The 60948-nt window shown below is 49.6% G+C and overlaps 4 protein-coding genes across 21 annotated transcripts in view; 1 reads left to right on the top strand and 3 right to left on the bottom strand.

Moving 5' to 3' along the window:
* Positions 1–6652: 6652 nt before the first annotated feature.
* Slc39a13 (solute carrier family 39 member 13) lies at positions 6653–15109 on the top strand. Of its 4 annotated transcripts, none has more exons than XM_028878857.1 (10): positions 6653–6811; positions 8208–8516; positions 10774–10887; positions 11160–11320; positions 11706–11807; positions 11907–11996; positions 13174–13224; positions 13436–13568; positions 13716–13815; positions 13912–15055. In XM_028878857.1, exons 2-10 carry the CDS (start codon positions 8216–8218, stop codon positions 13985–13987), a joined length of 1128 nt encoding a protein of 375 aa, XP_028734690.1. In that variant the 5' UTR covers positions 6653–6811; positions 8208–8215; the 3' UTR covers positions 13988–15055. The 4 variants fall into 4 exon arrangements, with proteins under 4 accessions (XP_028734690.1, XP_028734692.1, XP_037060849.1 ...); XM_028878858.2 differs by having other exon boundaries at positions 6717–6811; positions 11199–11320; XM_028878859.2 differs by lacking the exon at positions 13436–13568 and having other exon boundaries at positions 6713–6811; positions 13912–15109.
* Positions 15110–17934: 2825 nt separating this feature from the next.
* On the bottom strand, positions 17935–24377 carry Psmc3 (proteasome 26S subunit, ATPase 3). The gene is made up of 12 exons (XM_028878856.1): positions 24058–24377; positions 23714–23797; positions 22933–23058; positions 22255–22359; positions 22101–22163; positions 21748–21885; positions 20835–20978; positions 20576–20724; positions 19887–19983; positions 19522–19667; positions 18210–18291; positions 17935–18116 (listed from the first exon to the last, which is right to left on the bottom strand). The coding sequence occupies exons 1-12, from the start codon at positions 24139–24141 to the stop codon at positions 18006–18008; spliced, it is 1329 nt and encodes a 442-aa protein (XP_028734689.1). The 5' UTR covers positions 24142–24377; the 3' UTR covers positions 17935–18005.
* A 12599-nt stretch (positions 24378–36976) lies between these two features.
* Rapsn (receptor associated protein of the synapse) lies at positions 36977–45906 on the bottom strand. 2 transcript variants are annotated; one of them, XM_028878855.2, is made up of 9 exons: positions 45106–45906; positions 44413–44507; positions 44169–44289; positions 40743–40901; positions 39380–39478; positions 39187–39309; positions 38660–38713; positions 37614–37813; positions 36977–37259 (listed from the first exon to the last, which is right to left on the bottom strand). In XM_028878855.2, exons 1-9 carry the CDS (start codon positions 45295–45297, stop codon positions 37187–37189), a joined length of 1116 nt encoding a protein of 371 aa, XP_028734688.1. In that variant the 5' UTR covers positions 45298–45906; the 3' UTR covers positions 36977–37186. The 2 variants fall into 2 exon arrangements, with proteins under 2 accessions (XP_028734688.1, XP_028734687.1); XM_028878854.2 differs by having other exon boundaries at positions 44169–44507.
* Positions 45907–55354: 9448 nt separating this feature from the next.
* The window catches only part of Celf1 (CUGBP Elav-like family member 1), an 83748-nt gene continuing 78154 nt past the window's right edge, over positions 55355–60948 (bottom strand). For 7 of the 14 annotated variants that reach the window (XM_028878851.1, XM_028878849.1, XM_028878846.2 and 4 more), the window contains one exon: positions 55355–58280. The gene's annotated coding sequence lies outside the window, so the exon portion shown is untranslated. The other 7 variants (XM_028878850.2, XM_028878853.2, XM_028878844.2 and 4 more) reach the window with 1 other exon arrangement.

Below are 60948 nucleotides of genomic sequence, written 5' to 3'. Positions count from 1 at the left end.
GGAGGCCACACTTCAGAAGCACTTAACCCCAGCCTGAGCATGCAGCCTTGGGTATCAGGTGGTCAGGGCACCAGGCCAGGGAGGCCCCACTACCACCTCATGAGTAACATGCCCAGGGGTGCTCCCAGCTTCTGAGTTCCAGGGATAGAGGCCTGGCTGGCTGCCCCATGCTTGGGTAGGTAGAGATGTGGAGGCAGAACCAAGGTGCTGAAGTCAAATGCTGGACATGCCGGTCGGGGGAGCTGTCTCCTGGCCACACAGATCCACGTCAATTCCCCCGTGCTGAGGTTTGTCTGTCCAGCACTTGGCCCAGGAAGCTCTTAAGGGCCTTCCGATAATTTGGTACGCACCAGAAAATGTTCATATTTGCTCAACAAGAAAGGACAAACCTACCTTGTTTCTTGATGCCTGTTCTTCTCATTTTAACATTTTCTTTGCAAATACAGGTATTTTCTTTGCATATACAAAAAGCATATAAAACTACATATGTAACAACTATTAACATCTAACCTTGGGAGCTGGAAAGATGGCTCAGTGGTTAGAGGGTTTGTTGCTCTTGCAGAGGACCAGAGTTCAGACCCCAGCACTTGCATCAGGCAGCTCCCAACAGCCTGTAACTCTGGGGATTTAACCCTGCTCTTTGGGCCTCTTCAGGTACCTGCACACATGCCCCCAGCACCACATGCACAAATCATTTTACTCTAACCCTTATGTAAATCTTCCCGTGGCTAGGCGTCTGCGTGAGTGAGTGCTTCCGTTTACTCCTCACGACAATCCAGCACAGAACGAGAGTGGTGGTGCAGACCTGGGATCCCAGGATCCAGATAGCGGAGGCAGGAAAGTTCAAAGTGCAGGGCAAGCCCCAGCTACGGAGTAAACCCAAGGTGAGCCTCATCTACAGGATAGCCTGTCTACAAAACTAAACACTCCAAACCACAGTCTATCTACCACATTTACCTGTTTTACAGATCAGGAAACTGAAGCGTGGAGAGTTAAATAATTTTTCCCAGAAAGTCTGGAACCAGATTTTTTTTTTTTTTTTTTTTTTTTTTTTTGAGAAAGATATCACTGTGTATTCCTCTTTGGCCTCAAACTCACTATGTAGAACAGCAAACTCACTATGTAGAACAGGCTAGCCTCAAACTCAGAGGCCTGCCTGCTTCTGCACATATACCCCATATAAATTTTTTTAAAGAATAAGTCTTTTTTCCCTTTTATAGGATTTCCTGAGAATTTATGATATCCTCCTAATATGTGAGTAGTCATTCATACTCATGTTTTTCTTTGAGACAGGGTCTTGCTATATTTTTAGCTCTGGCTATCCTAGAACTTGCTGGGCCTCATGGTTGCCTGCCTCTGCCTCCCGAGTGCTGGGATTAAGAGAATATGCCACCCCACCGGACCTCATACTTTTTTTTCTTTTTTAAGGCAAGATCTCACTATGTAGCCCTGGATGGCCTGGATCTCACTCTGTAAACCAGGCTGGCCTCGAACTCACAGAGATCCATCTGCCTATTCCTCCCAAGTGCTGGGATTAAAGGGGTGCGCCACCACATCCAGCTCTCTTCCATAATTTTTATTCACTCCTCACTACACATAGAAGCAGAGACCTAACATTTCTAACTGCATATACATATCCAAATTTTCCTTTTGTCATTATTTGAAGATAGCAAACTGTAGCAAATAGATCGTCTGCATCTTACTTCTCTTGCTCTTTCCCTGGAAGCTCCCGGCAGTCAGTGTAGTGTTCATGACTGAAGTGCCGATACTGACCCCCAGGCTTCCTGTCGGCTAAGCAGACAGTCTGCCACTGAGATGTACATCCTGGGCCCACAGTACCTTTAAAAGTTATTTATGTTTTTAATTTTTATTATTTTCTGTGTATGAGTGTTTTACTTGCATGTACATGTACCACATGTGTGCCTGAGGAGGCCAGCAGAGGGCGCTGGATCTCCAGAAACTGGAATTACAGATGGTTGTGAGCCACCATGTGGATGCTGGGAAACAAACCTGGGTCCCGTGCAAGAGCAGCCAGTGCTCTTAACCTCTGTCATACCTCTAGCTCATTTTTTAAAAAAAGATCTGTTCATTTTTATTTTATGAGCATTGGTGTTTTGCTTGCTTGTATGTCTGTGTAGGTGCCAGATCCCCTGGAATTGGAGCTACAGACAGTGGTGAGCTGCCATGTGAGTGCTGGGAATCGAACCCAGGTCCTCTGGAAGAGCGGCAGTGCTCTTAACCACTGAGCCATCTCTGCAGCACCCCCACCCATTTTTTAAATTAACATTTCACAACTGTACATATTTGTGGGATGGCACAATCATTCAGTATGTGCAAACAATTACCAACAGGTCAATTACCATTTCTGTCTTTTTTTTTTTTTTTTTAAAGATTTATTTATTATGTATACAGCATGTATGACTGCAGGCCAGAAGAGGGCACCAGATCTCATTACAGATGGTTGTGAGCCACCATGTGGTTGCTGGGAATTGAACTCAGGACCTCTGGAAGAGCAGTCGGTGCTCTTAACCTCTGAGCCATCTCTCCAGCCCCCATTTCTGTCTTCTTAAACGTCTATCGTTTCTTTGTATTTAGAACCTACCAACTCTTCTACTTCTCTATAAAATAAATAACAAGTAGCTAATGAGATGGCTCAGTGGTTACAGGGGCCTGCCTCCAATCCTGACAACCTGAATTCAGTCTCCAGAACCCACAGGCAGAAGGAAAGAACCGACTACTCCAAGTTGTTCTCTGGCCACCATAACAGTGTTTGGCAGTGCCTTCCATACTCAAAATGACGTTTGTTGTTGTTGTTGTTGGTGGTGGTGGTGGTGGTGGTGGTTTTTCGAGACAGGGTTTCTCTGTGTAACCCTGGCTGTCCTGGAACTCTTTTTGTAGATCAGGCTGGCCTCAAATTCAGAGATCTGCCTGTCTCTGCCTCCTGAGTGCTGGGACTAAAGGGTGTGTACCACCACATCCGGCTCAAGATCAACTTTAAAAATACACACACACACACACACACACACACACACACACACACACACACACACACACGCTCACGTGTGCTTGTGTGCGTGTGTGTGCGTGCGTGCGTGCGTGCGTGCGTGTGTGTGTGTGTGTGTGTGTGTGTGTGTGTTTTATGGAGGAAGAATGTGTGTTTTATGGAGGAAGAATGGATTTGGGGAGATGGAAAGTGGTGGGGAGGAAGAAGGGGGAACTATGTTCCAGATGCAATATATGAGAGAAGAATTAAAAAAAATATTTTTTTTTTAAACTGGGAGTAGTGGTGCACACCTTTAATCTCAGCACTGGAGAGGCAGAGGCAGGTGGATCTCTGTAAGTTTGAGGAAAGCTCGATCTACATAGTGAGTCCCAGGCCAGCAAGAGCTTCATAGTGAGACCTTGTCTTGAAAAATTGGAGACAGAGTTTCACTATGTAGCCTTAGCTTACCAGGAATCCATTATGTAGCCCAGGATGGCCCTGTGCCTGTGTGGATGTATGTGCACCACATGTATGAAGAGCCCATGGAGATCAGAAGAGGGCATCAGATCCCCTGGAGCTGGAGTTACAGGCGGTGGGGAGCCATCATTCGAATGGGCTCAGTTTCATCATTGGAAACTGAACCCAGGTCCTCTGGAAGAGCAAGCAGCCAGTGCTCTTAACTGCTGAGCCATCTCTCCATCCACTCTTTTTTTACTCATAATACAAAATTTTATTTGTATTTCATTAGTGTAGAAAGAGCACAATGCTTCTCATACTACAACACTTAGGACAAGCCAAGTTATTCAAGTAAATACCTATTTACCTTGACTAAACAAAACAGTGCAGTTCAATAAAAGATACACCAAAGATAGAGTTCACAAATTCCTTATCAGAACCCTCCCCCCAAAAAAAAAAAAACCCAAAACAAAAAAACTTGAACAGTCTAGGCTTAATAGGAATAAGCTTTGCCATCAGTGGGAGGAGTCCATCATTACAAAGATATGGGATGCTCAGGGAGATGCGTGTGTGTTCATTGATAGAGTAAAATGTAACTCTTAAAATCCCTTCAGACAGGATTTCTGTAGGACAGCAGTGTGGTTTTAAAATCTTTTCTATAGCTTCAAAAGTTTGTCTTCTTTCCTTTATTCCCTCTCTCGATGCTGGGTACTGAAGCCAGGGCCTCGTGTGTCGGGCGAATGCTCAAACCCTCAGCTACACTCCCTGCCCGTAGTCTTTTCTCTATGGATCTTTGTCGTTCTTAAAAGCGTGTCTCGGCCACTGGGAAACCCTCAGGTTCCGCAGCCACAGGACCCAGTCCCATCCAGCCCGCTGCCTAGGAAAACCTCTCACTACATAACCCATAGAAAACCCCATGGCAGCTGCAGGGAGCTTCGTTTTGGGGCAGACACACCCCAGACCTCAGGGTGCTACAGCCGGGAAAGGCTCGTGAATAAAGAAAAGGCAGTTGTCATATCTCCTTCTTCCAAGATCAACTTTTTAAAGTTCCGTATCAAAGCCAGTGTTTCCAACAATGGATCTTCTCACCTGATGGCCCTGCTCATGTTTCTGTCTCCATGCTTGCTTCTTTAATTCAGTATGTTCTGATGCTGGAAATTCCAGGCCAGGAGGGAGGAAAGTACACACAGCAAGTAGTATTTCTAGCTGAGTCTTGCTGGTCCTGTCCTGGGTGGCTAGGAGCCTCTTGACCTCTAGAGACAGGAATGCTGACAGTGTAATTGTGAGATCATTTGCATAGTGTGAGGTATTTTGCATAAGATGGCATGATTTGCATACAGGGAGGAAGACATCTTTAAAGTCTCAGTGTGGCATCGCTAAACATCTCCTCCTGGCAACGAATCGACTGGGCATTCTGTTTCAGAACTTCCGTAAGGACTCAGAAGCACATCCTGGGAGACATTTGGGGCTGGTGGGGAAAGCCAGACAGGAAGCATTTAAAAGGCGCTGGTAGTCTAGAAAGCACAAATGTAAAGAGTATATTAGCTGGGCATAGTGGTGCACACCTTTAATCCCAGTGCTTTGGAGGCAGAGGCAGGCAGATCTCTGTGAGTTTGAGGCCAGCCTGGTCTACAGAGTGAGATCCAGGACAGCCAGAGCTACACAGAGAAACCCTGTCTCGGTTGGGGGGAGAAGAGTAAAAAGTATTGGGAATGTAGCTGATCGAGGGCTTGTTCCCTGGCATACATAATGCCCTTGGTGCCAGCACGGCATAAATGGGAGGTCCAGAAAGTCTAGATCATCTTCTGCTACAGATCAAGTTCAAGGATGGTCTAGGATGAGACTTTATATCAAAAAATATAAATAGAGCAGGGGTGGTGGCATAAGTCTTTAATCCCAGCACTGAGAAGGAAGAGGTAGGCAGATCTCTGTCATAGGCCAGCTTCATCTACATAGCCAGTTCCAGGACAACCAGGGTTACATAGAACCAGTCTCAAAATGAAACAAGTTAAACCAATAAACAATGTACAAACATATATGTAACACACACACACACAAACACACACACGGTAGGTGAGGCATCAGCTGCGATGTGTTCAGTCTGCTCTCAGAGCACCCAGAAGGAAAAAGTGACCAGCCACAGGCATAGAGAGCTGCCATGGGCAGTGAGGGCTGAGACCAGAGACTCAAGAGACCCTCACTCTGCCACAGTCTGCCCAAGGGAGTCCTCATCTGGCCTCGGCTGAATGTTCTCCTGAGCCGGTTGCTGGATAATTCCCAGATAGGAAGTAAAGGGATTTTAGGCCACACTTGCACCTGTGTTCCGGCTTAGACACGAGACGGCTACCACAGGCCCTAGGCAGAGGTACATCCAAGTTGAATTCTGGCCCTGCTATCTCTGTGGCTGCCTGGCCCTAGGCCAACCATCACTAGCCATCTGGAGGCTAAAAATGAGGATTTGCTGAGATAACTCAAGTTACCGGGTGGCACACAGTGGGTTTCAGTAAAGATACACCAGATCAGAACACTACAGTAATGATTGCCAGTAACTGCTCCGGTAGTCTAAGAAAGAGTCCAGGCCCAGCGTGTGTCGGGTTAAGAGAACACAGAGCCCACTGTGGCCAGGTTTGAAATTCCAGGGCACAGGGGCTAGAAACATGTATCGGACCTCAAAGGGTTACTGTCCTGGAGACAGCGGCCTGAGGTTCCAAGTGAAAAACCAAAGCATAAAAATAATTCGATGAGTAAGAATAAAATTCCCTCTTCTGAGGTAGCGGGGCCAGGCCCCTCCTTGCGGCAGGCACTTCCCCTTTTCCCAGCTCATGGAGGAGCCAGGCCCGCGGGCGGACTCGAGAGAGCCACAGCCAGGCCCTCATCCCGGGACGGAGCGGTCTGGCGGCCGCGCGCGCCCTCGCGTGGCCACCGCTGGGATTGCAGCCCCAGGAGGGAGGCGGCCGCCGCTCTCAAGCCCCGCCGCCCCGGGGATCGCGGTCCCGGCGTGGCTGCCGCCCTCGCCCTCGCCTCGCTGGACTCAACGGCGGTGCCCGTGGGGGCTACCCACTTTCGCCCTGCCCTCTCCGCAGCCCCGTAATCCGGCCCGAGCGGAAGTGCGCTGACCGTGCGGGTCCCCCCTCTCTAAGAAGCGGAAGCGCCCCCCCGCCGCCGCTCCGTCTAGCCCCCCGGTGCCGGGCGCGTCGGGTTCCGGGCTGTCCCGTGTGACGTGGCTGCACGGCCGGGGGTGGCTCCGGGCCGGGGGGCCTGGTGGCGGGGCTGGGCGAGGCAGGGCCGGGGCGGGGCGCGAGACTGCAGCTGGATGGCCGGGCCCGCCCGGAGCGCTGCAGCTGCCGCCGCCGCCACCGCTGCCACCGCACGGTGAGTGATCGCCGGACCCCTCAGGGCCCCGCGTCCGGGGCGGGATGGACCGTGTCGGTTCCCAAACCGGTCGCGCGGCTCGTCCAGAGTCTAGGAGTGGAACTTGCCTGCTTTTGACGCTTCCTTACCCCTGTCGTCCCACACTCTGCCCCTCATCTTTCCCCGCTGCCCCGCTTCTTGTCCCCTCCTTCCACCAGACACTCTGGCTCACTTTTGACTCCTTTCTCTGGCTTTCTCTCCATACCCCATACTTCTCGGCTAAATCTGTGGTACCCTCGCCTCTGCATGACCCGCCAAGGACTTGACCTGGCTAGGGCCTGCCTTGGTCCAGTGAAGCTTTGCTTCTTTTTTTTTTTTTTTTTTTTTTTTTTTTTGGTAGTGGTGGTGGTGGTGGCTGTAGGGGGTCTCACTAATTAAGGCCTGAAGATCCCAGACATAGGCTTCTAGTCCACCAACCAGAGGCAGATGATTTCTCTCTTCCCATCCATTAGCAAATGAGGAAACTGAGGCAGTTCAAGGTCACAGTCAGTATAAGACAGGGCAGACCACATTTAAACTTTCCAGAGTGAACTTCTTGCTTGGTTGACTCACATCCCCATCCGGTGATCTGTCTGCAGAACACATTCCTTCAGGGAGTGCTTCAGGCCTCCTCTGGCACACAGAGGGCTTATGTTCCCTCCTCCATGCCAGCAGCTACCTGCATTATCAAGCTCATCTCATATCCATAGCTCTGTGAAGGCGGCATTACCCAGCTCCATTGCCTGATGAAGACACTGAGGATGCATGAATTGCCTACAGTCAAACAGCTTAAAATCTCGATCCCCAAATTAGTTAGCCACAAGTCACCATATCTTGTGGCTCTGGCATCTGTGAAGCATCTCTCCTCTGCCCCACTTGTCTCTTGGTACCCAAGAGATCATTTAGGAGGGAGAGGTTTGGACCACTGCTCAGTTTCTCCACCTGTGCTCCTCAGTGCTACCCCATCGAGCTAGACAGTGCTGGCCTTAGACCCTGGAGTGTCTTCACAGGCACATCCTGGCAGCCAAGCCTCTCCTGGCAGCTGGAGACACCCAGCAGGGATGGGCCCTCCGGTGACTGAAGAAAGCCCAGCCAGTGCCTCACCCAGTCATTAGGGAAAGCTTAGCCTCCGGCGGACACATTGACACACAGGCTGGAGCCAGCTCAGAAGGAAAGTATGTGTGGTTCTTGGAAGAAGTGTAGAGGAGCAGAGAACCCCTTTGCTCTGTGCTCCCACTGTTGGGATTCTGTGTCCTCTGCGGAGCAAGCAGGAGGGTGATGCCATGGCCGCTTGAGACGGGGGAGGAGATGCTGTGCTTCTTAAGTGGGTATGTGGTCCAAGGAGACAGCTCACATAAGCAGTCTTTTTGTTTTCTAGCACCTGGCATGCCTGGATGTTCCTGCCCTGGCTGTGGTATGGCAGGCCGGAGGGTCCTCTTCCTCACTGTCCTTGCCCTGGAGCTCTTGGGAAGGGTTGGAGGTTCTCAGCCAGCCCTCCGGAGCCTGGGGGCCGCAGCTGCCTGCCGCCTGGATAATAAAGAAAGCGAGTCCTGGGGGGCTTTGCTGAGTGGGGAGCGACTGGACACCTGGATCTGCTCCCTCTTGGGCTCTCTCATGGTTGGGCTCAGTGGGGTTTTCCCCTTGCTGGTTATTCCCTTGGAGATGGGGACCATGTTGCGCTCAGAAGGTGAGTGACCCTTCAGTGGCCCTGAGAATCAGCTCGAAGCCGGGGAAATGTACTGCTTGCTCTTGGGAAATGCTAGGTCTCATGTACCAGATACAGTGTATCTGGGATGGAGAGCAGTGTCACCTTGGTCCTGTGGGAATAAGGTGTCCATATTCACCTGTTCATCCATGCATGCATCTGTCTCTTCTTTCATTCAGCAACCACTCCCCAGACTCAGTATGAACAGTGGCTGGCAATATGGCTGCCACACTACCTGGGCTCAAATCCTGGCTCTGCCACTCACCAACTAAGTAGAACATGAGGCAAGTTACTTAACCTCACTCTGCCTCAGTCTGCCAGACTTGAAAATAGGGATCATAAGTCGGAGCATGTAGTTCAGTAGTAGAATGATTGCCTGCATGTTCAAGGCCTGGGTTCAATCCCCAACACCGACACACACACACACACACACACACACTCCAGTGAAAATAGTACCATTACTAACTTGTGAGTTTTAGATGGAGCACTTGGAGGGTTGCCTGGTACAGGGAAGGGGCAGGTGTTGAACCCTGGGTACAAAGGGGAGCAAGTGCTGCCTCCCCTCCAGTTTTGGTTGGTGCTGTAAAGGCTAGGGATGTAATGCAGTTGGTATTGTACTTGCCTGGTATGCGGGACTTCAATCCCCAGCACCGAATAAAACTGGATATGGTAGCACATACTGGAAAATCCCAGAATTGGAGTGAAGGCAGAAGAATCAGAAGTTCAAGGTCATCTTTAGCTACATAGCCAGGCAGAGGCCTGTGCTACATGAAATCCTTTCTCAAAATATAAAAAGAATGTATGGGCTGGAGAGATGGCTCAGCTCTTAAGAGCACATTCTGCTCTTGCAGAAGATCCAGATTCAGTTCCTAGCACTCATGTCAGGGAGCTCACGACTGTCTGTAACTACAGTTCCAGCAGGATCCCCTGGTCTGGGCAGGCACCTGCACACGTGTACATGCATATAATTTAAAAAGAACAGATCTTTAAAAAAGAAGGGCTGGCTGGGTGGTGGTGGCGCACACCTTTAATCCCAGAACTTGGGAGGCAGAGCCAGGCGGATCTCTGTGAGTTCGAGGCCAGCCTGGTCTCCAAAGTGAGTTCCAGGAAAGGCACAAAGCTACACATAGAAACCCTGTCTCGAAAAACCAAAAAAGAAGAAGAAGAAGAAGAAGAAGAAGAAGAAGAAGAAGAAGAAGAAGAAGAAGAAGAAGAAGAAAGAAGAAGAAAGAAGAAGGAGGGCTGGTGGGGTGGCTCAGTGGGTAAAGGTGCTTACCCCTTACCCTACAAGCCTGGCAAACTGACTGCATTCCTGAAACCAGTGTAAAGGTGGAAGGAGGGAACAGACTCTGCAGAGTTGTCTCTCCACATGTGCGCCCCTGTATCCATGCGCACACATAATAATAAAGTAAATGAATAAGTAGAGTGAATGCCCTTAGCCTTTGCCCATCTGCCATGCTCAGGAACCATTCACTAAACCAGATGGCTCCTGGATGATGGTGTCTGTCTGATGGTTGCTACCAGTTGTGATCCACATCCTCCTGGAGCCTGTCATGCCCATGCAACAATTGTCCTTCTTCAAACAGCCCAGGGGTAGCTGTGTGGTAGAATGCTTACTTGGTATGCGTGAGGCCTGGGCAGGGGCCGTGCAGGATGCGCTTAGAGTACGGGCTACATTTTAGATGGGAAGCATTTGCTTTCTGGATAGCTTGGACAGCAGTGTCGCCTGAGGGTCACCCCACCACCAGCTGCATCTGTCCTCTAGGCCTCAGTTGCTTTATCAACTGACAAGCACTTCCAAATCTGGATATGCAAGCTGTAAAAGTCCCCAAAATTCTGTCAGCTTTCTGCAGGTGGCACTAGTTGAGGAGATTCCCATTTAATGAGCATTTGCTTTATTCTTTGTTATTTAATTCTGACAAGATCCAATTTATACATGGGGAAACTGAGTCTCAGAAGTTATCTTCGGGATGCCAGCAGATGGGCTGGAAAGCTGGAATTTGCCAGGGTCCAAGCCCATCTCTTAACCAATCTGCAGTAGCCAGTGAGTCCACAGTGGTTCTTCAGACTCTCACATGTTCCTCCTGAACGCTCTGCCCTTGTTGGCTGGGCCTGTGGGTTTAAGAAGAGCTACCCAGAAAACCAGCAGCCCAGATCCAGCCTTTGGAAGCTTGCAGTCTAGAAATGGGTGGGCTTGGGAGCAGAAGCTCGGCCAGGACCTCATGTCTCTGCTTTGCAGCTGGAGCCTGGCGTCTGAAGCAGCTGCTCAGCTTTGCCTTAGGTGGACTCCTGGGCAACGTGTTTCTGCACCTGCTGCCAGAGGCGTGGGCCTACACCTGTAGCAACAGCCCCGGTGAGTGAGACCGCAGGGCAGGATAGGAATGCAGAGCTGGTGTCCATGCCCAGGGTTAGCCTAAGCCCTGCTGGTTCTGCAGGGTCTGGGAGGGATATGGGAAGAGAGACCCAGAAAACCTTGTCTGAGAGGGAAGGTCTAATCCTGCCGCCGTGGCCTCTTTGGGAGCCCTAGGGCCCAGCTTCTGCTCAGCAGGCTCCCCCAGCCCCGCAGTCCCCCACCTCCCTGGACTAGCTCTGACCTAGGTCCCATTCCAAATGGCTCCCTTCTAGCCACTGGCTTGGCATGGCCTGTTAGTGCTCCCCCTGCAGGTGAAGGACAGAGTCTGCAGCAGCAGCAACAGCTGGGGTTATGGGTCATCGCCGGCTTCCTGACCTTTCTGGCACTGGAGAAGATGTTCCTGAATGGCAAGGAGAAGGAGGGCGCCAGCCAGGTGAGCCACAAGCCCCAGAGCCTGGATATATCAGTTTTTGGTTTTCTAAAGTAAGTACCCAGGGCCTGGAGAAGCCCAGGGTCTGAGTTGAATCCCTGCCAAAAGTATCTCCTGGCTCTTTCCTGAGAGCTGTGGGAGTGTGGACGACTTCTTTAGCAAACTCCTGAGAGTGACAGTGTCAACCTCTGAAGTAGTTTGATCTTGGATGGATAATGACAGTAGTGTGGGGTTGAGGTCTGACGAGTCTGGGGAACCTAGCTGATGGGTCAGCAAAGTCTAGCCAGATCAAAGAGGTATTCAGTGTCTCTTGCCCTTCTCTCTTTCTGTCTGCCTGTCTGAGTGGGGGGCATCTAATGTCACCTCTTTCTCCTTCTTCTGGCCGTAGACCCCCAGCAAAGACCCCACTGCTGCCGCGCTCAATGGAGGCCACTGTCTGGCCCAGCCGGCTGCAGAGCCCGGCCTGAGAGCCGTGGTCCGGAACCTCAAAGTGAGTGGCCCATGAGGGCCCCCCTCCTGCAGCTGCAGAGCTGAATGGCCAGCTCAGCTCTGCCTGCCTGGCTCAGCCCGACTTTCTCTCCCTTCCCAGGTCAGTGGCTATCTCAACCTGCTGGCCAACACCATAGACAACTTCACCCATGGGCTGGCTGTGGCTGCCAGCTTCCTTGTGAGCAAAAAAGTAAGGGATGGGCAGGTAGAGTTCTGGCACTTCTGGTGGGAATGATACCAATGTCTACCAATTTGATCAACCTTCAAAACAGTCTCTCTGCTTCTTGCTTTTATTTTTTTTTTTTTTTTTTTAGATAATCTTTTTTTTTAAGATTTATTTACTTATTATGTATACAACATTCTGCCTCCATGTATCCTTGCATGCCAGAAGAGGGCACCAGATCTCATTATAGATGACTGTGAGCCACCATGTGGGTGCTGGGAATTGAACTCAGGACCTCTGGAAGAGCAGTCAGTGCTCTTAACCTCTGAGCCATCTCTCCAGCCCCTGCTTCTTGCTTTTATTACCAGTACCTTCGGGAAGCCCCCGTCCCTGACCCTCTGCTCGGTGCTACAGTATCTTCATCCTCTCCCTTCACCTTATTTGCATGTGTGTGCTGGTGTCACATGCTTGTGTGCTCTTGGAGGCAAAAGATCCTCCGGCTGGATTTGGGTCCCTGGAGCTGGAGTTATGCACAGTTGTGAGCTACCTAGTGTGGGTGCTGGGAACTGAACTTGGGTCCTCTGGAAGAGCAGTAAGCACTCCTAACCTCTAGTCCCCCACCCCCATTGCACCTTCTGTCCCATTCTGCTGTTCTTGTTGCAGCAGGCCTCCTCTGGATGCCTCTGTCAGGCTCCTAGACTTGGCCCTGCCCACTAGCAGATGCTTCTCCTTTCGTCTCCTACTGTCTTCCCTGCTCCGGCCCCAGTGGTCCCTCTCTCTACCCCTAACACTGGCTAGTCACTGTGCCTCTTCCTGGAGTGTTCCTCCTCCCACTCTAGGAACAGCTGACTCCTCATCCCTGGGGCCTCCATTTAAAGGTACTTCCAAGAGGCCCTTGTCCTCCCTGCCCTGTTCTCCAGGGCACCTGTCAATATTCCTCACAGCACTGCTCCATGTGGGCCACCCAGCCTGCAGCTTAGGGGCTGCACATGTCCCGATGTGCTATGGATGCAGCCAGCACATCTCTAGATGATACCCTGTTGCAGTATTAAGGCTTTGTCTCCTTTAGTCTCTATTGTCTTTCCTATAGCTACACTGTCCCGCCCAGAGCAGACTCAAACAATACATGTTTGTAGAGGGACTGGGTGTGGGGGAAGCCTACTTGCCCAGCAAGGGCATCAGACTCAGACTCCCATCTCTGCAGATTGGGCTCCTAACCACCATGGCCATCCTCCTGCATGAGATCCCCCATGAGGTAAGTGCCAGAGGGTGGCCCCAAGGCCAAAGATCCCAAGGTTCCCATGATCAGCATGGGTGTGGAACCTGGCCAGGGCTTTGGGGTGGGCCTTGCCCACAGAAGTGGGCTGGGGGAAGACACAGCCAGGTACTGGCCCAGAGGCAGGACAGACAGGAGGCTGGGTGTTCATGTGGTCTGGTTCTGGGTGACCATCTGGGCCTTTCCTCAGGTGGGTGACTTTGCTATCCTGCTCCGGGCTGGCTTTGACCGATGGACTGCAGCCAAGCTACAGTTCTCTACAGCTTTGGGGGGCCTTCTGGGGGCCTGCTTCGCCATCTGTACCCAGTCCCCCAAAGGAGTAGGTATGAGAGCGGTGGTGGTCAGTAGAGGTACAGCAGCCAGAGGCACCGCTGCCCTGCTGCAGTTGGGCTAGTCTGCCTGGTCTCCCTGCAGGAGGGTGGGGTGCACACAGTCCCCTGAGCTCACTACCAGCTGATCCTTCCCTACAGAGGAGACAGTGCTCTGGATCCTGCCCTTTACCTCTGGAGGCTTCCTCTATATTGCTCTGGTGAATGTGCTACCTGACCTCTTGGAAGAAGATGACCTGTGGTGAGTGACCTACTGGACCGGCCATTGCTGGGGTCCGGGAGGAACTACTGCCTTGGCCCGCCCTGTCCACGAGCCTCCATCTCCCTCTCTCAACAGGCACTCCGTGCAGCAGGTGCTGCTGCTCTGCTCGGGCATTGTGGTGATGGTGCTGCTCTCCCTGTTCGTGGAGTAACCATTCCTGACGTCCCACTCCGCATAGCAAGCAATAAGAGAACCAACTTGTCCTGTGACTTTGTGTGTGAGAGGCAGAGGGTGAATGCTAGAACCAGCCTCCCTGGACAAGGAGGGTGTGGTGTGCACGTGCAGCCAGATGTGTGCGAGACCGACACTGTGATCCCTGTGTGCGGAGCCCAGAGCAGCCCCTGCCTGCCACCCCACTGTCATCGGACAGCAGGAGTGACAGCACTGGTGCCAGCTCAGGCCTCACCTCTCAAAGAAAGCGGCCCGTGGGGCCCGGGCTACAGGGAAGCCCAGAGTTGTCCCTCCTGGGCCTCCAGCCCAACAGCCCAAGAGTAATTAAAGCTGCTGTGCTCGTACATCCGGGCCCCAAGCACCTTAGAGGTGGAGGCTGCACAGCTCTTCCCTGCTACCCATTTCCCCAGGCCTTCCTGCACCACCTCTACAGCCAAAGAAAGGAGGGGGTGCTCTGCTGCCCCAGCCCCCCTCAGCACTGATGCCCTACCCTTCCCCAGCACTGAGCAGGCAGCCTCTCCAGGACCTCCTCCCGGGGCTGCCAGTCTGGCTAGCTCATGCTTCCCTAGCAAACGCTCCTGGGCCTCACAGGCAGCTCTCACCACCTCTCACTGCCAAACAGCAGTCTGCAAGGCAGCAAGTCGTCCTCAGGCAAGCAGTCTCCTAGTGTGACTCCAGGACGCTCCTGCCAGCACAGGGTCCAGCAGACATGCCCAGGGCAGAGAATGAGCCTTGCTGCCCTTCCCTGCTCAGGCCCCTTGTCCGGTGGGTTGAGAGTAAGGTGGGGGTGGTGAGGGCTCCACATTGTCAGTGCTCAGGAATGTGAACTGGGAGAACGCTGAAGCCATAATCCCCAGCCGTTTCCCTTGGCTGACATCCAGGTACTCAGCTGGCCCAATGGACAGCCAGACTCCAGCCCTGCTGCTCAGCCGTGGGTCAGAGAAGTGGCCACTGACGAGTCTGAATGATTCCAGAGCAGTTGTGCTGTGGTCGTCTGTATCTGTAAATACCTGTTCTATAGATATAAATAAATATTGCCTAGACTGCTGCTGTCTGTTCCACGTACTAGGGCAGTCAAGCAGAGCTCTTGCTACGCGCTCCAGCCAAGTCCGTTACACTTGCTGTGCATCTCTGCAGGTTTCTCATCTCCTGCCCCGTCTCATTGTTAGCGCTGTATCTATCACAGGAATGCCTGAGCACCCATCTGAACCTTCATCACCATCGCTGCAGATCTTAGGAACCTGTGGAGCTAAGGGTCTTTATTTCCCTGTTCTCCCTTAGCGATTCTTTTGTTTGTTTTTTGTTTTTGTTTTTTCGAGACAGGATTTCTCTGTATAGTTTTTGGTGCCTGTCCTGGAACTCACTCTATAGACCAGGCTGGCCTCGAACTCACAGAGATCCGCCTGGTTCTGCCTCCCCAGTGCTGGGATTAAAGCGCCCGGCTAGCAGTTCTTATCAAGGGGATTAGGACACCAAGTCATCTCCAGTTTTGACTTCAGTAGGACAGAAGTTCATTTGAGAGAGCCAGGAGTGGTAGCCCACTCTAACCTCAGCACCCAGGAGTGGTGGCCCACAAGGATCTGGGTTACAAGGCCAGCTTAGGCTACATGAAACTACCATTTTGAAAAACAAGGGGGAAAAAAGAGGTCATGGGGAAGCATTGGATATAATAATACATCAGAAGGATGAATTCAGGGCCAGCCTGGGCTACGTGAGACCCTGCCTCACTTGCGCCTCCCCACACCACTCACCTCCCGAATAGTCAGGAGGAAAAAGGGTCTTTACCAGGCTCCCTTCCCGACTGCACCCTTACCAGCACCGCACACCAGGGGGCAGTGCCTCTCCACCAGCAGCCCACTGGCTGGACAAGGCAGCCGTGCAGTGTCAGAGTCTGGTGCAGGCAGGTGGGGAACAATCACCCACCCCTTAGCCGGGAATGCCCAGCTGTCAGCGGTCTATCAGCACATCCGTCAGAGATCTGTGCCACCTGGCTGGCATCGGCAAGCTCACCATCCAGGACCTCAGGGGAAAGCCCAGCTGTCCTTCCTGCCAGCAGGTGCTCGGGGCTGCGGCTGTGGTGTGAAGGCCTGCGGAGGGCCGACAAGCCATGCCAAGGACCACTGCCCCCACTGCCCTCGGCCCGCCCGAGGGGTGGAGAAGGGGCTCTGTTATGGTGTGGGAGCCAGCAGAGGAGGGGCGGTGCCTGCACACTCACCTCTGTCCTGACCAAGAGCAAATTCTATCTGGCTAGAAAGGAGGAGGGCCAATCACAAACACTGAGCTGCTCAGCTCCTGGAGAAGACATAATCGAACCACAACCACCAGGCCGCACGCACTGCTCGGTGAGCCAGCACGTGGGGAGGGTCCCACCAGAGGAGAGCTGGCACGGTGGCCTGTGCAGATGTGACAGAAGCTTGCTGCAGGGACGTCCGTCCACTGGGAAGAGGAAAGAAGGGAGTGGCAACCAGTTTTTGTCCTTTTGGGCAATAAAGTGGAGTTTTGAGGATTAAGTTTTGAAAGGCCATTGAGGGCTGCCAAAGCCACTGGTAAAGAGCTCAGTGGAATAACGATGGGCCAGACAAGTGGCACATGCCTTTAATCCCAGCACTCTTGAGACTAATCTCAGAGGCCACAAGCCACTGAGTTCAAGGCCAACCTGATCTACATAGAAAGTTCCAGGTTGACCAAGACTTCATAGTGAGACCCTGTCTAAAAAAAAAAAGAGAAAGAAAAAGTGATGGATGGGTCTGGATCCCTGCTATGCCACCTCATTTCATTATGCTACAATTCCAGCCCAGTTGCTCACTTGCATCTGTAAAATGGGTACACCCAGGTCAGGGAGATGGATCAGTGGGTAAAGGTACTTACTGCGCAAGCTTGCTGATCTGAGTTCGATCCCTAAAACCCAGGTAAAGGTGGAAAGAGAACTGACTCCAGAGTTGTCTTCTGATGGCCATGTGTCTTGACCACAAGCACGGGCACAAAGTAAAAATGATACATGAACTCTACAGTGGCTATCCTGATAAAAAATACGCATTAAGACCTATACAGAGGCAGGGATGTATCTCAGGTAGTAGAGTGCTTGCCTAACATGGACTAAATCCTGGGTTCTATCCCAATGCGACATAAAACTGGGAATAGCGGGGGCTGGAGAGATGACAGGTTAAGAGCACTGGCTGCTCTTCCAGAGGTCCTGAGTTCAATTCCCAGCAACCACATGGTGGCTCACAACCATCTGACATGAGATCTGGTGCCCTCTTCTGGCTTGCAGGGACACATGCAGGCAGAGCACTGGACACATAATAAAGGTTAGAAGAGTTGGGAGTGGTGGGGCATGCCTATCACCTCAGCACTTGGGGCTGGACTGAAGGCTGTGGGGCGCCATACAGAGCAGGGCAGACAGCAGGGTAAGGCTGGGTGAGAAGAGCATGATGGGAGGTTAGGCCTGAATGGCTTTCAGAGTGGATCTTGCTCGTTTATTTTGTGAGCCAGAAAAATTGGACTGAAGGGTTAAAAAGACCTGGTGAGAAACAGGATGCCCCCAAGCCAGGACAGTGGGGTTCATTTCCAGTCAAAGCCCTAATCTTGATTTTATAAGGCGACAGGAAGTAGATGCTAGCACTGAGATGCAAGAGGGGATTGTAGCTCCTCTTTAGGGTCTTCCTTCTGAACTCCAAGACCACAGGCCTCTAAAAGGGCAGGGCTGTGGCAGGGGACGGGAGAGAAGACTTAGGAGACTGTGGGGAGGGGACTGGAGAAGACCCCAGGCAACGGCCATGCCCTGTACCCCCTGCCACAGGGTCTCACCCAGACAGCTGGTGGGGCCCATGGCCATCTGTGGGAGTTTGAGACTGTAGCTCCTGAGGAGAAGACCTTCTCCACACATGCCACTCGCACCCAGAGTCCATGGAGGGTAAGACAGACAGGTGGCAAAGAACAGAAAACACCTTTCTTTATTACCCACTCAGCCCACAGACCAGCGGGCGGCCTAGGTACTCCTAGGCATAGTACTGCAGGTTGGCTTTCTTCTTGGCTTGCACCTCTAAGATGCCCTCCATGTAGTCCTCGTGCGTAAGCTCCGTGGCACCCCTGCGCAGTGCGATCATACCCTGCAGCCAGGACAGACATGGTCTAGGGTGCCTCCCTGCACCCTGAGGGAAAGGGCAGGGCTCAAACAATCCACCTATCCCCTGACCACTCACCGCCTCCACACACACGGCCTTGCACTGGGCGCCATTGAAGTCATCGGTGCAGCGGGCCAGCTCCTCATAGTTGACGTCAGGACTGGAGAAAGGACAGACACCCAAGAGCTTGGTTACTCACGGGGAGGAAAGGGGATGGGAAGCTGTCCTACTATGCACTCATTAGGCAATAAAGTCAACTCGCTTTCTGCTGGAAGGCAGGTTTCCACCCACCCTGACCTTTCTTCTCAGTATAAAATAAGGGGTTGAAGGTTAATGACATTAAACAAAGCTACTTATAGGATCCCTGATACTCCAGCCTTCTAGAACCCTCCATCTGAGATCCCAGGAACCAAGTTTGCCTGAGGCAAGGGAACAAGGGGTTATATGGACAAAAGATAATATAACTCCACAGAGCCCTGCATCAGCCAGCACAATGCAGCTGCCACATCTGTCCTCATATGCCCAGCACTGTGTTTAAGACCTCATCATGGAGGGGTTGGGGATTTTTTAGCTCAGTGGTACAGCACTTGCTAGGGCCCTGGGTTCAGTCCTCAGCTCTGGAAAAAAAAAAAAAGACAAAATAAGACATCATCTGCTGGGTGGTGATGGTGGTGGTGGTGGTGGTGGTGGTGGTGGTGGTGCACACCTTTAATCCCAGCACTGGGAGGCAGAACCAGGCGGATCTCTGTGAGTTCAAGGCCATCCTGGTCTACAGAGTGAGATCCAGGACAGGCACCAAAACTGCACAGAGAAACCCTGTCTCTTGGAAAACCAAAAAAAAAAAAAAAGACATCATGGCACTGGGCGGTGGTGGCTCACACCTTTGATGCCAATACTCGAGAGGCAGAGACAAGCCTAATCTACAGAGCAAGTTCCAGCATAGTGAGGGATGCACAGAAACTGTCTCGGGGGGAAAAAGACATCATCATAGCCAATTCTTAAAGTGGAGGAATTATCCCCAAGTTTCAAATAACAGAACATGCTTAGAGGGTTAGGCCACCTGCTCAAAGTGGTACGAGTCTGAGCTCAGATCACCTGGTCCTGGTCAGTCTCCTAAATCATGCTTGGATTGTGCCCACCTACTGGGATGTGGAGGTCTGTGTCTTCAGACGGGAGGATGAGGTGCAGGTGACTTTGAGTACCACAGCACCCAGAAGTAGGGTCTGAGCCCCAGCAAAGTCTATACCTCAGGCAGTGGGGGAGAAATGGCGGGTAGGCGCATGCACAGGAAGGGGAGGAGTGGTCAGAGGCTGGGATGCACAGCATCCCAGGGAAGCCACAGCACAGGAGTGGTGAAGACCAAGGGTCCAAAAGCACTGTTGCAGCTGACCTGACATTCATCTTCCGTGAGTGGATCTGCATGATTCTGGCCCGGGCCTCCTCGTTGGGCATTGGGAACTCGATCTTCCGGTCCAGGCGTCCTGATCGGAGCAGGGCAGGGTCTAAGATGTCTACTCTGTTAGTGGCTGCAATTACCTAAGGACGAAGGGAAGCAGCAGCCTGAACTGAAGAGCAGCACATCCACCCACAGCCCAAGTCACGGTTTTAAGAGGAGAGACAGAGCCCCCCGTCACACCCCGGAGCCCAGCTCAGCCCCCCCCCGTCACCCCGGAGCCCAGCTCAGCCCCCCCACACACACCGGAGCCCAGCTCAGGCCACTGCTGAGCAGCTGCACTGTCTCACTCACTCACTCACCTTGACCTGGGTGTTGGGCTGGAAGCCGTCCAGCTGGTTCAGAAGCTCCAGCATGGTCCTCTGCACCTCCCGGTCCCCTGCCTTCTCGCTGTCGAAGCTGCGGTGCACAGGAGCGAGGTGCATGAGCACAGGCTGTTCCATTTGTCCACGGAAATGGGTGCCTTGATGTGAGGCTCCCAGCCCAGGGACTAGCACAGAAGAGTGTCACCAACAGTTAACCGCTGCAGCACTCAAAGCTTGCAATCGGAGATACCTAGGCTCAGGGTCAGGAGCCCAGGCATCCAGCCCCAGGAAGGGTTCTTAAGTCTGACGACGTGAACAGGAAGAGCAGAAAACCAGCCAGACACTGGGAGGGTGTCCAGGGTGGGGCAGAGTGAGACTCTGAGTACAGGCCACATAAATCTAGCACTTATGCTAAGGAGCAATGGGGTGACCTAGGAAGGGTTTTAAATAGCTCTCTGTGTACGACAGACTTTGGATACACGTGAGATGACCAAATTCCTCTTTTGAGAGCAATGTAGCAGCTGTGAGAATTTAGGAAGCAGACAAACAGAAGAGCTACTACCCAGGGAGAGGGAGGGAGGAGGATGGAAAAGAGTCGGAATTTAGCTGAACTGGGAGTTCAGCTCCCACCCTCCCTCCCATCCTTCACCACCAGGAACCCTTGGAAGGCCCTAGCACTCCCTTACCGCTTGGTACCAATGGCATCCAATTCATCGATGAAGATGATAGATGGCGCCTTTTCCTTGGCCAAGGCAAAAGCATCACGGACCAGCTTGGCACCGTCTCCAATGAACATCTGCACCAGCTGAGGACCTGCCAACTTCAGGAAGGTAGCCTGAGAGAGAGGGACAGATACATCAGCCCAGGCCCAAGAGGCTCCAGGGACCTTCGAGCCCATTTCACACAGCTTAAGCCCCCCACTCCCCTCCCTGCCCCTGCGCATACCTTGGTCTGAGCAGCACAGGCTCGGGCAAGCAGAGTCTTCCCTGTACCAGGCGGTCCGTACATCAGCACTCCTTTCGGGGGCTGGATACCCAAGTTCTCAAACTTCTCTTTGTGGTTCATAGGCAGGACAATGGCCTCTACCAGCTGCCAGGAAGAAGTCCTGGGTGAGGAGAGCGATGCCCTGAGGGATCCTACAACCCTAATCTAATCTGCATACTTCCTACAACACTCTACTCGCATTCTCCTACAATTGAAGGACAAAGTCCCCATTCCCCACCCTAAGGGCCGCCACTCTACAGCAGAATGAGGACAGGGGGCTGGGCACACGGCTCATCGAGGAAGAGTACCGGCTGTGCGAGCATGAAGAACTGAGTTCAGATCTCAGCACCCAGGTAAAAATCCAGGCATGAACACAAGCCTATAACCCCAGTGCTGTGGAGGCAGTCAGGAGGATCACTGGGGTCTGCTGCTACCAACCTAGTTTCGGGTTCAGTGAGGGACCACATCTCATAGGAAAAAGGTGGAGAGTGACAGATGAGGATACTCGACATTTTCTGTGTATGTATGCACCTACACACGCACTCACACCACACATATGGAGGGATGGAGGGAAGGATGGATGGATGGAGGGAGGGAGGGAGGGAGGGAGTCCGATAGGCAGGCAGGCAGGCAGGCAGGCATTGGGGCAAGAACAGGAGCCTGAGTGGAGTTTCTGCACTGGCCCTTTCTGGCCTTGGGCAACCCCTCCAATCTCTCTGGAATCCAGGCTACCATTACTTAACACTGATTTTTTCCCTCCCCAGGCAACTATTCCACAAGGATAAAGGCACAATAAGGGAAGACAATCTGGTCAAATAGGTGAAAATATACAAAAGGCTGGCGAGGCTCCTGGCAGTGGCCTTGCCTCCCTCACCTCCTGGATCTGCTTGTCCAGGCCCCCGATGTCACTGTATTGCTCTGTGGGCCTCTCGTCCACCTCCATGGCCTTCACCCGAGAGTCATATTCTGTGGGCAGGGTCTCCAGGATCAGATAGGAGTCTTTGTTCACACCCTGAGGACAGAGCACAGAGCCTCTGCATTTGTCCCAGCTCTGCCCAATGGGCTGGGGGACAGTTACTTATAAAAAGGAAGCTACAGGGCAGGGGAAATTCAGGAATCACAGACTGCAGAGAGAATTCCTGCAGCAGTGGCCAGTTCAGAGGCCACAGGGACCCAAGGCTGTGTAAACTCACAGGAAAGCCCTGCCTGGGCTCAGGCAACACTCACCACCAGGTCTCCCGGCTTCAGCTTTTCTGCATCCACCAACCCAATCACTGGCAGGAAGTACGTCTTCAGGACAAATCAGAGGCAGAGTGAGCTCCTTCCCCACGGATAGCCCACGCTGCCCCTTGCCCTCTGTCCACTACTGAGCCAGACTTACTTGCCGTGTGGAAGTTTTGATCACGGCACACTTGCCCTTCCTCTGCGAGTCCAGGTCGATATTGGCACCATCCTCCTCCTGGTCATTGGGATCAACGTCCAGCAACTAAGAAAGAAAGGAAGCTCAGTCCCTTGAACTTCCGAGTCCACGGCTATGTGGGCCAAAACAATTCCCCACACTCATGAGACCACAGGCCCTATTCAATCCCCAAACTAGCCTCAAGCTTAATAAAATACATTTGCCAGGCGGTGGTGGCACACTCCTTTAGCCCCAGCACTGAGGAGGCAGAGGCAGGTGGATCTATGAGTTCAAGGCCAGCCTGGTCTACAGAGCAAGTTCCAGGACAGTCAAAAGCTACACAGAGAAACTCTGTCTCAAAAAAAAAAAAAAAAAAAAAAACAAACAAACAAAAAAAAAACCCAAAGATAAATAGATGAATGAATAAAAAATTAAATACAGTAGATATGCTAGAGGGTTGATAAAATATTTGTTTAGGTGCTGCTTCTGATGCAAAGTCCATCACGTCTTTGCAGGCCTATGTCTAGGAAGTGGGTCTCAGGTATAAGGTGTAGTAAGAGTTTGGCTTCAAAGCTTGTACCAACTCTACCCCTTTGGGCCCCATCCCAAGATGCCCAACTGCCTCCCCCTTTTCCCATCCACATCCACACAAACACACACCTCAATGACGTTGGAGACAAGGTATGGCAGGGTTTTGTTGACTTTGATTTTCTCACTGTTCTCTTTGATTTTGTCTTTCATGGCTTGGAGTTCGTGGGTGACACGCAGCACTTCACTCTTCATGATCTGGGGCAAGAGAAAGCCAATGTCCAACCCTGACTCTGCGTGCATTAATGAGGGGTCTGGTGCTGATGAGGCCAGACTGCCCATGAGACCCATCCAACCAGGCCTAAGGCTTTCTGAAGGCCCAGCCTGTCTGTGTCCAAACCGCAGAAGTCAAGACAAAAAGCCAGTTTGAAAACCTCCTGGCCGGGCGGTGGTGGCACACGCCTTTAATCCTAGCCAGGCGGATCTCTGTGAGTTCGAGGTCAGCCTGGTCTACAGAGCCAGATCCAGGACAGGCTCCAAAGCTACAGAGAAACCCTGTCTCGAAAAACCAAAAAAAGAAAAAAGAAAACCTCCTGGTGAAGGAGCTGTGGAATGGGGGGTGGGGTGGGGGTGGGAGTTGATGAAACCCTCTCTGAGCCCGTTTCCTCTTCTGTAAAAGGGAGACTCATTTTTAAAACTGGTGTTGTAAGACAGTCTCATGATGTAGTCCAGGCTGGCCTGTTACACAGATCCTTGAGAATACTTTGAAGACCTCTTTGGGAACGATACCTCCTCGTCTCGGGGTGGTCCCCAATCACCCTGTCCCTTCTGATCGTAAAGCAAGTAGACCTGTCTGGGGTCGGCGGGCGAGCCTCGCTGGGACTCCACCCCCGCACTGGAGCCAGGCGCCCACCTTGATCTCACTGTCCAGCAGCCGTGTGCGCTGGATGATCTCTTCCGTGGACATCTTGAGCACCTCCTCCCCAATGCCATCTTGCTGTTCAAGGGAAGGAAGACGTACTTATTTCCCTGTTACGAAGGGCTGCCGTCCCTGGTCCCCACAGCCCCCTCACAGCCTGTTTCCCTACCCCTAACACAGCAGGATGAAGACGTCAGGACTTCTGCCCACGTCCCAAGAGGCACTGTGCGCAGTCCGAGCCGGACCTGCATTCCCAGCCACCTCCTTCCCAGCCCTCCAAGAATGTCTCGCCCTCTGGCCCAAGCTCAGGGACGCCCCTCAGGTCTCCCAGCACTCACCTCAGCTTCATCCCACACGGTCGCCATCTTCTCCTGCCGAGTCACTGGACTCTCGGGCGTCGGCAGCAGATTCATTTCCTGCATGAAAAGGCCGAAACGGGGAGCGCGCCCGAGCCCCTGCGGGAGCCCAGCGCGATCTCTCTCAGCGCCCTTTCGCCACCAGTGGCAAACTTCACCCACGATTCCTGACTCGACAGACTTAGCTCCTTCTCCAGTGCCGAGCGAATCTGCCGCTCGGACTCCACGGACCAAACCAGGCCACAGGGCCGGGCCCGCCCCGTGGCTCGCGGGTTGCTCCGGTTTGTGCGGGAGCGAGAGGTGGGCTGCTATTGGCCGGCGCGAGTGGCAGGGCGGGGCCTGGTGCCCAACCGGAAGAGGCGAGAGACAGGTGGCAGTCGCGGGGTCTTCCGGGAAATGTAGTTTTAACCGGGCGGGCGACTGAAAAGGCTTTTGCCGAGGCGCATGTTCAAGCTCAGGGTCCGGGTCAACTCGAACTGAAAGATTTGTACAATGCCGGGCGTCAGAAGCGCTCACCTTTTTTCAGTCCCAGCATTTGGGTGGCACAGGTGGATCTCGAGAGCAGCCTGGTCTACAGAGCGAGTTCCAGGACAGCCAGGACTACAAGGGAAATCCTGTCTCGAAATTAAAAAAAAAAAAAAAGAGGAGGAAGAGGAGGAGAAGATTAGTAAAATGGCACTGCCTCCCCAACCATAACCGACACATCCAGTGTGCAAAGAACCAGAAAAGAGGAATGCCATGCCACCTTAGGCCACATTTTTACTATATACAAGCTGCCCTGCCCCCCATCCCCAGGATCACTGAAGAGAAAAATTAACCACTTTTAAAAATTATTGTTTTATCGTGTGTGTGTGTGTGTGTGTGTGTGTGTGTGTGTGTGTGTGTGTGTGTATGTAGGGGGAGGGTGACATTGTGTGAGTGCAGGCGCATGTGGAGGCCAGAAGTTGGCATCAAGTCTCCTTCACTTCACCTTGTGTACTGAGCTCTTGCTGAACCTGCAGCTCACCAATTTGGAGAGTTAGCCAACTTGCCTGAGGATCCGGTCTTTGTCTCCTGAGCGCTGGGATCGGCATTTACATGGGTGACGGAGATTGGATCTCAGTCCTAATGTTCCCAAGACTTTGGAAGCAAGCAATTTGCCCACTGAGCCGTATCTCCGCTGCATAACAGAGAAAGTGGCTGGCTGTCATGGCACAGGCCTTTAAATCAGTACTAGGAGGACAGAGGAAGGCAGATCTGTTTGAATTGGAGACCAGCATGATATACATAGGGAGTTCGACACCAGGCAACTTACAATGACCTGTTGTGGTTTGTTTGTTTGTTTGTTTGTTTTGTTTTGTTTTCGAGACAGAGTTTCTCTGTGTAGTTTTGGTGCCTGTCCTGGAACTCACTCTGTAGACCAGGCTGGCCTCGAACTCACAGAGATCCGCCTGGCTGTGCCTCCTGAGAGCTGGGATTAAAGGCATGCGCCACCACCACCACCCAGTTTACAATGACTCCAGTTTCAGGGGATCCAACAGCCTCTTCTGGCTTCTTCAGACACTGCACATATATGGTGCACATAAATCACATTGGTACCCACCCCACATACGTTAAATAAATAAGTAAATTGTTTCAAAAGAGAAACTGCCAAGGGAAGATGGTGGTGCACACCTTTAATCTCAGCAGCTGGGAGGGAGAGGCAGATGGATCTCTGACTTTGAGGCCAGCCTGGGCTACAGAGTGAGTTCAGAACAACCAGGGTTACACAGAGGAAACCCTGTCTCAAAACAACAACAACAAACAAACAAACAAACAAAAAGAGAAAAGACTGCCAGGCACAATAGCACATGCCTGTAATTCCAACCACTGGGGAGCTGAGGCAGAAAGATTGCTGCATATCTGAGGCCAGCCTAGCTGCAGTACGAGTCTCAAACAAAAAAAACAAAAAACAAAACCCCAAAGATCTGGTGTGCTGGCACACACCTTTAATCCCAACACTCAGGAAGCAGAAGCAGGCAGATCTCTGTGAGTTCAAGGTCAGCCTGGTCTACAGAGTGAGTTCCAGGGCAGCCAGGGCTACACAGAGAAACCCTGTTTCAAAAAACTTAAAAAATAAACAAACAACCAAAAACACTAGATAAATCATTGTGTAACAGGGCCCCAGACATTAACACAACTAAATCCATGATGATAGTGCCATCCAGGCTGTAAAACTCTGCATGTAGACAGCACTTCCTGCCAAAATGAAAACAAAGACATAATCCATCAGTCCACATAGTTCTGAGAAAGTCTCTAAAAGTACTAACCTTGCTTTTTAGCTTCTGTAGTTCCGATTCTGGCTAACTGTTAACTGTTCTTGTTAACTAAAGTATGTCAACCCAGAACATGGCTTTTTTTTTGGGGGGGGGGCGGTGCTTAAAAGCTCATCCTGAGAAAGGCTCAGGGCTACAGTGAGATTCCAAACACCCAGTGTAATCACTGGCCAGCTAATAAAGACTTTCTGTTGGCTTAAAATCATGTCCAAGCAGTGTTCTCTGGTGAATACCACCCCCCAACAATTGCTTCTACTACTATTGCTTTTTTAAATTTTTTCTTTTTTTTGGGGTGTGTGTGTTTGAGACAGGGTTTCTCTGTGTAGCTCTGGCTGTCCTGGATCTAGCTCTGTAGACCAGGCTGGCCTCTAACTCACAGAGATCCGCCTGCCTCTGCCTCCCGAGTGCTGGGATTAAAGGCGTGCGCCACCACACCTGGCTGCTTCTACTACTATTGATGCAGATCCCCCAGACTGTCCACATAGGAAGAGCTCAGTCAACAATGCCTATGCAGTCACAAACAGGACTCAGGTCTGCAGTGCTCTGTGTTCATAGTGACCTTGGTGAGCACACCAGGTCTCCTTTGAAGATTTATTTTGTGAGTATGAGTTTTTTGCCTACATGTATGTCTGTGTACCACATGAATCCAGTGCCCAAGAAGGCCAGAAGAGGGCATCAGATTCCCCTGGAACTCCAGGTACAAATGGTGTAAGCAGCCCTACAGGTACTGGGAAGCAAACCCAGGTCCTCGGCAAATGCAGCAAGTACTCTTAACTGTGAGCTATCTCTCCAGCCTCTCTTATGAAGACTGGTGTGTTGTGCTCGTGTGTTACTCAGGAGGATCTCTTGATAGTTTGAGATGGATCCTAGGCCCTGTATTATTATCTTCATGGAAGTCACATAGCTTATATGCTCTAAATTGGGGGATGTTTGCAGTGGTTGCCTTGGGATACAGCCGAAGGCAGATCTTTCTTTAGGTCTCAGCGGTGGCACTTGCCTTCTCAGACAAAGCACCTCTCGGGGCGCGTTAGTTTGTCCTCTCAAACATGCTGCCCTGCGGACAGATCACTGCCAAGTTTAGATAAACACACAGAGGCTCAGAGGGTTGGATGATGGACCCGGGGTCATTCGGTGAGTCAATGCTGGGCCTATTGACCTCAGATTTCTCCTTTCAGCTGTGATTGATCAGCGGCATGCCCAGGAGTTTGAGGACGGCCTGAGAATTGTGGCAAAAGTTTGTGTCAAATGAGAGAGGAGAAAAATGGGTGGGGGGCTTGGGAGACGGCTTTAGTGGGTAAAATGAACGGTACGAAAGCATGAGAGCTTGAGTTTGGGTCATCGAGTGTCCGGGGAAGAAGCTGTCAGAATGTCTGCCTGTAACGAGGGAGGGACTGAGAGCCGGGGCAAACAGGCAGATCCTGGGGGACCACCAGTCGGCCAATCTGTTGCCGAATATTTGACCACGCTGTGAACCCCGAGATTGCATTATTTACTGGAAAAACCTCTTTCTAGTTGTGGTGTGGCTCAGCCCTAGCACGCATGTTTAATCTAAGAGTTTTCTGCTTGAATATTGTCAACAGGATTAAATAAAGTCAACCACAGATTAAGAGGCCAGTTGACAGGGAAAAAAAACTACAGAGAATAAGGAGTCAGGAGGATGGCTAGGTAGACACACAGGAAGTAGAAGGGAGGGGCATTGAGTGTGGGGAGTTTTGTTTGAAATGGGTGTAGGAAAAATCTCTTTCTGGGGTGATGGCAGAGGAGGAAGGTCAGCTGGCTGTTTTCTCTGCCTCTCTGAGCTAGCAGGTTTTTATCCCAGCATCTGGCTCCCGAGTCTTTATTGGTAAAATGAATGATTGACATTTAGTAAAAAAAAACAACACCAGTCTAGCCTAAAAAGGCTCCAGGATTAGTGAAAGACCCTGTCTCAGACAGGGAGGGGAGGCAGACAGCAGGAAGATAACCTATTTAGATCTCTAGGTTAGATCACAAACATACACGTGTTAGTGTACCCACACAGAGACACAACTCTCTCTCTCTCTCTCTCTCTCTCTCTCTCTCTCTCTCTCTCTCTCTCAGGAAGGGCAGGACAGGAGGAGGGAAAGAATGAGAGATGTGGACTGGATTTCTCATATGAAGAATATCAGGACTGATCAATTCTTTTGAGAACAAAGGAGGAGGATGTCCTGGGGGAGATGGGAAAGAAAGCTCATTTAAGAAGGCTGTGGCGCTGAGGGAGATTAGGACTTATGAAGGGACCATCTCAACAGGACACTGAGATTCTAAGCATGGCCTCAGGGAGAAAGAAACTAACCCAGCTTGGGGCCTCAGGTCCATCTAGACCTTTCAAGGAGGCAGGAGGTCCTGGAGTCAACGCCTGGTGCCAATGGAAGCTGGATTCAGGATGGCATCCGGACCGAATAGTTCCATTTTAAGCCTGGGCTCCTGTGAAGGGACTGGGAATGGAGAAGATGGCCCAATGTGCTTGGGCAGCTCTGGTCCCCTCATGCTGACCACACAGAGTTGTGGTGAAGGTATAGAGCAGGGTGGTGGATGTGGATGTTCTTTGAGAACAGTAAGATAGTGGACGTTTTTCTGACAGCCTTAGGCTGGGGTGAGATCCATCCCTTCTTTTCTTCCTTCCTTCCTTCCTTCCTTCCTTCCTTCCTTCTTCCTTTCTTTCTTTCTCTCTTTCTTTCTTTTTGTGTGTAGTAGTTTTAATGTAACTGGCCGCCATAATCTCATAGGGAGTGGTACTATTAGGAGGTGTGGCTTTGTTGGAGTGGGTATGGTCTTGTTGGAGGAAGTGTGTCACTGTGTGGGGGGGGGACTTGAGGTTTCCTATGCTCAGGATACTGCCAAATGTCTCAGTTGAATTCCTGTGGCCTGCATATCAAGATGTAGCCAGTACCATGTCTGCCTGCACGCCGCCATGCTCCCCACCATGATGATAATGGACTGACCCTCTGAAACTGTAAGTGGGCCACCCCAATTAAATGTTTTCCTTATAAGAGTTGCCATGGATATGGTGTCTCTTCACTGTAACAGAAAACCCTAAGACATTTTGTTTCTCGAGACAGTGTTGTTTATGTAGCCCTGGCTGTCTAGAACTTGCTCTGCAGACCAGGCCGGGAGATCAACCCCTTCTAATCTGTTCTCCAGAGAGTATCCAGAGACATCAGGCTCAAGCTAGATCTGGTTATGGTAGCTCTAAGTGTTACAGCTCTGGAGGGAAAGGTATCCTGGATGTCAGAAGCCAAGTGATAACAGCCGAGTGATACAGGAATGTAGCAGTTCTGTTCTTTCGGGAAGAGCTCTTACAGGCAGCTCTGCTCTGCTAAGGGAGGTTCCCTGCAGAAATGTAGCAATTCTGCTCCCGCTCCAGCCACAGCCATTACAGCGCTGCTTTGCTAAAAGAGTTTCCCCTTCAGCAAAGGTCCTTCTCTGCCCTGCTCCACTCTGGTGAAAGAAGGTGGCCACCCAAACCTCACTCAAGAGACTTACTGGGAGGGAGGAATCCAGGAGAGTGGCTGCCTCTGCCAGGAGGGAAAAAGGCAAACCCCAAACTGAACAGGTACAGAGTTTATATGTGGTTTCTTTCCGTGTGGAGTTTTTTCAGGGTAAAGATTTTCAGGGTGGGAATTGGTCGGATTTCAATCCCTGAGCTTGGACAAGCTCGGAGACTGGCTGGAGTTTCAGGGATTGGCTGGTTTTCCTGCTGAGTTGGTCAGGGGCAGAATGTGTTTATTTGGCTGGCCCTTTCACCTTACAGTATCCATTCTCTCAAGAAGAAAACAAAAACAAAGCCTTCTCTTAGGATAAAGAGCCAAATCTGGCTGGGCGATGGTGGCACACACCTTTAATCCCAGCACTTGGGAGGCAGAGGCAGGTGGATCTTTGTGAGCTTGAGGCCAGCCTGGGCTACAGAGCGAGATCCAGGAAAGGTGCAAAGCTACACAGAGAAACCCTGTCTCGAAAAAAAAAACAGCAAACAACAAAAAGAGCCAAGTCTGGTCCCTGACCACATCTTGGGCACATGCTACATCTTTTCTTGCCACATCAGTACCTGGGTGTCTGCCCTTTGGTGTCTCGGACCCCCAATAACTCATCCCACATCTGTGCTTCTACTTCCCCTGTAGCTGTGTCCCCACTGAATATCAGTGAACTCTCATGTTCTTTAATCAGCCCCAAAGACCAGTCAAGTCTTTCTCTGTTTCCCACTGAATATCAGTGAACTCTCATGTTCTTCAATCAGCCCCAAAGACCAGTCAAGTCTTTCTCTTTACTGAATATGTGAATCTCATTTCTTTAATCAGCCCCAAAGACCAGTCAAGTCTTTCTCTGTTTCCCACACTCCCCTTCAGGGCACTTACTAGACATACCAGGAAAATGCCCTGGCACAAAACATTCTTTTCCCCACTCCCTTTTAGAGGAAGTTTCACTACATACCCCAGGCTGGTCTTGAGCTCACAAAGATCCAACTGAGCGCTAGGATTAAGGCTCACGATTGGCTGAACTCTCTGTGTGTGTGTGTGTGTGTGTGTGTGTGTGTGTGTGTGTGTGTGAGAGAGAGAGAGAGAGAGAGAGAGAGAGAGAGAGAGAGAGAGGGAGGGAGGGAGGAAGGGAGAAAAAAAGACAGACAGAGACAAGGCTTCATATCCCAGGCTGGCTATGAACTTACCATATAGCCCTGGATGCCCTGGAAGTTCTGATTCTCCTGCATTCAAGCATTGGGATTATATACAGATTCCCCCCCACACACACACACACCAAACCTGGTTTCTGCAGCACTGGGAATCAAACGAGGCTTCCTCCATGCTAGGGTAGCACTCTGCCAACTCAGCAACACCCCCAAAACAGTCTGTTTTCCTTTCGCAAAATGTGACACCTGTCACACGAGCCTATTCCCTAATATCTGGATCTCTCCCTCCCTCACAACACATCCCCACACCCTCCCTCCCTATGTCTGGGTAACATTTCCTAAGATTTACCATTTTTGAAAAACTATTTTGAAAAAAATGTAAAAATTACAAGTTGAAAGAACAAACAATGAAAACCTGCCTTTCCCATAAATTTGCCAACTGGTAACATGTGCCGTGTGTGTGAGTGTGTGTGTGTGTGTGTGTGTGTGTGTGTGTGTGTGTATGTGTGTGTATGTGTAGACAAGGTCTCACATTGTACTCCATGCTGCCAGTCTGGAAGCATTCAGGCCATTTGTCTTGTGCCTAGTCTGTTCTCTACATAGTAACCAGTGGAATTCCTTTGAAACTGCTCAGATCACATCACTGCCTAAAACCCCAGCAGCTGCCTGTCCTCTCAGAGTAAAACCCAATCCTCACAGCAGCCTGTACGGCCCTGTGTGTCTGTACTCTGTGGTCTCTTAGCTCCAGGCCATGATGACGGGCCTCCTTGCTGTCCCTTGACTGTATCCCTATTTTTAATGTTTTTTGTCTTTTAACATTTATTTTATTTAAGTGTATCACATGGATCTGTATGTGTGCATTAGTGTGAGTGCTGCGTCCAAGAAGGCCAGAAGGCAGGTGGCATTTGGGACCCCTTGGAGCAGAAATTAGGGGAATTATGGGTTGTGAGTCACCAACATCGGTGCTGGGAACTGAACTCTGTAACAAGTCTTTCTCTGTCCCGCCAGCCAGCTCTCAAATAATGATACAAAGACTTCTTATTAATTATGGAAGCTTGGCCTTAGCCTGGGTTTTTCTCTAATTACCTCTTATAACTTAAATTAACCTATTTCTATTCATCTACATGCTGCCATGGAGCTTGTGGCTTTTTCCTCTTCTCCTGAATGTCCTGCTTCCTCTGCATCTGGCTGACAACTCCCCCTTTCTTCTTTCCAGAACTCTCTCTGTCCAGAAGTTCCACCTATATCTCCTGCCTAGCTACTGGCAATGTAGCTTTTTATTAACCAGTCCCAGTGACATGTCTTCACACAGTGTAATCAAACATCTCGAAACAGAGCTCAGGTCCTCTGGAGGAGCAGTAAGCACTCAGCCACGGAGCAACTTCTCCAGCCCTAGTTCTTTCTTTCTGTTAAAACCAGGACCTCACTCTGTAACTTAACTGGCCTAGAACTTCCTGTTGAGTCCAGGCTGACCTCGATCTCAGAGCAGTCCTTCCTCCTTAGTCTTCCGAGTGCTGGCACTACAACTGCAAACCACAGCACCGACCTTCTCCCTTTTTCTCTTTTCTTCAGTGCGGGGGCTTGAACCCGGGTCCTCCCAGGTGCTAGACAAGCCCTACACCAGTGAGATGCATCCCAGCTCTTACAGCCTGCGCCACCTCTCAACACCACTTCTCAGAAAGACCACCCCAAGAACCGCTCCAACTCTAAACCCACCCACCCCGCTGCCTACTCCCGACTCCACTCTACTCCCTTAAAGAAGTTAGGTGTTTTTGTTTAAAGAAACAAAACAAAATAAAAACCAGGCTGGAGAGATGGCTCAGAGGTTAAGGGCACTGACTGCTCTTCCAGAGGTCCTGAGTTCAGTTCCCAGCAACCACATGGTGGCTCACAACCATCTGTAATGAGATCTGGCGCCCTCTTCTGGCCTGCAGGAATATATGCAGACAGAACAATGTATACATAATAAATAAATCAATCTTAAAAAAAAGAAAGAAAAAAAAGAAAAAAAAACAACACCTGAAGATATGGGATAGTTCCTTGAATTCCTAAACTGAAGCAATCTTCCTGCCTCCTGAGGAGCTGGAACTACAGGTTGAATCATCCGTGCTGGCATGTGTACAGATGTGAGATACACATGCATATACATGTGAGATACACATGCATAATACATGTGAGATACACATGCATATACATGTGAGATACACATGCATATATATGTGAGATATATATAATATATATATATATATATAATTTCCAGAAAACTTAGAAATACAACACTAGTAACTTCTCTTGGGGCGACGACTGTTTTCAAGGCAGGGTTTCTCTTTGTAGCTCTGGCTGTCCTGGAACTTGCTCTGTAGACCAGGCTGACCTCAAACTCAGAGATCCGCCTGCCTCTGCCTCCAGAGTGCTGGGACTAAAGGCGTGCATCACCACCGCCAGACTTGTAACTTCTTTTCAGGAATCAAATGAAGTTAAGTTGAGGGCTAGTATCAGCTTGGATACTTCTGTAAGAATTTCCTAAAAGAACTTGCACCTGGGCAGTGGTGGCACATGCCTTTAATCCCAGGGCTCAGGAGGCAGAGGCAGGTAGAGTTTGAGGCCAGCCTGCTCTGCAGAGCGAGATCCAGGACAGCCAGGACTACACAGAGAAACACTGCCTGGATAAAACAAATGAACAACAAAAAGAACATCCTCCTGGGCTAGGGGGCATGTAGCTCAGAGGAAGAGTATTCCCAAAGCCCTGCATCAAATCAACAGAACCGGATCAAAACCAAACAGTCTCCCTACTAACCACGGCATTGCCTGGAACAGGGGGATGTGAATATCAGTGGCTTTTCACAACTTAACCCCAGGCCTCCTCCTAGTTTACTGGTTGTCCTAGCAACAGCCTTTACAGTGAAGGAGTCCAGCAGAGAGAGGCTTCGTGCACTCAGTGCTTCTATACAAGAATTAAGTCTAAACAACCTAGTCAATTATATAGTTAAAACTGGCATTTGAAATTGAAGCCATAAAGCTTCCCATTAAAGTTTGTACTTTCAATATTGAATACATTTAATATACTTGTCTATCACTGAATAAAAAAATGATAGACTAGGAAAACAAAACAAAAACAAACAAACAAAAAAACAAAACAGAAAAATGAAAAGCATACACACTCACAAAAAAGCATTTCCCAGACTTTCCTTGCATCCTGGTTAGTTTTTTTTGTTTTGTTTTGTTTTTGTTTGTTTGTTTTTTCGAGACAGGGTTTCTCTGTGTAGCTTTGCGCCTTTTCCTGGAACTCACTTGGTAGCCCAGGCTGGCCTCTAACTCACAGAGATCCGCCTGGCTCTGCCTCCCGAGTGCTGGGATTAAAGGCGTGCGCCACCACCGCCCGGCTCATCCTGGTTAGTTTTAACCAGCTCGACACAAGCCGTGGTCATTTGGGAAGGGGGAATTTCAATTGAGGAAATACCTCCATCAGCTTGGCCTGTAGGCAAGACTGTGGGGGCATTTTCTTGATTAATGACTGATGTGGGAGGGCCCAGATCCCTGTAGGTGGTGTCAGCCCTGGACTGGTGGTCCTGGGTGCTATGAGAAAGCAGGTTGAGCTAGCCATGGAAAGCAAGCCAGTGAGCCGCATCCCTTCAAGGTCTCGGCTTCAGTTCCAACTTCTAGGTTCCTGCCTCAAGTTCCTGCCCTGACTTTCCTTGGTGATGGACTGTGATTGGGACGTGTAAGCCAAATACATCTTTTCCTCAAGTTGTTTTTGGTCACAGTAGAAAACAAACGAATACACCTTGATTTCATGCTCTGGACACTTTTTTTTTTTTTTTTTTTTTTTTGGTTTTTCGAGACAGGGTTTCTCTGTGTAGCTTTGCGCCTTTCCTGCATCTCGCTCTGTAGACCAGGCTGGCCTCGAACTCACAGAGATCCGCCTGCCTCTGCCTCCCGAGTGCTGGGATTAAAGGCCTGTGCCACCACCGCCCGGCTGAACACTTTCAAAGATCACAGTTACTCTGAGGGAGGTTTCTAACTGCCTTTCAGGTGGCACACAGTTTCACCTTGTCCTGGAGGTGAACTAACTGGGCCAGCCAACCATCTCCATTGAGACTTAGCTTTTCCTTCCTTAAAAATTAATACCCATGTCTGGAGAGATGGCTCAGTGCTTAAGAGCACTGGGTGCTTTTCCAGAGGGCCCAGGTTCAATTCCCAGCACCCACATGACAGCTCACAACTGTCTGTAACTCCAGTTCCAGGGGATCTGACACACTTGCAGACATACATGCAAGCAAAACACCAATAAAATAATTTTTTTAAAGTATAGACTAGGTAATCTAAACACAGAAGCTAATTTCTTTTTAAAAAATGTTTTCTTTTATTTTTTGATGTGTATGGGTTTTATGCTTGTATGTGTATCTGAACACCATGTGTGTCCTGGTGCTGTGGAAGCCATAAGAGGGTTTGGGTCCCTGGAACTGGAGTTACAGACAGCTGTCATACAGGTCCTGGAAATCAAACCCGAGTCTTCTGGATGAGCAGCCAGTGAGCAGAGAAGAAATCATGTAGCCACTGAGCCACCGCTGCAGCCCCAGACACTAGTTTTCTCGCTGTTTTAGAGGTTGCAAATCCCAGAAGAGGGAGCTAGGAAATTCAGTTTTTGGTGAGGTTCCTTTTCCGTACGTGGCAGATAATCACATCCTTACTGTGTCTTCAATGAGAGATGCTCTTTATGCATCATGGGGAGAAGGGAGAAAACTCTTCTGTTTTGCCGATGTCTCTCTTCTTCTCAGGACAGGAGTCCTGTTTGATGAGCATCCCAACCTTAGGACTGAGATGAACTCGTTTTGTTTGTTGTTGAGACAGGGTCTCATGTAGCCCAGGTTGGCCTTAAATTTGCCATGTAGCAGAGGGTGACCTTGAACTTCTGATCCTCCTACCTTCATCTCCCAAGTGCTAGGATGTGCTATCACATTTGGTTTGTGTGGTGTTGGGGAGTAAAGCTGGACCTCATGTGTGCTGGGCAAGCTCTCTACCCACTAAGCGATGGCCCCAGGCTTTCACTAGCCTGTTCAAGGCCTCCTCTTCAACTACACTCACAGTAGGGACTTTTTTTCCATCCCAAATTCACATGTTGAAATAGAATGCCTTGTGTTGTAGTATTTGTAATGAGGCCTTTGGGAGGTGGTCATCAGTCCCTTCTAATAAAGGTGACAGAACCAGGCATGGTGGCACACGCCCTTGATTCCAGCAGTCAGGAGCCAGAGGCAGGAGCTTCGTGAATTTGAATCTACACAATGATTCCCAGACCAGCCAGAACTACATAGTGAGACTCTTGTCTTACTAAATAGAGAGATCCTGTTTAAAAATATTTGCTAGGCAGTGCCTTTAATCCAAGCTCTTGGGAGGCAGAGGCAGCAGATCTCTGAGTTCGAGGCCAGCCTGGTCTATAGAGTGATTTCCAGGACAGCCAAGGCTATGCAGAGAAACCCTGTCTCAAAAAAACCAAAAACAACAACAGAAAAAGTGGTAGGGCAGGGGCCATCGAGAGGGCTCAGCATGTAAAGACACTTGCCTCCAAGCCTGAGGACCTGGGTTCCATCCCCAGGGACTCACATGGTAGAAGGACAGAACTGGCTCCCTGAAATTGTTCTCTGACCTCACATTCACACTGGCACATGTGCTCCCACACATGCAATAGATGTCATTTTTAAAAACTGGTGGGGCAGAAGTTTACAATGCAATCCATGCAAGTTTCTAGCACTTTCCACATTGCTTGCCTGTTCTGCTTATTATCTAGTAGTCCCCTCTCAACTCCTCACACTGGGGGTAGGTATCCCGCAGCAAGGATCGAGTCTCCAGTTCTTGTGGTAACTGAGTTGCTAAGAAGGTGGGTGGCTGGAGGGTCTGACACGGAATATGGAGTGAGGCTTGTGTCTGGGGAAGCCCACGTGAGGAGGAAAGGCCAGCACCACTGGCACCAGGTACAAACATTTTATTTTTCTATAAAGAACGAAATACAAAGAGGCCGGGGCGGGGAGCTAGGCCCAGAGGAGCAGCAGGCAAGCCCCCGGCCCTGAGTCCGCAAAGGAGGCCCTGGCAGCTACCCTAGAATGTCGCCGGCCCTTCAGCTTGATGGTGGAGAAGGAGCCAAGGGAAGTGATGTCAACGCCGAAGACGGCCACTGAGGTCACACGAAGCCTGGCTTCATGGAGGCGCGGCGGCAGTTGGGACAACTCCGAGTGCCATTGTTCTGCAGGCATCTGCGGAGGCAGAGGGCTGTGTCCACTCACCGGTGCCAGACTGTCTCCAGGCTCTGGCTTCTGGCTTCCTCCCTTCCAGTCCAGGGGTCGCTGTCCAGTGGCAGAGGAGACTCCCCAGGCCTGCCCTGCATCAGAGGCTTCCACCCTGGGGCAAGCCTGGCCCTGGATGGGGACGCTCCGAATTCCCCTTGGGACGGTGGTAGGAACAACCCCTTCATGCAGTTGGAGGGAAGGTGGTAAGTGGGTGGGAAGTTCTTAGAACACACCAAGCCTGGGGAACGGCCTCTAACACACCGAGGAGCTTGCCTCTAATATTGTGGGTGTGATCTGGGGGTCGCGCCCACCCAACCTCACCTGAGATGAAAGATGTGGGAGCAGGGCAGGGCCTGCAGACGGCTGTTCTTCTCCCCGATGGACTCGCCACACAGGCCGCAGTAGAGCTCAGTCTCCTCCACACACTCATGGAACCTCACTACGTGCGCGCGCAGCTCCCGCTGCAGACCTTTGCTGCGGTAGATGCCCTCACTCAGGCAGTGCAGCTTGAGCTGGCTCAGCTAAGATGGGGGGGGGGGTTAGATCTCGTGAGAGGCTCGGCAGAGGGCAGGGCCAGGAAGGTGCTGTCCCTGTCACACTCCTGCCTTGCCGGGGGACCTGGGAGAAAGACCCTGCCCACCCCCAAGCCTTGGATTCCCTTTGGACAGAGAGTGGGTGAGATCAGAGACAAGAACATGGGACCCCATGTTTTTGTTTTGAGATAGGGTCTCACATGCATAGCCCAGGCTGGCCTCGAACTCACAGAGATCCGCCTGGCTCTGCCTCCCAAGTGCTGGGATTAAAGGTGTGTGCCACCACCGCCCGGCTTGGCCTTATTTTTAAGATTTTAAAAATGTGTACAAGTATTTTTGCTTGCATATATGTTTGCGTACCATGTGCGTGCCTAGTGCCCATGGAAAAGAAGACGTCTAGTCCATGGAACTGAAGTTAGTTACAGGTGGTTGTGAACTGCCGTGTGTGCTGAGAAGCAAGTGAACTCGGGTCCTCTAGAAGAGCAGGTAGTGTTCTTAACTGCCCAGCCATCTCCAGCCCCTGTTAGGGGTTTTTAATGAAGAATAAAGAGGCTACCAGGGACTCACTGCTCCAAGCTATAAAATGCCTGCCTGGCCCCAGAAATACTCTGGGAGGAAGCTGGAGATCCATGGGGTTAGGATGGCGAGTACCTTCCAGAGGATCAGAGGAGCTCAGAGCTCTAGCAGGGTCTGGTGTATCCCAAGCTGGCTTCCAACTCACTCTGTAGCCAAGGATCACCTTGAACTCTGATTATCCTGTTTCCTCCACATCCACACCTAATTTTCCTCCTTTGGTTCTTGATCCCAGACCCAGGAGACATAACCATGTCTGACCTTATTTCCAACCTCTTCAGCCAGGTCCTGGGCTTTCTCAATGGCATCCAAAGCCTGGAAGGTGAGCAGAGGCCAGAGATGTAGGCAGTCTGACTGCCTTGACTCATAGCAAAGAAAAGGAAAGTGGGCTGGAGGGGCGGGGGGTGAGGGGAATGGGTGGAACCGTTTGCTCTGTGAGAAGGCAGGAGAGATTGTATGAGCAAATCACATCCCGCCTTAGTTTATGCAGACACAATGGGCAGAACATGACTGCCTCATCGGATGCTGTGAGACAGCGGAAGGAAATTTAAGAATCTCAGCTCCAAACGCCAGCTTTGGCCCTTTAGAAGCTGTGGGCCCCTGGGCAAGGCATACACTTCTTTGAGTGTAGAGAATTACTAGGAATGTCTGGGCCTCATGGGAACAGAGTGAGGCAGATGTTAAAATAAAGGGGACAAGCCCAGCACCATACTCCCAGTGTTGGCTGAGTAGCCCCAAACTGGGAGCCCCAGAGAGAGCTTTCGCTCCAGGAAAGGGCCTGACCTCACCTTGTCCACCACCTTCCTGGCCATCCAGCACTTGGCCACACCCAGCAGCACGTGCACCTGCCCCAGGCGGTTTCCAATCTCCGTCATGATGCTCATAGCAGAGTCGTACCTCGGGAAGGCTGTCTGCAAAGCCAGGCAGGTTGGAATTGAGGTGACCCAGACCCACGGTCCCCCCTCATCCTGGCGATCTCACCTCCAGGTCCCCCCGGCTCCGGTGGATATCAGCAAAGCAGAGCAGACAGAGTGCCTGCAGTGGCCGGTCACCATGCTGCAGAGCAATCTTCATGGATTCCTGCAAGGGAGGCTGGTCACCGCTCAGGCAAGCTGATCCTACTACAGGGTGTCCTCAGAAAGGACAGCTAGGGTCACCACCTCCTCAGAACCTAACACATTCTTGCAGTTGGTGAGGCCTCTTGTACTGAAGCACTAAGATCACAGTCCCGTCTGACTGATGGAAACTGAGACCCAGAGAGAAGTACCTTTATCGGGATCAGAGGAAGACGCAATGGGGTTTGAGCCTGAGTGGGGGATCTTCAAGACTCCCTCCATCTTTCTCTCATTTTTTAAAAAAGACAGTGTCATTGCGGGCGGTGGTGGTGCATGCCTTTAATCCCAGCACTTGGGAGGCAGAGGCAGGCAGATCTCTGTGAGTTCGAGGCCAGCCTGGGCTACCGAGAGAGTTCCAGGAAAGGTGCAAAGCGACATAGAGAAACCCTGTCTCAAGAAAAAAAAAAAAAAAAAAAAAAAAAAGACAATGTCTCGTGTAGCCCAGCCAGACCTTGAACTATGTAGCTGAGGATGGCCTTGAACTTCCAAGGGTTGGGATTATAGGCACACACCACCAAGCTGGATGGGTTTTATGTAGGACTACAGATTGAATCCAGGGCTATGTTGTTTTGGTTTTGGTTTTTCAAGACGAGGTTTCTCTGTGTATTCCTGTCTGTCCTGGGTCTCACTCTGTAGACCAGGCTGGCCTCGAACTCACAGAGATCACTTGCCTCTGCCTCCCGAGTGCTGGGATTAAAGGTGTGCGCCACCACCGCCCAGCTGAACCCAGGGCTTTGTGCATGTCAGGCAAGCATTCTACCAACTGAGCCACATCCTCAGCCCTTACATTTTTCTTTTCTTTTTTTTTTTTTTTTTTTTTTTTGTATACAGCATGTTGACTACAGCAGGAGGGACCAGATTCATTAAGTGGGTGGCCATGGGTTGTGGGATGAATCGGAGGAAGGCAGTCTCTTAACCTCTGAGCCATCTCTCCAGCCCTCTACATTTTACTTTTCAAAGTGTCCCACAGAGGCTTCGGGGGACAGGGAAGCTCCTGGCCCTGAGGATGGACTGGAAGGGAATAAGGTCTTGGGGCACAGTTTGTGATAGAAATACTCTCTTCAGCGACTCAAGGGCAAGGGTGTGTGTGTGTGTGTGTGTGTGTGTGTGTGTGTGTGTGTGTGTGTGTGTGTATTCTGTGGACTGTTCTAGAAAATTGGGGGCCCAGTGTCCTGGGCCTGAGGTCCTTCCCCACCAACCCCCACCCGAGTGCTTCCCAGCTCCCCTACCTCACAACACTCCATGGCGCTGCCCAGGTGGCCTAGCAGACGGTAGGCCACAGCCATGTGGTACTGGCTCATGGCCCGATACTTGAGGCTCCAGCCTTTGCCATAGTCGTTGACCAGCTCTGCAGCCTTGCAGGGGAAGAACAAGGCTTTCTCATAGTCCTGCAGGGACACAGAACAGGAGGGGACACATTGAGTGGTAGGAATTGCCCTAAACCCAGGGCTCCAGACTTGGGTTCTCTGACAGCCAGGGAACCCCAATTTTTTTTAAAATATTGCATGAGTTAGCCACAAACTTATAGTCTTCCTGACTATGCCTCTGAGTACTAGGATCACAGATATGCACCATAGTGGTCCTAGTCAGCTCATTCTTTTTTTTTTTTTAAGTTTTTTTTAATATTTATTTATTTTCTATGTATACAGTGTTCATTCTGCCTCTATGTACGCCTGCATGCCAGAAGAGGGCACCAGGTCTCATTATGGATGGTTGTGAGCTGCCATGTGGTTGCTGGGAATTGAACTCAGGACCTCTGGAAGAGCAGCCAGTGCTCTTATCCTCTTGAGGCATCTCTCCAACCTCCAGCTCATTCTTTATTTTGGCCTCCAGTGGTAAGTATGACCCAGGTAGAAGGGGAAGCCAGTGGACAGGTATGGTCTCTTAGGATGGCTGCTGTGTGCCAAGTGCCTAAAACAGTTCTTAGACTTGGCTGATATGTAATAAATATTTGTTTATTGAGTGAAAAAGGCAAAACACAGCTGGTTTCTCTTCTCATCCTGTCCTAGACGGGCTTCTGAGGGGTTTATCAGAGTCCCCAGGAGCAGCTGCTCCTGAGGGCTGAGACAGTTCTATCCATCAGCACCAGAGAACATCAGAACAGGTTTGGCATGCCCATGAAATCCTTCTCGAACGCTTCCTCCTCAAACTCACAAAAGCCCCCTCATAAAGAGCCAATGCCGTTGCCTTCCACTCATCAGGAAAGCAGGAGCTCAGAGGACCGCCTGTCTGTCCACTCTTAGCCACATCCTCTGCCCTACATCTTGGTTCTCTTCCTGTGCCTCCATCCATGCCATGGGAACCAACTCCCAGGCCCAAGCCCCACGTCTGCATCTTTGAAGTGTCTCTACCTAATCATCACAGGCATGTGCTACTATACTCAGTTTATGCAGTCCTAGGAACTGAACTTTGTGAACACTACAAAAGACTCTGCCATCAGTCCTACATCCCCAGTCTGATGTCAGTAATTTTCTAATACAATAGCAAAATGCATAAACCGAAAGTAGCAAAATATGAATAATTGGTCCATCTAATGGTGGGTATATGGGAATTCGCTGTGTTATTATATTTTCTTACATTATTTTCTCACTTTGGGGGACAAAGTATTTATCATGTGCCAGGAGTTAAAATTCCACCAACGCTTGGGGCTAGAGACATGGCTTAGTGGTTAGGAGCACTGGCTGCTCTTCCAGAGGACCCGGTTTTGATTTGCAGCACCCCCATGACAGCTCACCACCATCTGTAGCTCCAGTTCCAGGGCATCCAATGCTGACCTCTGGTGTCCACAAGCAAGGCACACGTGGTACTCAGACACACATGTAGGCAAAACATCCACACACACAAAATAAAAATCTTAAAAAAATCCCCCATGGCCAGGTGTTACACTGGGTCATATGAGACCATGTCACCCCCTCCCACTAAAATCCTGGTGATGGGAAGTGTCCAGTCCCCGACTCTGCCAGCAAGTTCACAACTACCCTTCGGCATGGCTTCCCACCTCCTCACACACCACTCCGGGGCCGCCCTTCCTCCTGGCAGAGCCTGGGCTGATGCTCATTCCCGGGATTTCTGCACGGCTCACCCCTCTCCTCCTCCATCACTCACTGAGGCCTTCTGATCCCTGTCTTAACAGTGGCACCACTGACCCACATCCTGGTGTTGGCTACCTTTCTTCACACGATGCGCAACCACCTTCCTGATCGTGTTCACCGCCATTCTCATCCAGATAGAACAGGGCAGCCAGATAGGGACCCCACCAAACTGTGCTACAAACACACAGTCCAACAGTGCCTGGGACAGAGTGGATCCTCAGTACATTTTGCTTTTTTTTTTGTTTTTTTGTTTTGTTTTGTTTTGTTTTTTCCAGCTTTGCGCCTTTCCTGGAACTCCCTTTGTAGCCCAGGCTGGCCTCGAACTCACAGAGATCCATCTGCTTCCCGAGTGCTGGGATTAAAGGCGTGCACCACCACTGCTCAGCATTTCTTTTATTTTTATTTTTTGGTTTTTTCAAGACAGGGTTTCTCTGTAGCTTTTGGAGCCTGTCATGGACAAGCTCTGTAGACCAGGCTGGCCTCGAACTCACAGAGATCCACCTGCCTCTGCCTCCCAAGTGCTGGGATTACTTTTGGTTTTTTAAAGACAGGGTTTCTCTGCATAGCCCTGGCTGTCCTGGAACTCACAGAGATCCGCCTACTTCTGCCTCCCAAGTGCTGGGATTAAAGGTGTGTGTCACCACTGCCTGGCTCAGTAAATATTTCTTAAAGTATTTATTTGATAGTGTGTGTGTGTGTGTGTGGTGTCTGAGTGTATGTATGTGCAGCAGGTGCATGCAGCAGCCTGCAGAGGTCAGGAGAGCCATGGGACTGTAGTTAAAAGCAGCTGTGAGCCACCATATCAGTGCTGGGAACCAAACCTGGGTCCTCTTCAAGAGCAGCAAGCAGGGCTTTTAACCACTGACCCACCTCTCCAACCCCCTTCAATAAATACTAGACAAATCAATCTTTCCACCTCGTCTGTGAGTCTTGTTCTTCCTCATTTACAAACAGACCTCTTCGGGTTCGGAGAAGGTAGGTGACTTGCTGAAGACCTTACAGAAAACACAGCCTATGCCTTGTTCTTACAAGGGGCTTCCCTGTCTCCTAGGTCACCTGAGAGATGGAAGTGAATGGCTCGACCTTCCCCGGAGTCCTCTCTGTCTCATTCACCACACCACTATCTAAAAGGAGGGCTGAGGGCAGTGCCCAGCAAGATGGTGGTCCTAGGAGGCTCTCCGGGCTCGTGCTGAACCTGGAGGAGGCAGGCACAGCCTTTATAAAGCATGCCACTGGGTTTGTGGACCTGTCCATGCAGGGAAATGCTCCGTGAGCAGCTTCATCTCCGGTGCCATGGACCACTCGTCCACCCAAGCTGACAAGGTCCCAGGAGGTTCAACAGCCACCTTAAAACCTATGCCATCTGAGGGACCATCTGCGGGATCCGCAAGTCTGATAGTTCCATTCTCTGATTGGCTAAGGCTGATGGCATTGTCTCAAAAGAACTTTCGGCCAGAGGACATCAGGGAATAGATATCATAAACAGTGAGAACCCTCCCCCCAAAACTCTCAGGGAGCCCCAAGCCCCCATTGTCGTCGTCCCCCCCCAGGGCCCAGGCCCACCTTGACCTGGGCGTAGAAGCTGCCCAGGCTGCAGCAGACACGGCACTCCAGCATGGTGTCATCATTGTTGTGGGCGTAGCGCAGGGCCTTCTCAAAGCTCTCTAGGGCCTTCTGGAAGAGGCTGAGGCCCAGGAAAGCATTGCCCATGCTCAGGCTGACCTGGCCCCCAAGCTGGGCACCAGCCCTGGCACCAGGCAGGCCAAGGCAGGTCTTGCAGTAGGAGATGGTTTTGTGGAACTCACACAGTTTCTCGTTGCTGCGTGCCAGGTTCAGGTAGCTTTCCAGCAGGAAGTCGGCGTCCTCCAGCTCCCGTGCGGTGTCAATCTGGACCACAGCAAACTGACCCCGGGGTAGTAGGCAGACAACATTCAGCCAAAGGCTCCACCTGTACCCTCTGGGGTGCCATACCCAGCCCCACCTCACAGCCAGAGCAGCAGACCCCAAAGCTCACACTCAGAGCGTCCACCATCTCAGATCCATCCTCCCGGGCTCCAGCCACAGCCTATAAGCTTGAACTGTAGCTCGGACCTGCAGACAACACCCTTCCACCCCCAGCCTCAGATCTGGAGTCTACCACTGACCAGCCAGACCCTCAAATGGAGCCTGTATCTCCAGGTAGCAAGCAGCAGACCAAAACCTAGGCTTGGAGGTCTGGTCTTGAGATCCCTGGACTCCGGCCCTGATGCCTGAGAATCTCAGGCTCAGATGCTTCAGACACAGAAGCTGAAGGCCACAGGCCTGAATCTGAAGATACCTATCCAAGTCTCAGGGTCCTTCCACGCAGATTGAAAACCTCAGACCCAGCCACTAGCCTGTTAAGATAGAGGATTCTCAAGAAGCTACAGGGGAGCCTGGGAGCTGGGAACCACCCAGCCCTGTTCCCAGCCCTTTCCCAGCCCCCGGGCCCTCCCATGGCACCCTGGGAAGGTACATCTACCTTCAGCATCTCTTTGTAGCGGCCCATCTCCGAGTGAGCTGTGACCAGGCAGCCTAGCACCCGGAAGCGGCCCACGAGGTCAGAGCCTTTCTCCAGCACCTTCATCCACACCTGCAGTGCCTTCTCTGTCTGGTTGGACTGGTACAGCTGCAGTCCCTTTTCGATCTGTTGCTTTGTCTGGTCCTGCCCCATCCTCCCACAGCCCGGCCACTCGCAAAGACTGTGGTGGGCCAGGCGCCTCTAGACCCTCATGGTGTTGGCTCCACGGCACCGGCTGCCCACTGAACGCTGGGAGGCAAAGCAACCCCAGGAGCGGAGCGGGGCCTGGATGGACAACCGGCGCCACCCTGGGAACAAGGCTGGTTCAGCCCCTGTCTGCAGCTGTCCCTGCCAGTTGGGACCACGTGGCTTCTGAGGAATGTCAGCAGCAAGGTCACGAGGGTTTCTGCCGCACCCACCCAAAGCTGAGAGGTGGCTCCTCCAGGGACGCAGGCGTTCTGCCACCTGGGAACCTGTCTGGGTGCCCCCTTGGACACCTCTGACACCAGCCTTGATGACCCCGGAGGTTAGACTTTCCTGAAGCCTTGCCAAAGGCTGTCTGTCGGCCAGGATGTGGGCAAGCCTCAGGACAGGGGTTCTGACAGCAGGAAAGAAACAGACAGGACCCTGGGCACACAGGCCTCAGGGAGCAGGGTTGAGGGCCCAGCCTGCTTATTCCCTTTTCCTCTCACCTCTGCTTTTCCTTTTTTCAGTTTTTGTTTCTAAGACACCGTTTCTCTGTGTAGCCCTGGCTGTTCTGCATCTCGCTCTGTAGCCCAGGCTGGCTCGAATTCAGAGATCCATCTGCCTCTGCCTCCTGAGTGCTGGGATTAAAGGTGTGCGCCACCACCACCCAGTGCTTTTCTTCCTCTCTTGTTTTTTTAAGACAGGGTTTTTCTGTGTAGCTCTGGGACACCACACTCAGCTAATGGACACCTCTTTGTTTTTCAACAGGGTTTCTCTGTGTAGCCCTGGCTGTTCTGGAACTCACAGACATCCCCCTGCCTCAGCCTCCCAAGTGCTGGGATTAAAGGCCACCACCGCCAGGCTTCACCTCTGCTCCCCCCCCCCTTACCCATCACTTAGTCACTTACCCGGGCACATGAACACATTGATCCTGACACCTCACCTTAGGCAGCTGGTGCCTGCTTCCTTCCTAATTCCCTAAGCAACTAACTCATGTAGCTCTCTGGGCCTGATTCCTCCACAAGGCGAGGATCAACTCTCACAGCAGTGCAGTGGCTCACACACAGCACAGCACCGCACACTGGATGCCAGCCCGGCTCTGCTTGCTACATGTCTGTATTAGCTGTGTGAGCACAGACAATCTGGGCAAATTCCCGGCCTGAGGAAGAAGGGTTAACCGCGCCCAGTTCACAGGATTGTCACGGCACTCGAGGAGTGGTCAGCTGACCAGGACTCGGAACAGGCTCTGGTGTGAAGGAAACACTACGTGTTAGAGAGAAAGGATGACACTACCCCAATGACAAAATGACAACCGAGGGCCACAGCTCGGTCCTTAAGAAGTGTCCCAACTCCAGGGACTGATGAGATGGCTCAGCCAGTAACAGCGTTTGCTGCTCACCCGAACCACCTGGGCTCCACCCCTGGGCTCCACGTGACAGGACGGCCGTGGCCCCACAGCTGTTCTCTGACATGTGCAGGTGCATGACCCACGCGCGCGCGCACACACTGATAAGAAAGATTTTAAGTGCCCCAGTTCTAATCCCAACCCTGGTCTGGCAGCACAATAGTGAATTTAATGCCAGACACTGGGGGGGGGGGGGTCCTCACAGAGAAAGGAGCTATATTAAACTCTAGACTCCACTGGAGGTGTGCAGTTGAGAGTAACTGCAGAGGCCCTGCCAGCCCCACTGGCTCGACTCATCCATGCTCCAAGTCACTTCTGGCCTCAGTGCAAATTTCATTCTGCTAGAGCGGATAATTCAGTGGAGTTTTAGCATAGTCTCAAAGCTGTGCATCGACTGCCACTACTTCCAGAAGGTGTGTACCCACCAGCAGTTCCCTTCAGTCCTCCCTGGTTATGGCTGAACTGTCTCCTCCTCTAGATTCATGGGGTGAAGTCCTAAGCCCCAGTTCCTCACAAGGTAGCTCTATGTGGAAATACTGTCTCTAAAGAGCTAATTAAGGCACAGTGAGGTAAGAGGGGCTGCGTGACTTTTTCTGGAGAAATATGAAGTGTCTTTTTACTAGGTAGACTTGGGTGGAACTGCCCTTAAAAAAGTCTATTTAGCCGAGCAGTGGTGGCACACACCTTTAATCTCGGCACTCAGGGAGGCAGAGAGAGACGGGTGGATCTGTGTGAGTTTGAGGCTTGGACGACAGACTGAGTTCCAGGACAGCCAGAGCTACACAGAGAAACCCTGTCTTGAAACACATCCCTCCCCTACCCCCCACCCCAAAAAGTATATTTAGCTGGGTGGGATAAATGTTTGTATGGCCATTCCATTGTACCCATAAATCCACCTTGAATCAAAGGACAGAGTCAGTGATTGGATGACTGGGAATAGCCATAGAGTTCTTGGAGGACTGAGGAGGTTTGCTAGAGAAGACAGGAAAGGAGAAGAGAGAATTTCAGGTGCTGGTGATTCAGGAAAAATGTGAAGTGAGTGTCAGCCAATTGACTCTGTTATCCTTAGATTTAACAGGTCTTTATTTCAACTTCTGACTCTGAAGTTTTCATGATACTGGAACAATTTAGGTATTCATTACTTCTGGCGCCCAACATGGAGCATCATTAAACCACACCAAGGTGGTAAACTCTCCATGCTGCATCCACTGCCACAGCCAGATTTGGCTCCCTTCCTACAGGCCCCCCACGACTTTCTCCATGTCTGGAGGTCTTCTGCTGCAGCCTTTCTACAGCACCCTTCAGCTGTGGCCAACCCTGGCCCCAAAATGTTGCTGGGATCAGACACCCCACGCTCACCCCCACCCCACTTCCCACCACACTGGCCTCCTCCGGAAACTCTCCCAGAGCTGCCAACCCAGGCCAGCGTGGCTTCCTTGAGACCTGCTTGAGGCTCAGACTTTTAGTGCTGTGACCACCACTGCAATGTGCTGAGGAGCTGGGCATGCAGCACTGGCGTCCTCTACACAGCCATGCTAAGCAGCAACAGCTACCATTGTCTGCGTCCCAGATTCCTTATAGCAGCTCTTCAGACAGCTCACCGGCCTCCCCTTACAGTGTGTGAGCAGCCACGGTAGTCCCCATCACACATGCCCTCCATGCCAGCACAATCGAACACCAGAACTGCAGCTGATTACCCCTGCATATCTCTGCCTACACTGTCAGCATCAGTAGATCTGGTAAGACACTTGGGAATTTTTAAGTGGGGACTTAGGTTAAAAAAGGGGAGTGGTTAAGAATAAAACATATCACAATGCAGGAGTTAGGACCGTGTTTGATGCTACTATGGATGGCTTGCAAATGGTGATAAACAGTTTAGCTGGGATTGACATAATGTGGATCATAATTATCATCACTTGAGTAGTTTATATTTTATCCTTAAAAAGTGGTTTGATAACTGTGCCAAATATGATAATTTGACTGATAAGACACAAGCCTTAGAAAGACCTACTAATCAAAAGAAGGAGCAGAACCTACCACACCATTAGAGGAGCAGCCCAATGTTACTAGAAAACCAACCTTAAGCTGGGCGGTGGTGGCACACATCTTTAATCCCAGCACTTGGGAGGCAGAGCCAGGTGGATCTCTGTGAGTTTGAGGCCAGCCTGGTCTACAGATAGAGATCTAGGACAGGCACCAAAATTACATAGAGAAATTGTCTTGAAAAAAAAAAAAAAGTAAAAAAGAAAAACACATAGAATAAAAAAAACATTATGGATATAGTAAAAAGGAAAGAAATGTTAGATTTGAAGAGATTTAAGGAAGCAGTTGTTTCATATTATACATTCACCCTTTGTAAAGATGTTAAAATTATGGGCAACTAGAAACAGAACTATTACACAAGATTAACAGCACTACTGGAAGCTGGTCCTCAGTTATAATGGAAAACATGGAGAGAGAGGAAGCTAGGGCCATAGAACAGCAAAAAGGGGCTGGAGGTGTGGACATTCCTCAAGACCAGCTTCTAGATGAGGGTGACTACACTGGTTTGCAAAGACGATTTAGATGATGATTACACCTTGGTGCAATGTCACATCGCAACTTTGAATGCTTGAGACATGGTTGAAGAACCAGGAACGAGGACTGGGTCATTTGCTAAAATTTTACAAGTCCCAAAGGAAGCCTTAACTGTTTTTTTTTTTTTTTTTTTTTTACACAGATTGACTTCAGCTGTAAATAGAATAGTATCAGATCCAGAAGTTAGACAGATATTAATTAAACTTTTGGTTTTGAGGAAATGTCCTAAGAAAAAACAAATAATCTTAATGGTACAATGCACTTCCAATAGGATAAAATCTCAGACATCTTCCCAAATGTTTGTCTCTACTGTTCTCTACAGACATATAAGGCAAATGGTCTTTTTGTAGTCCCAATTCAATTAAAAATTAAGGCTGGCATGCAATTAGAGCATGGCTCACTCTTTCTCTAAACTGAAGCATGCTTGTTAAAGGAAAAATCCAAAATCTCTCCTTCATGTCAAGAAGAGCCATCTAGTGTGGGATAGAAGAAAAAACCAAAACTAGGGACTATTATTCTATTGCCACTGATCTGATAATATTTTGAGTCTAAAGCAGGTAACTAGGAACTAAGTTTGTATACCCCAATGTATTTAATAGATTGTGTTCTTTTTTTTTTTTTTTTTTTTTTTGAGCTGAGGATCGAACACAGGGCCTTGTACTTGCTAGGCAAGCACTCGACCACTGAGCTAAATCCCCAACCCCAGATTGTGTTCCTTTAACCTATCCAATATCTGCTGCATATGACATTCACAATGTTTAAGTTTCCTGCAGTGAACCATGACCATTTCTTTCTTTTTTTCCTCCTGAAAGCACGGCCAGCATTTTCTTTCATTAGCTTGATACAGTACAAATTCTTATCCTAATAGCGAAATGTTTCACTAAAGCTTGCCCAGTGATTGGGTAAAACCAAACTTATTATAAGCCACAGTCATCCTAGGGTTCCCGCTGCTAGGCAGCCTCCCTGGATCTGTGGGTTGCAGCCATTACCATTTCTTTCTTTCTTTTTTTTTAAAATATTTATTTATTTATTATGTATACAGCATGTATGACTGCAGGCCAGAAGAGGGCACCAAATATCATCACAGATGGTTGTGAGCCACCATGTGGTTGCTGGGAATTGAACTCAGGACCTCTGGAGAAGCAGTCAGTACTCTTGACCTCTGAGCCATCTCTCCAGCCCGCCATTACCATTTCTAACAACGACCTTTGAAGTCTCCAAAAGGATGTTGGGGCACCACAATGATGACTCCACCTGGACTGTAGTAACACCAACTAAGCTGACAACCACCACCCATAGATCAGCTATAGACTGCGAACTGCTCAGGACAACTTCAAAGCAGTTAGCTAAGACAGTCCAGCCTTGTAGACTACTCAAGTCAGGACTTCAGATAAGCCTCATACTTTCCCATGACACAGAGACTGGTTAACAGCTAGCTCTCCTGGGACTTTATCTCATTTTTTTCAGGGTCCCCCAAAGATGCTGTCACTTCTACACAGCAAGAAGTACTTTTAAGAACATGATGCCCACATTCCCAAGAGGTGAGGTGGGTGGTTTTTGGTCATTCGATGGATGTTTGTCATCGTTTGAGGGGAGGGGTTGGTCAGAAGCTGTTATTGGTCATGGTTAGGGAGGAAACTAAACAAAGGAGATTAGATTCAGGGATCTGGTTCTGAAAAGAAAAAGGGGTGGATATAGAAATTATAGTAAAAACAGGTAATTATTGAATCTACTTTCAAACTAAAAAAAAAAAAAAAACAACTACTAGTGTCAAATATTTGACATTGGTATGGATTTTTGTATACTGAGACAAATTTAGGGTGCTTTTTGTTATACTGTCTATATGTTTCTACTCTTCCTTAAGGTATTTTTGTATATGGATATAAACTTAAGGTTATTTTTGTTATACTGTACTATGTTTTTATTTCTTGTTTAAGGTATTGTACCTATGCAGCTCATTTAAAATGTAAAGTTCTAGTCTGTGAAAGCTATTTTGAATAATAAATATAGATTAGTAGCTAGTCACTTATAACAATCAAACTTATAGTCATGTTAGGTATGTTTTCAAGGTCAATCAGAGACATTTTAAATAGAGAGATGCTCTTCAAACACTTCAGACACCTACAGAATATGGTATTTTAATAACATATAGATTTCCATGACAGCGAGACATGTCTGCTCCTGGCAGCACTAATTTACTCCAAAAGATGACAGGCATTGAAAAACCTCCATATAGTTTCACTTGTGGTGAAGTTAGGCACTGGACAAAGAAACTGTCTTTGCCTTGGACTGCTGCCAATATGCTGTCCAAATTGGACAAGCAGGACATAAAAGAAGGCACATGCCAAACTTTGCCAAGAGAAGGTAGGACAGTCCTTCAAAAATTCCTGCTTCACAGAAGATGGATGCTTCAATGCTGTAAAGGAACCCTGGGGTGACTGTCAAGACAGCCAGATGTCTCTGATGTTTCTTAGTTTTGGAAGTTGCTTGCTCTTCACTTCCTGTTTACTCAGGTAATATTATATCCTTCTCGGGTCTCTGATGGGATTGAAGAGTAGATAGTTATAGTTGCAGTTTTCCTTAGTTATGATAGAAAGCAAATCAGGTAGAAACTTTGGACTCACCAATATAAGATAGAGTATTTTCTCTGAATTTGCCAAATACAAATGGACTGGATATTGTGAATATATTTACTTGATAATTGTTCTTTTTTTTTTTTTTTTGGTTTTTTCGAGACAGGGTTTCTCTGCGTAGCTTTGCACCTTTCCTGGAGCTCACTTGGCAGCCCAGGCTGGCCTTGAACTCACAGAGATCCATCTGCTTCCTGAGTGCTGGGATTAAAGGCGTGCACCACCACTGCCCGGCCTAATTGTTCTTACTGAATATAGTTTTACTGTCTTAGAGCTAAAACTTTTCTCTTTTATTTAGACAAAAAGGGGGAAATTTGAGGGAGTATTGTTCGTATAGCCATTCCACTGTGTCAGTAAAGCAACCTTGAATCAAAGGACGTAGTCAGCGACTGGCTGACTGGGATTAGTCATGGAGCTCTTGGAAGGCTGAGGAGGTCTGCTAGAGAGGACAGGAAGACAGAAGAGGGTTTCTGGGGATTTCAGGGGCTGGTGGTTCAGGAAACACGACTCTTCACTGTCCTTGGATTTATGGGTCTTTATCTCAATTTCTGACTCAGTTTTTACTATACTGCAACAGTTTACACATTTATTACCGCTGGGTAAAGGTGGTACACCTTTAATGCCAGCACTTGGGAGACAGGGGCAGGTCTACATAAAAGTAAGCCAGCTTGGTCCACATGCAAGTTCCAGGTCATCAAAGGCCACATAGTGAAACCCTGTCTCAAAATGTGTGTGTGTGTGTGTGTGTGTGTGTGTGTGTCTGTCACACACACCTTTAATCTCAGAGGCAGAGGCAGGGGGATCTCTAAATTGGTGGCAAGCCTGATCTACAGAATGAGTTCCAGGACAGCCAAGATTACACAGAGAAACTCCATCTCAAAAAGGCAAAAATAAATAAATAAATAAATAAATAAATAAATAAATAAATAAAAAGAGCCTTCCTCAGCCTCCCTAATGCTAAAATGAACATCATACACTTCCATGCCTGGCTTTTAAATCAGAAGTTTGAGGTTGGGGATGTAGTTCAATGGTAGAGTGCTTACCTAGGACATATAAGGCCCTGTGTTTGATCCCCAACAATGTAAAAATAGAACCAGAACTTTATATGAGTTTGCAGATAGTTGCCATAGCTAATGTTTGTTGGACCGTTTGCTGCAGTCAGGTGATGTGGGAAACACATAAAGCCCATTATATATTCCATCTTTACATCATTCCTGGGCTGTATTCTTTGTCTCTCCCTATTTACATACTAACAAGTCAGTTAAAAGCAACTGTGCTAAACCAGGCGGCAGCGGCCCACACCTTTAATCCCAGCACTGGGAGGCAGAGGCAGGCGGATCTCTATAGTCAGGGTACTGCTCAAAGTCATCAAGGATAATTTCTACCTGAAAAGCTTAAGAATTTTGAAAGATCGCTGGGCCGGTGGTGGCGCATGCCTTTAATCCCAGCACTGGGAGGGAGAGCCAGGCGGATCTCTGTGAGTTCGAGGTCAGCCTGGGATACCAAGTGAGTTCCAGGAAAGGCTCCAAAGATACACAGAGAAACCCTGTCTCAAAAAAAAAAAAAAAAAAAAAAAAAAAAAAAAAAAGAAAGAAAGAAAGAAAGAAAGAAAGAAAGAAAATGTGCTGTGGGGGCACTCGGAATTAGACTGGACCACCAGTTCCCAAGCCCTTTCTCTTCACTACCACCAGGGAGGAATGTCTCAAAAGCAAATACAGCTGCAGTGACGGCAGCTCCAATGAGGATAGATTTGGGAGGCCCTGTGGCACTCATACCATCTCTCCCATCCCCCAGAGGACTACAGCCCTGTCTCCTTTGGCTGTTTCGATGTTGAAGGGAATTACTAGTCACTATTTATTGTTCCCCCCAAAAGTGCCACCAACTGTGGGAGTCAAGGATCCTCTGGGGTATTTCTCTACTAGATATCCTGCCCAGCTTTTTTTTCCTTGAAAGATTTATTATGTATACAGTGTTCTGCCTGCATGTATGTCTGCACACCAGAAGAGGGCACCAGATCTCATTATAGATGGTTGTGAGCCACCATGCGGTTGCTGGGAATTGAACTCAGGACCTTTGGAAGAGCAGTCAGTGCTCTTAACCACTGAGCCATCTCTCCAGCCCCCAGCTCTTGTTTTATCTAATGTGTATTTATTTATTTTGAGACTGGGTCTCACTGCGTAGCTCTGGTTGGCATGGAACTCGTAGATCAGGTTGATTTCAGACTCATAATGCTGGGGTTAAAGGTGTGAGCTATCACACTTGCCCTTAATGGTTTGTTTGTTTTTTCAAGACATTGTTTCTCAGTGTGGCCCTGGCTATCCTACAACTTGCTCCATAGACTAGGCTGGCTTTGAACTCACAGAGATCCACCTACCTCTGCCTCCTGAGAGCTAGAATTAAAGATGTGGGCTAACACCACTTGGCTTATTAGATTTGTTTATGTTTATGGGTATTAAGTGTTTTTGGCTGCTTGTGTGTACATATGCCTACACCCCCCCCCGCCCCGCCCCACATATGCCTGGTTCCCACAGATGTCAGAAGAGGTAGTCAGATCACATGGAACCAGAATTAGGCACAGAGGGTGGTGAGCTCCTGTGTGGATGCTGGAAATGGCATCAGGGTCCTCTGTACGACCAAGTGTTTGTAGACGTGGAGGCATCTCTCTGGCGCCTTTAATCCCAGCACTCAGGAGGCAGAGGCAGGCGGATCTCTGTGAGTTCAAGGCCAGCCTGGGCTACAGAGTGAGTTCCAGGACAGCCAGGGCTACATAGAGAAACCCTGTCTCAAAACCAAAAAAGATATCTTCGAGACATAGCTAGAGCTCACTTGGTAGGCTGGCCTCGAACTCACAAAGAAGTGCTGGATTAAAACCAAAAAAGATATCTTAAAGCTATAACTACTTTTTTTTAAAAAATGAGTGCTCTGCGTGTAAACCTGCATGCCAGAAGAGAGCATCAGGTCTTATTGTAGATGGCTGTGAGCCATCATGTGGTTGCTGGGAATTGAACTCAGCAGCTCTGAAAGAGCAGCCAGTGTTCTTAACCTCTGAGTCACCTCTCCAGCCTGATATAACTACTTTTGGGACTGGAGACTGAAGGCTTGGAGAAAAGGATTCACATAGGCCATCAGTAGTTATGGAGGAGGAACTCCAGCAAGAGCTGGTCTGAACCAGTTCTGTGGTACGGCAGCCATTACTAAAGAAGAGGAAGAACAAAAATTAATGATGCCAAAACATTTCAAGGTGTTCCCATGTTACCTTGCAGCATGCAGACAGGTCAGGCAGGTCGTATTCTAGAGAAAAACTGTATTTTCCTTCAGGATCTTTTGTGTGGGTTCAACTGAACCATCATCAGGTATACCAGCATGAAACACACACACCGGTCTCGGCAATCAACAACTCTGAACACATCAGTTCTTCTCAAACAGTTTAATAGCAAATAAACAAAGGAAGGTACCACACTTGGCAGATACAAAATGACTTTTTGTCCGTGTGTCTGTGCAATTAAAACAGATTTAGGTTCCCCATTGGGACGAAAGGAAAAACACACAAAAAAAGGAAGGAGAGTCCTTTTAAACACATACTCCCTTGCTCCAAACTTTTAACAACTTTTTTTTCTTTTTTTAATCCACTACACAAACTGTGATTAGGTAAGAAAAGCGACAAGGGCTCTTCTTGCCCTTTTTTTTTTTTTAAACCATTAAAGCAAAATCCATAATTTTCTACAGAGTACAACACAAGTTCACACACACAAAAAAAAGACATCTTTTGTAAATCAAACAGGAAAAAAGGAAAGCTCAAACAAGGTCAAGGAAAAGCATTTCTACGGCTGAATCACGACTTTGAGTTGATTGAATCCCGTTGTTGCTGCAGAACAGACTGTGCGTTTGGTCATAGTGGCAATTTTTTCTCTTCACATTGTGAAATCACTTTACATTGTTTTCTAGTAGAAAAGGCAAAAAACTGTACAAAACCCCTAGTGTTAAATACAACGTTTGTACCAATAAAAAACTCACACAGGTTTGTCTCCAAAATGTAAAGTTTCTTTTTTTTTTCTTTTTAAATTATTCACAAAAAGCAGCTGGAAATCAGAAAGGCAGCTGCCGCTCCAGGGTCTCAAATCCATTAAAACCACTACAGAACAATTAAAACAATCAGAGAGAAAAGGAAAAGGAAACAATGTCCAACATTTGGCATTTGGTTTTATCCACAGGTTTTCCCAGAGCTCCTCTTGGAACTGAAAGCAAAATATATTGGCAAACACAGCTTCTCAATACACAGAGGGGAGCCTCAGCGCCTCCTGCCGACAGAGGCGGCTCTGTGCAATCAGACTGTGGGGCACACAGCAGGCTCAGGCTAGGGCTCTGGCTCCATCCCATCCCACACCACCCCTTCCAGGACATCCAGCAGCCTATCTATAGGCGTCCTCCACTTGGCTGCCTTTTCTTCCTAGTAAGATGGCCTTAAGCATAATATATTGGGCAACCTGTGGGGGTCCCAGAGCAGACATTCTGCTGGCGTCTGTTCATCACCTGGCGTAGATGATGCTAGTCAGTGCTTCAATAGCCCACCCCCATCCCTTGCTGCACCTTGCCACCCTTCCCTGGACAACCTTGCTTCCACTCTCCCTCCCAGCAGTGCTCATGTCTCAGTGGGATCTGTCAAAAACCCTCCCTGCTGCCTCTGCTCTTCACAGACCCATCCCTGTCTACTCATTTCCTCTAGCCCCTCTCCTACTCACATTCTTCCAAGTCCCCAAGACCCTGAGGCTGGACGGTGCTACAAGAGAAGAGGGTAAGTTTCCCTTAGGAAACCAAAGAACTGGCTGGCCTGGCACCCGCAGACAGTAGCTATTTGGCTCTTCACCTAATTTAATAACAAATTCTTGCCCTTACCCCAAGTCTACTAGCTGAGTAAGAGCAGAGCCACAGTGAAGAGCCAGTGTGGGGTGGTTGGTGCCCAGGGCTGTAAACAGTGTGAAGACTGTAGTATTTATTGTGCTTGTCACCTAGGGAAAGAGCAGGCAGGTGTATTGCCACTCAGTGTGCAGACGGCTTCCTGCGGGTAGTTAGGAGCACAGCACCCCCTCCTCTGTGATTGAGCCTTCTGTGCTAGGCCTCCTGCCTACCCACAGCCACCTTTGGTTTTACTTTCTCCTCTCCAGCCCCCCCTGGACTCCCTGAGCAGAGCAGCCAGCCTCCTGGATGCCCCACCGAGACCTGGAGGCCATAAAGAGTGACAGTCTAAGTGCACAGGCAAACACTCTAAGGGCAATAGAGGAGAAAGTTGCCACTTCAAATAAAACAATACAATCTTGAGAAAAAAATATCAACCCCATAACAATTTAAAACATCTTCTTTGAAACCCCTTTAAATCAGTCAGTTTTTGCACAAACTATAGAAAACAGAGAGGTGAAGGTGATACATACGAAGGTGTGAAGAAACAGCAGGAAACATGCACAACTTGTCTTTTCTGGGCATAATCTTAGTAGGAAAGGGGAAATTCAAAACAAAAAGGCAAAAACAATACAAAACCCCCAAAAATTTCAAAGCATCACATTTTGCTGTGGAGACTGTAGGAATAAGCATGGATGTGAGCTGGTTGAGCTGAGAGGGAGGGAAAAGGGGCCCTAGGGTTTCCCTGCAGGGCTGCTTCAGGAAGAACCACAAAAGGAAAACAAAAAGCTAGCTGGGGACCAAACCTCAGCCTCAGTGAAAAGCGAACGAGTGGGGGTGTTGTGTTTCAGGTGTTTTCTGCAGTTGAGAACTCAGAAAAACAAAAATTAATAATAACACATGCGGTCTCCTCACGCCCCAAAACTATGTCAGCAAAATGTGTTCAGGAGCCTCAAAGATTTTAGTGACATCGTTTATTTCATTGTTTATTTCAAAGTTGTCTTTAAACTAAGCACACAGGGGACGAAGCCTGGAAGCGGACTGGCTGTGTGTTCACAGGGACAAACACCACGCGGCATGTGCTAGTAGGGCTGCTCTGAGACAGTTACAAAGAATCGGAATCACAAAATCAAGTGGTTATCTTATGAAGTTCTAGAAAAATAGATTTTTTTTTATATTCAAATGCAAGTTTAAATATTTTTCCCTTCAGCAGTCGTTCTAGCAAAACCAATTTTGGCAGCACAAAAGGGAAAAAAAAAAAGAAAGAAAAAAGAAAAAACAAGGAAAGAAACAAACATAATAAAATACACATCAGCATCAAAGGTCAACACAAGGTCAAAGGTGAGAGTTCAAGCATCAGAGAAGCTGAAGAGACAGGGTTTGGACGATGTACTTGACGCCACATCGACATGCTTTAGGCACAACGATGAACAAACGGCAGGAATCTAGAAAAACAAACCAGAAAGAGGGAGACCCACTGAGTTACACAGAGCAGTACATCCAAACAGAGAGGGAGAGCGGGACACTCACTGTATGCAGCCCTGAAATGAGGAGGCGGGGAAGGGCGGGGGGGATGACAGGGACTTTTGCACATGCTAACAATGGACACAGGGGAAAGTTCAAAAGGACATGGAGGACACCAAGAGAACATCCAACTGCCAGAGACAGAAGGGAACCTAAGGCTTGGATTTCCTGCAAAGCACCTAACACATCAAGACAGTCTCTGGGGGTAAGAAGGCCTCAGCCTCTTTCCCACTACCTGGCAAGACCCAAAGGGAGAGGAAACAAAAGATGCTGACTAGAGCAGAAGGGAGATTATTTAGGGTAGAAGGCCAGTTTCTTGTTCAGTCTTGGATGGCCCTTTGATCCCAGAAATCCAAGCCCTAAGCTTCCACATAGGCCCTGGCCACTCGTGTGGAACCCAGGACATAGCGGTCGGGCTGCAGTGAAGGCAAATCAATGGCATGATAGAATCCAAGAAACAAAACTACAGCAGAAAACACTGGAAGTGAAAGCTCCCTCTACACAACAGAAATGGACCGCTTAAGACTTCACTTCAGTCTCCACTCCGAGCTGAGCCCTTCCACATCAAGACTTACAGGGAGCAGCTTCTTCAACAAAACCATCTTTGGCCTGAGGAGAGAACTGTGCTCAAGGACAGTGCTCCTGCTGTGCTTAGGAACTGGGCGAAGGGGGAGAAGAGAAGTGCATGGTCTCCCCAGCTGGCTGGCTGCCTGAGCACACCATGAGCCTGCTGGGGCAACTGCTCCTTTTAGAGCCACAAGTAGGTATGAAGTTTGGGGTCACACCTCTGCCTCTAATATCATTAGGAAGGTAGTTTCATAAGGTCGTTTCCTAGAGCCCAGGACAACTCTGTGGACAAATGGTAGAATGGGAGAGAGAAAGTAGGGAAGACAGAATAGAATTTCTGGTTAGGAGCACAGCGCTGCAGACCCTGTGGAGCACAGCTCTCGCCTCTGCCGATTCACAGCATTAATGTTAGCCTTCCCCTTGGACAGGTTACCTGGGCTGCAACGGTCACAGAAAGTCAGTAGTTTCAATCATACACAGCACCCCGTGTGTACAACAATCACATTCTGGATTCTACAAAATCCTGGCCTTTTCCAGAGATATAATTTAGGTAATAAATATTCTCCACCCCGGAGCTGTATAAAACTTCTATAAAAATAGAAACGACATTCTTGTTCCAGCTGGTTGGGATTCAGAACAGTGCCTGCCCAACCTAGCATTTTCTTTCTTTTTTTTTTTTAAAGTTTTTTTATTTTTATTTTTTATTTTTGCATTTATTTAAAAAAAAATCCCATCATTACCCTGGAAGCCTTTAGAACAGTTTTATCTTGAAGCACAGGACACTCTTCTCCCATTTCGCAGAATTCAAGTTTACGTGGTTCAGTTTAAGAAGTGTATTATTTCATGTTTCTTAAGAGGACAATAGACCCAACTTATCACTATGAGAAGAGAACAGCTGTCCCAGTTTCAATGGGATAATCCAACACTAACGACTACCTGTACAACAGCAGGATGGTCAGTCCCTGTCTATACATCCAGGGACAGCATGATAAACAGAAGTGTCCCCATCTGACTTAAAAACAGGCTAGCCCCTTTCTTTTAATCTCTGTTGCTAGGAGTCAAGACTTTTAACTTGTGAGGTTTAAGCTTCCAAGGACCCAGGAACCCAAGCCCTGGCTGTGGCTGAGAGTCTTAAGCTTATGGGGCTACCTCTGCTCAGATGCACATTCCCAAAAGTATTTCTTGGAGCAGAAGTAGAGCCCAGAGGCTGTGTGGGACACTGGCAAACACTGGAGTTAAGATTGGTGAAGGGCAGCAGAAAGCTAACTGTAAGCATGATGACAAAATGAACATGGACTAATACTGAGGTAAATGAACACTAAACCCACATGGAGCCTGTAAACGTCCTGTACTCTCTTCTGTCTCTAGGGGAGGCTTGTCAGACCCCTGTGGGAACTCAACCTCTGGGACACCTTCATCCAAGAGGCCAGCGTGCACTTCTGCACCCTCCTGAATACTAGGCTCTGCTCAAATACAGCATCCTGGCCTCAAGAGACCTTGACTCAGGTCCATCAAGAAGCAGGGCCCTCCTCCTGGTTTCTGATTGCTCTGCCTGTGAACAGTACCCTTGCTGGCTAGATGCTGCAAGAGCTTCTTAGATTTGCCCTCAAGAGGAAATTGTGGTGGGGAAGGAGGCAATATTCTTTGCTGTGGTGAACTTCCATAGACTTTCTTCAAAATAAACTGTTGGAAATGAGCCATGCTTCCTTCTAACTTCACACTCAAACTAAAAATGACCTCTTTGCTTTGCCCAAAGAACCACCAGCCAGGCAGGGCAATACAATACCAATGGTGAGCTGGGATGGCTAGTAATGAGTATCTCCCTGTTCTTTGCATATTTCAGGCTAAATGAAGAAGTACTTTATTTACTGAGACTTGCTGACCCCCTTTTAGGAAAGAAGGTCAAAAATCCAGGACAAAAATCAGGAAAATGGGTGGCAGGAGCTTAGCATTTCCACGGAGAGCAGCTGGTTTATGAAGGGGTCTAGATGCCAAGCTACCTCACCCACTCTGCCCCTGTAG

The sequence above is a fragment of the Peromyscus leucopus genome, chromosome 4, assembly GCF_004664715.2.
Source record: "Peromyscus leucopus breed LL Stock chromosome 4, UCI_PerLeu_2.1, whole genome shotgun sequence".
In the NCBI taxonomy this organism is placed as follows: Eukaryota; Metazoa; Chordata; class Mammalia; order Rodentia; family Cricetidae; genus Peromyscus; species Peromyscus leucopus.
This window is presented reverse-complemented; position numbering and strand designations above follow the sequence as displayed.

Coding starts and splice junctions, on each gene's coding strand:
- Slc39a13 (XM_028878857.1), top strand. CDS start 8,216: ATGCCTGGATGTTCCTGCCCTGGCTGTGGTATGGCAGGCCGGAGGGTC. Junction 10,888..11,159: donor CACCTGTAGCAACAGCCCCG/GTGAGTGAGACC, acceptor GCTCCCTTCTAG/CCACTGGCTTGGCATGGCCT. Junction 11,808..11,906: donor CCGTGGTCCGGAACCTCAAA/GTGAGTGGCCCA, acceptor CTCCCTTCCCAG/GTCAGTGGCTATCTCAACCT.
- Psmc3 (XM_028878856.1), bottom strand. CDS start 24,141: ATGCAGGAAATGAATCTGCTGCCGACGCCCGAGAGTCCAGTGACTCGG. Junction 23,059..23,713: donor TGCTGGACAGTGAGATCAAG/GTGGGCGCCTGG, acceptor CTCTTGCCCCAG/ATCATGAAGAGTGAAGTGCT. Junction 20,979..21,747: donor TGGACAAGCAGATCCAGGAG/GTGAGGGAGGCA, acceptor TCTTCCTGGCAG/CTGGTAGAGGCCATTGTCCT.
- Rapsn (XM_028878854.2), bottom strand. CDS start 45,297: ATGGGGCAGGACCAGACAAAGCAACAGATCGAAAAGGGACTGCAGCTG. Junction 39,479..40,742: donor GCGCCATGGAGTGTTGTGAG/GTAGGGGAGCTG, acceptor CCTCCCTTGCAG/GAATCCATGAAGATTGCTCT. Junction 37,260..37,613: donor TCCCACATCTTTCATCTCAG/GTGAGGTTGGGT, acceptor CTGCCTCCGCAG/ATGCCTGCAGAACAATGGCA.